Here is a 72,089-nt window from a genome sequence, read left to right as displayed (position 1 = left end):
TAGTTATAAATCATTTTTATGAAAATTTTGTGTGGACACATTAGCTAGTGCACAAGCAAAGTAATGACAATGCTGTGCTCTATCCTTGTACATGTAATTAGTCGCATACACAATAATGAGCCAGTGCTAATATATGATGTGTTTGTAAATTATGTTTGATAACTTAATTAGATTTGTCAACTCATCCACTGGTGTACAAGTTTGTTTCATCTAAGATAAAATCTTTTGGTATATCTTGAATGTGATACCTGTAATGTGTTGTATCCCATGAATCGAGCTCTTAATTGGACACTGATTTCTCAATACGTAGTTCTAAGTAAAAATGTAATTCATTTTTGCGTGGTAGAAATTAAAGTTTAATCACTTTTTTTACTATTGGTTTGATAAGAGTGTTTCCTTTATGGATTTTTTGTTGGGTCTGCAGTTTAGATGGAAATGGATTGCATTTTTCTTTTGCCAAATAGAAATCAGTTTTGATGAGGAGTAGTTTAATTAGGGTTTTTTCACGTGGACATTTTTTGCTGAATAGCCTTGTGCTCTTTTCGCTCAGTCTGTTTTGTTCATGATTACTGCTATATTATCTTTGTTAGTATTAAATAATTTGCCTTTATAGTTCCTGTTTTCTCTCAAATGGTAGAGATACTTTTGTTGATAATTCTTCCGGGTTACATGGCCGTGGTCCATGGAATTCTTCTATTCCTAACGTTACGTGCAATACTACGTTGGCCATCCTCAGACGTATGGCTGGTCCTGCTGAGTCCTGCCGACTGACGAGTCGGGCGTCGGAGAGCGGCCTAAATACCGAGGAAAGTGGGCGTGGTCTACCTTTCACATAAGAGCAGAGAGAAAACTAGTCAAAGATCGATAATAGTCCGTCATAGATAAAAATCCATAAAGTCTGGGACACTTAGCTCCACTCCTTAGCAAAACTTTTTTATCCTTCGGTGGAATGGAAGTAGAAGACTTTATCAACGTATTGGTTTTTCTTACAATAACAGCCGTCGGGTCTCTTCTAAGTTTATTGTGATGTCCCGCCACTAATAGATCCAAAATCTTACTTCTGTAGTCCTCTTTGTTCATCACCACAGTGGCATTGCCTTTATCAGATGGAAGAACAACTACCCATTCGTCCGCATTTAAATCCTCGAGGGCCTTTCTCTCCCCCTTAGTTAAATTACTCTCCAATGGCTTATTATGGCATAAGACCATTGTGATTTCAATACGAATTGAATTAGCAGTTGCCTTAGGGAGGGTTCGAATCCCTGCTTCCACATTCTCTCTGCTACTATGTGCAAGTTAGGCCACGCCCACTTTTCTCAGTATTTAGGCCGCTCTCCGATGCCCGACTCGTCAGTCGGCAGGACTCAGAAGGACCAGCCATACCTCTGAGGATGTCCAACATAGTATTGGACAAAACGTTAGGAATAGAAGAATTCCATGGACCACGGCCAAATAACCCGGAAGAATTATCAACAACAGTACCATACGGTCGTGAGAGCCTTTATTGTATGATTGGTAGAGATATTTCCCATATTGAGGAAAAATATTGGATCAGATTAAACTTCCACTTCAACAAAAACTCATTTGAGAAAAAGTAAGAGGATACAAGATCTAACATGATCACAAATTAATCATTCTCTAGGTGAATTGGATTCATTTACTCTATCAGGCCCCCCTGTGGGTTCAGGGGTTAGAATAGGCCCGCGGTATTCCTGCCTGTCGTAAGAGGCAACTAAAAGGGGTCTCAAACGTTTCGGCCTTAATGTGATGGTCCCCTAAGGGGTTTGACCACTAGATTTCCAAATTTTCTGTTAGTGCGTACCATTTAGGGAAGGACGCCTTTCGTGGTGCATTCTTTATCCATCTTGCCCTAAGATCTGGCACAATCGATATTGTCATGGAGTTGGCGTTCCACCGAGCTTCTGGCCACATCAGCTGCTTTGTGATCCGGGTAGCATACATGCCCTCCATTATGAACTTCCATCTTCGCCCTCCTGACACATATGGATATTCGACACCCGACATCCAGCACGGTAGCCAGTCCATTGTGGTGGGGTTGTCATGTACCCTCTTGGTGGTAGCCCCCAGACTACACAGGGATTGCACTGCTGATGGCTGAGCTGCTGCCTCCCCACATATGCCAAGGAGCAGATGCCTATCCCTCTGGGGCATCAGGACCCCCAGCAAAGGCCATCCTGCCAGGTGGTCTTTGCTGTGGCTGGGTGGTGCCTGTGGGGAGAGCCCCTGGTCGAAGTGGGTGGAATTGGTGCGGATGACACACAAGGAAGCGTGGTACATCATCTCTCACTGGTGGGCCTCCACCAGCAGTCTCTAAGCGATCGAGGTCTAACCTCAACGGCAAGAAATACGAACCAAATAATTTCCCTCCCTGGCTAAAGAAGGCAGTGGAGAATATTCACCCCAGTACCTCATGTGCAAGCGAGTTGATGGGGAATCGTTTATGTTGACCAAGCCCCAGTTTCTTGTGGAGCATTTAGAGGACAAGTTCGGGGAGGTGGAGGGCTTGTCCAAAATGCGCTCTGGTTCAGTACTCATCAAAACAGCATCCTCTGCCCAGTCACGGAGGTTCCTCAATTGTGACAAGTTGGGGGATGTTTCAGTTAGCATCACGCCTCATAAGAGTCTCAACATGGTCCAGGGTATTATATTCCACAGCGATCTTCTTCTCCAGTCCGACAATGAATTACGTGCCAACCTCGAACGACGAGGTGTTCACTTCGTCTGGCACGTCCATCGGGGTCCGAGGGATAATCAGGTAGCCACCGGTGCATTAATCTTGGCCTTCGAGGGTGATGTTTTAACCGAAAAGGTTAAGATGATGGTTTACCGTTGTGATGTGAAGCCATATATCCCTCCTCCGATGTTGTGTTTGAAATGCTGGAAGTTCAGGCACATGTCATCCCGCTGTACTTCCGGCATCACGTGTCGAGATTGTGAACGCCCATCCCATCCCAATACTCCATGTTCCCCGCCTCCTATCTGTCTTAACTGCGGAGAACACCATCCCCCCTGTTCACAGGACTGTAGAATATTCCAGAAAGAAAGGAAGATAATGGAATATAAGACCCTGGACCGCCTGACCTACACTGAGGCAAGGCGGAAATATGAGCGGCTACATCCTGTGCCAATGACATCCACCTATGTCGCTGCTGCAAGACCGGATCGAACCTCTACCGTGTCGTCACATACAGTTCGATCTCAGCTCTGTCAGAATTCACCGGCCCCCTTGGTTGTGGGGGGGCACTTCACTCCCTGTTGCTCCTGCTCCATCTGCTTCAGGAGCAACTCCACCCCAACCATTGGAGACATCTGTTCCCCCTTCCCAGTCGGAGAAGCGTGAGCATTCTTCGGCTCCTCTCGCCAGGAAGGGGTCCCTTGGGGCCCTCCCATCCCAGGCTTTGCCCAGTGCCAAAGTGGACACCCGCAAGTATCTCAAACACCCACCGGCCGCTGGTCGTAGGGCGTCACGGTCATCGTCAGTCCCTGAGACTGACCCAGTGAGGCCCTCCCAGCCAGAAACACAAAAGACACAGTGCGCAAAGCAGTCCAAGAAAAAGGCTCCCAAGAATCCTGACACTGCAGTGGCACCTGTCCCACCGCAACCTGCCAACTGTGCGTCTGAGGATGAGGTGGAGATTCTGGTGTCCGCTGAGGACCTGGATCTCACCAGTCCCTCAGACGCGACGGAGAGCTGTTGCACAGGTTGTGACTCGGTAGCAGCAAGGGCCCAGGAGGCGTAATCTGCCTCCCCAGTCCCTTCACGCCTTTCTCAGCCATGGACAATACCATCCTCCAGTGGAACTTCAGCGGTTTCTTCCACCATCTAGCTGAGCTCCGACAACTTATCACCCTTCACCCTTTCTTCTGCATTGCTCTTCAAGAAACGTGGTTTCCAGCAATGCGAAACCCCGCCCTCCGTGGCTATTGGGGTTATTATAAGAACTGGGCAACTTATGAAAGAGTGTCTGGTGGCGTCTGCATCTATGTCTTTAACTCTCTTCACAACATGTCTGCCCCTCTACAAACACATTCAGAGGCTGTCGCTGTTCGGGTATGGACGCCACAGACTGTTACTCTCTGTAGTCTTTACCTTCCACCGGATGGTGATGTCGCGCAGCATGTCCTGGCTCCGCTGATAGCCCAATTGCCGCCACCTTTCTTGTTACTGGGCGACTTCAACGCCCATAACCCTCTGTGGGGTAGGTCAGTGGCGACAGGTAGAGGCGCCACCACTGAGCATTTATTGGCAAAGCTCGATCTTTCGTTTTTATATGATGGTTCCTTCACACACTTCAGTGTGGCGAATGGTACGCACTCCGCCATCGACCTTTCGATCTGCCGCCCTAGCCTCTTACCATCTGTCCAATTGAGAGTGCATGACGACCTGTGTGGTAGTGACCACTTTGCGATCTTTCTGTTACTGCCACAGCGTCAGTCTTCTGGTCGCCCTTGCAGGTGGGCTATGAATAAGGCTGACTGGGACTTGTTTTCCTCCACTGCCGCTATTGAGCCTCTCTCTAATGATGACATTGATGCGGTGGTTCAATCGGTCACCACCGGCATCGTTACTGCCGACGAATCTGCCATTCCCCGTTCTTCTGGGTCCCCTCGGCGGTGGATTGTGTCTTGGTGGTCGCCTGAGATCGCTGAAGCGATTAAAGATCGCTGGCGGGCGCTCCAGCGTCACAAGCCGTATCCCTCCATCGAACACCTCATCGCCTTCAAACGGCTGCATGCGCGAGCCGGCCGCCTTATCCGCCAACGCAAGCAGGAGTGCTGGGAGTGGTATGTCTCTACCATTGGCCTCCAAGTCTCTCCATCGCATGTCTGGGCCAAGATTCGACGCCTCTATGGCTATCGGACCCCTGTCAGGGTCCCTGCGCTCTCACTGAATGGAGCGGTTTGTACTGACTCTGACGTAATGGCCAACCGCTTGGCAGGGCATTTGCTCTGAGTTCCGCTTCTACCAATTACCCACAGACCTTCCACTCCATTAAAGAGCGGATGGAACGTCGGAGACTTTCATTTCACACCCACCATCCTGAATTCTACAATGTTCTATTCAGTGAGTGGGAATTTCGCAGTGCCCTACCTGCTTGCCCTGATACCGCTCCTGGGCCAGATTGCATCCACTGTCAGATGCTGAAACGCCTTTCAGTGGACTGCCAGCGACGGCTCCTCTACCTTTACAACCGTATTTGGGTCAAGGGTGAGTTTCCGTCGCAATGGCGGGAAAGTATTGTTATCCCCATTCTGAAACCAGGAAAGAACCCTTTGGAGGTGGACAGGTACCGTCCCATTAGCCTCTCCAATGTTCTTTGCAAGTTGCTTGAACGGATGGTGAGCTGGCGCTTGAATTGGGGCCTTCTGGCTCCATCTCAGGGTGGGTTCCGTAAAGGCCGCTCCGCCGCCGACAATCTGGTGAGCCTGGAGTCGGCCATCCGTACTGCCTTTGCCCGCTTTCAGCACCTGGTCGACATGCGGAAGGCGTACGATACGACATGGCGTCATCACATCCTTTCTACGCTTCCTGGATGGGGTCTTTGGGGCCCTCTGCCGATCTTTATCAGAAATTTTGTGTCGTATTTTACCTTCCGCATGCAAGTCGCGGCCTCCCATAGTTCCTCCGGCGATAAGGAGAACGGTGTGCCACAGGGATCTGTTTTAAGTGTCTGCCTGTTTTTAACAGCCATTAACGGGCTCGCTGCGGTGGTGGGAACGTCAGTTTCAGCGTCCTTGTATGCTGATGACTTCTGCCTTTACTACAGCTCTATTGGCATTGCAGTTGCTGAACGTCAGCTACAGGGCGCTATTCGTAAGGCGCAGTCTTGGGATGTAGCTCATGGGTTCCAGTTTTCGGCAGCCAAGACCTGCGTTATGCATTTCTGGCGGCGACGCACTGTCCACCCGGAGCCGCGGCTTTATCTTGATGGCGAACGTCTTGCAGTGGTGGAGTCGCATAGATTTTTGGGGGTGGTTTTCGATGCCTGGTTGACTTGGCTGTCTCATATTCGGCAGCTTAAATAGATGTGTTGGCGGCATCTAAATGCACTGCGATGCTTGAGCGACACCTGCTGGTGCGCCGACCGATCTACCCTGTTACGGCTCTACCAGGTGTTAATCCAGTCCTGTTTGGATTATGGGAGCCTGGCTTATAGCTCAGCATCCCCATCTGCGTTGCGGGTGCTGGACCAAATCCTCCTCAGCGGGATACGCCTTGCCACTGGTGCTTTCCGGACCAGCCCTGTGGACACCATACTTGTGGAGACGGGTGTCCCTCCACTGCGATTACGGCGCCAACGTTTGCTGGCACCTTATGCTGGCCATGTTTTCAGCTTGCCTGGGCATCCTAACTATCGTCTACTATTCCCACAGTCGCACGTCCATCTTCCAGAACGTCGGCCTAGGGCTGGATGGACGATCGCAGTCCGTATCAGAGTGCTTCTCTCCGGGCTTGGGGCTTTACCTCTTCCGCCTCCTTTCCGGGCACCTCTGCGTACACCCCCGTGGTGCGTGCCTCATCTTCGCCTTCAGCTGGAATTGGCAAAGGGCCCAAAGGACTCAGTCCCTCCGGAGGCCTTCCGCCGCCGCTTTCTTTCCATCCTCGCAACATATCAGGGCTCTGGCATTGTTTGCACTGACGGCTCGATGGTTACTGGTCGTGTCGGTTATGCGCTAACTCTAGGGGACCATTCTGATCAACTTTCATTGCCGGCTGGCTGCAGCGTTTACACTGCTGAACTGGTCGCCATCTTTCGTACCCTCGAGTATATCCGCTCCTGCTCAGGTGAGTCCTTCGTGATCTGTAGCGATTCCCTGAGCGGTTTACGAGCTCTCAACCAGTGTTTCCCTCGTTGTCGTCTGGTGATGGCTATCCAGGAGTCCCTGCATACTCTTGCCCGTTGCAAGTCTCTCGCAAGGAGTCGGTCGTCCTCTGCCGACTGGGCATTGGTCACACACGGATGACCCACGGCCACTTATTGCGCCGTGAGGACCTTCCTCTATGTCGCTGCGGCTCGGCATTGACAGTGGTCCACATTTTGTTGGACTGTCCACTTTTAAGTGTGCTCAGGTAGACGTTTGCGCTGCCTGACACGCTCTCTGCCCTTTTAATAGATGACTCTGCCATTGTGGACTTAGTTTTGCGTTTTATTCGGGCAGGTTTTTTTTTTATCGTTTAATCTGAGTGTTTATGTTTTTTAGTGTTGATTCTGGCTTTTAACCTCTGATATTAAACTGAGTTTTTAATGTGTTCTTGTTGGTTGGCTTTTCCTTTTTTTTTCTCTATGGTCAGCCAACCACCGTCACACTCTGTGTGTTTTAATTTGTTTTCTTTGATCTCTGTCGGAGTATTTCTGGTCCTGTTTCGTCTGCCGTCTTTTCTGACGTTCGTTTTTTATTGTGTTTGGGTGGTTTTAGTTTTTTGGAAAAAGGGACCGATGACCATAACAGTCTTTTCCCTTTAATCTCACAAACCAACTCTATCAGGTGTTAATATTTTGAAGTGGCAGGTGAAAGAAAAAATATACTGGAGTAGGCAGAAGGAGTTTTCTAAACAGTATCTGAATTTCACTGTCATGAAATTATCTTCGTTTTCTCACTGTTTGAACAACAAGTTTAGTGATATTATATAATGGCTGCCAATTCCACCCACCGGTTAAATAGGATATATGCTAAACATTTTACAAGAAACTGAAAGTTACAAATGTCTTATGAAACATCGACACATTATTTTGAACGAAGAGATAGAACTACAAAAAGAGCCATTGAAGATTTCACCTATGTTAATTTAAATGTTTAAGTTCAAAATACATTCCTTTCTTCAGATAATGTGTTAACATTGATGAAATTATTTACAGGTGAAATTATGTAATCTGTGTTAAGGTCAAATTAATCATTATCTTTGGATGTAAAGCCACTGAAAACTACACAATAATCAAATTTATATGCTGATTACCACTGGCATAGAAGAAGATAATTATATAACTTACTTAAAAATGTCTTTGACATAAGCTATGAAGTCAATTTACGTAACCTGAAAGATAATGCAGTCGTATGTTAACTAACAAGAAACACTAATCATTCAACTTAAATCTATATGGAAAGATGTTTTGTCTTCTGTATTGCCAGTAGCGCTAATGATGGACAGTTACGCTCCTTACTATAACAGCAAAGAGTAAATAAAGATGTTCCCTACTGCTAAGTTTATGCCAGTCAGCCCCAGTCAGTCACCAGCCCGGACGGCCCACACGTTCCGTTACCCAATGCAAACCATCCTTTTGCCAGTTCAGTTTTTACAATCACCATCTCACAGTATGTACATAAAATAGTCCCAGAGACGTACCCATTTGTTAAATTTAATTGTAGCACAGTAGTCATATCACCACAAAAGGCTCCAAATCATTGTCTTCCTGTAGTATCCAAGTTATTACACACCAAAAATTTGTTCCTTGCCTCACAAATATCGGAAATCTTTTTCTTCTAACTTTATTCCCTATTCTGCTCTGATCATGATTCCTTACTTGTTGCTGCCAACAGTCCCCAGAATCAGCAACTTCATTCATTACGCAAATACCTGGAATAATTAGATGAAAAATGGATGTGAAGAATCTGAACGCAGTACAAAACTATTCTTGATTTTGAGTAATGCACGTACGCCGAAAGATGTTTAAGCAACACAATAATCAAATAATCTTAAGTGTAAATTGATGGAAAACTCTTCCAGGTTGGTAGATTTATCGCTTCCGATCTCAACAGATTTCTATATCTAACAAATTTTGTGGCTATGAAAAGAATTTTAACAGTGATAAATGAGAATCAGATAGAATTCATTAATTACGCTGCAACGATAGAAAACTGGAAATCTGATAAATTCAGTGCCTTGATAATAGGTACTTTTTTCACCTCAAAATTATCTCTTATTACCAAATAAAGAACGTTTCTTATTAAGTCCGTCCTTACCTGTATATACTCGTAAGATAAAATCCGGTTTCTGTCGGCGTGATGCCTTTCTTTCTACAATAAACGTTAGTTAAATTCGCACTGATATTCTCACCTCGATGTTTCTGTCAACAAGCGCTTCGATCTTTCGACGTCCATCACTGTCAATACAGAGCTTTACAACTACTGTTTACTGATATCAGTTGCTCCAATTCAGATTCTGGTATTCACAAGCACAAAAATTCAATTTTGGTAGTAAATAGGTTAAAAAATTATCGCTAAAAAGGTGAACATAAAATCTCAAATTCTAACATTAACTGAAGCCAGCAGCACATAAATATACAACACATCAACTGCACTGGCGTAATAACATCAGAAAACTGGCACTGGGAAGGTCCGCAGCTCGTGGTCGTGTGGTAGCGTTCTCGCTTCCCACGCCCGGGTTCCCGGGTTCGATTCCCGGCAGGGTCTGGGATTTTCTCTGCCTCGTGATGACTGGGTGTTGTGTGATGTCCTTAGGTTAGTTAGGTTTAAGTAGTTCTAAGTTCTAGGGGACTGATGACCATAGATGTTAAGTCCCATAGTGCTCAGAGCCATTTGAACCATTTGGCACTGGGAAGAAGTTACGTCAGCACGAAACGTGTGGAGTAGAAAAAAAATTCAAAAAAGAGGATGTAGTGTCGTTTGAAGTAATGATGTTCCGTATGTAACTGGCTGTTAACATTGTTAATAATAATTGTTCCTCAGCAAATCTACAAGAGAAACAAGTGAGACACAGTACCCTTATTATCTAGGGAAGAATGTTTGTTTGAATCTCGTTAAACATCCAGAGCTCACCGTATCATAATTGTGTTTCAAGCACAGGAAATCTCACTTCTAATGCCCAGCGGTGTACAGTGCGACTGTTCGGTAAGTAGCTTCTACCTACTGCTTGTTTTCTTATTTTTTACACTTGGTTGCTCATCTACGGAACAACCAAGACATTTGTCGCATAGGTCTTTTAATCTTGTTAGTATCAGTTTCGTTGATTGTAGGCAGGATTTAAATATATGATGCCAAAATCCAAACAATATTCCCAACTCACTTTGGGTTTCGTTTAACGCAAGTAGGTTTATTGATTCCTCTTTGAGCTTGAATTATTACAACAATAGGGCTAAAGTTTCTTGAATTTACTGGCTAAAACTGTGCACGACATTATCTAGCATGTATTCCTAGAAAACTAACAAAGCTTCTTTTATGTCCAGTCACCTGTGTTCAAACTTTAATAGTTCCGCAATGGCTGAACTTCGTGAAATTTTTCTATGTCCAGCTCACCCTAAGAGTGTTCAACATCCAAATACTTGCAACTCCGAACACACGCTAACTCGTGGAAATATTCTGTGTTAAATCTTTCCAACTTGCGAGTATTATTACAACTTCAAAACGCATTCAAACGTGAAAATATACCACTCTGAGATTGTACCATTTGCAAGAATTATTGCAAGTTCGAAAACCCACTAACTCGAGACAGTATTCTAAGACTACATGATCTGTTTATCAAAAATTTTGCATTTAAGCTGCAAAGCGTGTAGTGCACGTCAGCCAATTTTCCGTTTGTTGCATGCCCTCTTGCTGGACAAGATCCTGAAATTTTCAATGGCAGTTGTGTGCATTTCTTTCGTCCGTGTTAAATTAAAAATTACGCGATTGGTAGTTATTCGTCATTGAATATTGTAGACTTAAGCACTAACCTCTTTGCCAAGAGCACGCAGTTCCTTCGCCTTGGCAATTACGTCTTAAGAATTCTGCGCCTTCCTCGACTGTTGAGATCGCTGAAATAACAACTTTGAGGTGACAGGTCTGTATGTTGCGTCTGCGAGAAACGACGCAAAGGTTTGGGCTATCTCTCAACTGTACGCTAGTGCTGAGCGAGAAAGTGAGAAAAATATGAGTAATGAATTGGCCTGGAATCGACATGGTGTAGGACGGAAATAATATTTTTTAAAGTGGCTGTTATTTTAATGGACACTGCAAGGACTGTCGAATCAATACAGAAGGGTAAAAGCCAGTCGTTTTCTTTGCTCCAAAGTTTCTTTTGTTTGTGTACTTCAATATTTCGTATTTTCTCACTCTTTCATGCTATCGGAAATAATTATCTAAGCCGGCCGGTGTGGCCGTGCGGTTCTAGGCGCTACAGTCTGGAGCCGAGCTACCGCTACGGTCGCAGGTTCGAATCCTGCCTCGGGCATGGATGTGTGTGATGTCCTTAGGTTAGTAAGGTTTAATCAGTTCTAAGTTCTAGGCGACTGATGACCTCAGAAGTTAAGTCGCATAGTGTTCAGAGCCATTTGAACCCATAATTATCTAACGATTATGTAGCACAACACATGCTCATACTGATGTCACGAGAGAAACACAATTGGTAGGGAACTAACAGGTTGGGAGTTAGCATTTTCAGTGCATGTGATGACAACCTCTTACTGGGTCACAGCGACGATTGTTACGACACTTATTTTGTTATTATTTATTTGCTGGCAGTTTTTAGTCAATTATTTTATCTCTAAAATACAACATACATTACATGCGAAAATACTCATAGAACATGTAATGTATTAAGATACAGTGTAAAATGTATCCATTTTTGTACCCAACCTTATTACAAAACAGCAAAATGTCTCCTGGCCACAGTTGCAGTGTATCTATCCAGAGGCTTCCAGTGGTAACAAAAATCGGTTACCAACGTTTAATACAATTATTAACACATGTAAGCAGTTTAAAATCCTATCACACTATACTCATTAAGAAAGATACGAGTACTGTTACATTAAATGTTTATCATAGTAAGTAAAGCATTAACTCGTTTAAAAAGTAAAACTACTTGTAATGGGAATAAAGTAGTTTACTTATTATGGATTGCGCCTATGACACGCAATTTTTCAGATTCAGAACTCAGAAAGCACACTACGTGCTAACGTTCTACAGTACTCCCCCTCATTGCTACACCACAGGTACTATTTAGAATTCTACATCACACTGAACCTCAGTGGTCTAGTGAGTAATTTAACATCTTGTTGATGCCGACCTATTTTAAAGTCACATTTTTATATTTTTTTGGCAGATTCAGAACAATTTTAACTTTCCTGTGTATTTAGTAAATCTCTTTACATTGCAGAATAACATTCTGATGTCAAAAATTTCTCTGAAAAAAAAATACGTACTTGCCCTTTGTCTCCCTTGACCTTTAAAATGTGCCATGCTCTTGTGTGAACGTTACTGGCACTAATGAAATCTTCTTCAGTTTCTATCTGTGTGGCTTCGTCGAAATTCCACGACGTTTCGATGAATGCCACCTCCATCGTCTTCTGGCGAAATGTCGAGGTTCCATGCGTGTCCCATATATAGAATGTAACGCATTTAAGTGCAGATATATTTTTATGTGGTAACTTAATATTTACGCTTTCAGTGTCTTGATTGTTTCTTTATGTCGAACTGTCTTCTCGCAAACATGTCACGAATTTTTACTTGATGTTTTCTGCGTGGTCGTGAGTACACCACTAAGCAGACAACGCCTTTCGTTATAGACTAACCGTTTTCCATCCACGTGTTCACGCTTCAATCCCTGACCATCTGCACAGGGTACAGTAGCCATTAATGGCTGGCTCTTGCCACACCTACTTGGAGGTACCATGCAGCCTACAAATAGACGTCTTGTAACATCTATAATTTTTGGTCTGCAAATGACGTGAATACCGTAGTAATGTCGAACGACATGCCGTCCTCAGTCAACAGCACAAATATCGGCACTTAACAGCCGTTACACCCTGTGTATACCTGAGCGGGGCCGACTCTCCCCAAGAGTGGCGTGTGGTGGGGGTTGGGGACCGCCACTCGACTCTCGGTGCATTCAGTGCCCAGACTCGCAAGGAGTGAACTGCTGGCTGCATGCTTGGCGTAAAGCTGCTAGAACAGGATCTCTTGCCGAACTCAGGTGAGAGCTGTCGTCCCTGCTGACGAGATTATCATGGAGCCCTATCTCACTGAATTCTTTGATTATACTCTCCCAAAATCCACTAGATCGGCACAACAAATTTGCTTTCTCAAGTTTGAACATATACCCCTTGTTGAGGCTGATTTTGCCAGTGCTGCTTTGTCATTATGTCCCAAATGTACACATCTAGTGTGTTCCATTCAGCGTTGCGGGATGCTTTGCTATGTTTGCTGGATCTATTGGGAGCCACACTCTCAAGGAATGTCATATATACCCCGTATTCGCAAGTGTATATTGTACTTTACCGAACCAAACACAGTATTCGTTTTTCGTAGTGATCGGAAGGTGGTCCTGATGTTACCTTTTTTCGAAGATTCTTCCAGTTTTGACTTAGACGAGGTTCTGTTCATCTTCCTGTACCTCATATTTCCTGATGGCTGTATCATTCGTTTTCTTCGATGCACGTCAGTCTGCGCTCCGCTCTACTTTTTTTTTTTGGCAACACACAATTCTACGGTGTTGCAGATAACCTCTGCACCGGCTGATGCTAGCTTGTTGCATGCACGTACAGATCTGAGTGAGTCTTTTTCATAGATTGCATATCCTAGTGCACTGTCTGCATTTCCTCTCATTAGAATATCCAAAACTGGAAGACATCCCTTATGTTGTAGCTCTGTCGTCAACTGTACGGTTTGATGGAAGCTGTTCAGGCGGTCTGGGAACTGAGTCATGGCCCCTCTGCCATGTTCCCAAAAGGCGACGGCGTCATGCGCGTAACTTGTTGGCACTTTATTTTGAAATATTTGCTGTGAAAGTGACATCTACCATCGAGTTGCTGTGGATGAAACTGAGAGGAAACGTTTGCTTTCTTAACCAGTTCGCTATCGTTGAGAGGTTTGTGTTAAATGATAGGTTATCAGAGAGCCAGTGAGCATTTGCTCCATGTTGTTGCTACATATTAACGACCAATTGTTGAAGATAAACATGCTAATGGTTTGCAGAATTCTTAAAATTAGAGGCTCCGCCTGAAGATTGCGCTCTCTTAATTTTCGTTGTCAACGCTCCGCTCCACATTGTTGCATGGCTTCAGTTGGCGCCTGCAGATTGGCACCCTAATGAACGTATTTGCTAAACGGTTTGCTATCACACTTTCCTGGACAGTTCGTCTCAATGAACTGCTCACACGTACCGACATTTGTCGCGTCACAAGCCGTACCCATACTGAGAACCCGTAGCGTGAGTTACAAACTTGTAGCGATGCTCTGTCCACTGATGAGCGTCTTCCTCCTCCGTGTGTTGTCGTTTTCGCACATCTGTGTTCTGAAACACCACACGTCCCCAGAAAAACACTCTATGCTATATACCTTCCTGTGTTGCAAATTGAGATGATGGAAAATATTATTATTTTTTTTTAATATTAATGGTTTTCAGTACATCACGTCTTGCAGCTCTCAAATGTTCAAGGGAAATTTTTTTGAAATTATTTATTGAATGACTGGTTTCGGATTTTGCCCATTTCCACAAGCCATGTATTTTGTACTTAGGGAATGCTTGTTGTGTGCAGCTGTACTGATGTCATAATACTTACATGCAGCTCAGTTATTTATTATCCTGCACGATGTGATCCACATGACTACCACGTTTTATATAAAACGGAGAATATGTTGCCATTTCGTACTGGCAAATAAGCCTATGTGACACACAGTGTACTCTAGTGAGAACATATTCCTGTTATACATAAAATATTGTTATCACGTGTAATCCAGAATAATGAAGCTCTGAGCTACTCTTAAGTATGATAACATACCCTAGTTATCCAACTTGTGAGAATATGTGAAACCCAAAACTAGTTAGCCAATAAATAAAGATCAGCTTCGGTGTAAGCATTTAAAAGTGTCTTTCATTCTTTTTTTTCGTGTTGTTAGCAATTACTAGTTAAAATAACCATGCATCAACACAGACCATTCCGAAAAATAAACAACAATAACAAATAGTCGTGAGATGATGAAACCAGACTCCCTTCATCTGTCCGACGGTACAGGTAACACCCCTCTTCCACTTTTCGTTGTAAGCTAACTGAACTAAATAATTCGAGAACGAAAGCATTTAATGATTTCTTAGATACATTATTACTTAACTACAAGTCTTACAATTTCTAAACAAAAAAAATTCTGGGAAAATATATTCAGTGAGGTTTATTGGTGATCCCTTGGGATTTGTGAGTAATGCGTAAAGAGGTCCAGAGGTAAAATTTTGCTTCCTTTGACTTACAGACGCAAAGAATAGGATTTGTGATGATTCCAGTGGACTGATAAAATAATGAATAGTATTTTTCAAAGTAGCCTCGCCAGTCTCAAAGTTAATTGCGTACGTAGAAACTTCCCTTTTTAATATCATTTTATGTTTTGATGGTGACAAACTTTCATAACTTCAGAAATTATATAGTGATTGTTCCACCGTTTTGAATAATACTGAAATGGTCTAACGAGTACAGGAAGACTACCACTTGAATGATAAGATTCAACTTTCAGCTGTACTCAATCGTGTGCTTCATCATGAAGATTAAAGAATTGATAAAATTTGTAGAAGTCTGTTTAACTCGCTAAACCAACAAAATTGTTAGGAAAATTAAGGGCTAGGTTTCTGCGAAACTATGATCTGAAAACAAATCTACTCATGAAAGTGTGGTTAGGACACTCGTCTGAATTTGACCACTGCTTTCCTGTCAACTGTCAAATGTTCATCAAAATGGCCAGTTACATCCGCGAAGTACATAGAACTGGTAAAACATTTAATAGTACTTGTAGCCAAGATTATTTCATATGAAAGAGTTCTGAGGCAAGTTAATGACCGTTAATTTACTATGAGAATTTCTCACAGTACTTTGAGATACATCTTATTAATCGATATCTGTGAAACAATGACACATTTTATTAAAGCTGTGGCCACCAAGTAGAGTGGCCAGTCACTAAATCAGAGAGCAACCGACAATTTGTCATCCTGGTACTGTCTTGTTCCAGTTACCCCACAAGTGGCAACCGATGTACTCTCTTATTTTATACTCTTACAGGGATTCTTTAATATTCGTCCTTCTTGAATCAATACGTTAGATCGCGATAGATGTACTTTTCATTCCCCAGATCCCTATCCAGGCTATCCTCAAGGATATAGATTGTCTCTGTGAAACAAGAATGCACAGTACATATTTGCAATGATGAAAAGTTAATAACCTTTCCACATATCCAAATCGACACAGTCATAATGCATGTGGATTAAATTGAAGAAACCTAAACATATTTTGATTTAAAGGATAATAAAAAAACTCCCACAAAAGCTGTAAATATATAGAACTGAAGGGTGCATACCACAATTCTTAGGTTGTTGTCACCACACATCGTCAAAGAGAAAAATCACATTTCAACATTTATTTACATTGATCATATCACTGCACTGGAGATAACAGATATTAATAATACATGCACAGCTCTGAATTTCACTAAGAAAACCGCTAGTCGAGCAGAATTAGCCACCAATAAAGGGTTCCAGTAGTTAATGTGGTACACTCCACCCAGATGAACATATTATGCCTATAATTTCACATTACCAAACAATGACGTCTGCCTTTAGTCTTATACTGTGGTGGAACAATTTGGAAGTTCCAAAATCAGCACAAGGCGTTTTTTCAAAGTTTCATTATAGTAAATAGCTTAGAAGTACTTTATTAATGTCCTCGTTACTTTCGTTAACCGACCTTTGTAAACTATATTTATTTTCTGTTTATTGAAATGGTCATGTCATCTGTTACTGATGAGAGTCACTAGGAAAACTAAGGGCCATAAATCGAATCTTGTGGGGCTCTACATGCAAATAGTTCTCAGCTGGATGATGCATGATAGCTTAAAAAAGGACACTTTACCATTGACACCTCATATTTCAAATCAGAGAGATACGGTTTCAGCCACTTTTAGCATTTCCTGTTACACCATAACGTCCTAGTTAACATGAAGTATAGTCATTTACACAATAAAATGCCGTCGATTTATATATATATATATATATATATATATATATATATATATATATATATATATATACTCCTGGAAATTGAAATAAGAACACCGTGAATTCATTGTCCCAGGAAGGGGAAACTTTATTGACACATTCCTGGGGTCAGATACATCACATGATCACACTGACAGAACCACAGGCACATAGACACAGGCAACAGAGCATGCACAATGTCGGCACTAGTACAGTGTATATCCACCTTTCGCAGTAATGCAGGCTGCTATTCTCCCATGGAGACCATCGTAGCGATGCTGGATGTAGTCCTGTGGGACGGCTTGCCATGCCATTCCCACCTGGCGCCTCAGTTGGAGCAGCGTTCGTGCTGGACGTGCAGACCGCGTGAGACGACGCTTCATCCAGTCCCAAACATGCTCAATGGGGGACTGATCCGGAGATCTTGCTGGCCAGGGTAGTTGACTTACACCTTCTAGAGAACGTTGGGTGGCACGGGATACATGCGGACGTGCATTGTCCTGTTGGAACAGCAAGTTCCCTTGTCGGTCTAGGAATGGTAGAACGATGGGTTCGATGACGGTTTGGATGTACCGTGCACTATTCAGTGTCCCCTCGACGATCACCAGTGGTGTACGGCCAGTGTAGGAGATCGCTCCCCACACCATGATGCCGGGTGTTGGCCCTGTGTGCCTCGGTCGTATGCAGTCCTGATTGTGGCGCTCACCTGCACGGCGCCAAACACGCATACGACCATCATTGGCACCAAGGCAGAAGCGACTCTCATCGCTGAAGACGACACGTCTCCATTCGTCCCTCCATTCACGCCTGTCGCGACACCACTGGAGGCGGGCTGCATGATGTTGGGGCGTGAGCGGAAGACGGCCTAACGGTGTGCGGGACCGTAGCCCAGCTTCATGGAGACGGTTGCGAATGGTCCTCGCCGATACCCCAGGAGCAACAGTGTCCCTAATTTGCTGGGAAGTGGCGGTGCGGTCCCCTACGGCACTGCGTAGGATCCTCCGGTCTTGGTGTGCATCCGTGCGTCGCTGCGGTCCGGTCCCAGGTCGACGGGCACGTGCACCTTCCGCCGACCACTGGCGACAACATCGATGTACTGTGGAGACCTCACGCCCCACGTGTTGAGCAATTCGGCGGTACGTCCACCCGGCCTCCCGCATGCCCACTATACGCCCTCGCTCAAAGTCCGTCAACTGCACATACGGTTCACGTCCACGCTGTCGCGGCATGCTACCAGTGTTAAAGACTGCGATGGAGCTCCGTATGCCACGGCAAACTGGCTGACACTGACGGCGGCGGTGCACAAATGCTGCGCAGCTAGCGCCATTCGACGGCCAACACCGCGGTTCCTGGTGTGTCCGCTGTGCCGTGCGTCTGATCATTGCTTGTACAGCCCTCTCGCAGTGTCCGGAGCAAGTATGGTGGGTCTGACACACCGGTGTCAATGTGTTCTTTTTTCCATTTCCAGGAGTATATATATATATATATATATATATATATATATATATATATATATAAGGAGTTGTGTACATTCCAATTGTATGTGTAAATAAAATTCTTAATACCACAATGCAGCAGATACCCTGACAGTGACTTCGAGAATATTTTATCTGTGTCAACTGCTTAAGAACCATTTACTCAGTTCTTATACAAAGGCTTAGCTTCAGCACACTTCAACAAATTGGGGAACATTTCGCTGATAACTGACTTGCTACAGGGATAGCGTAGTATGTTACTAAACTCAGACAAACACTCTTTATATAACTTTGAAGATATTTTGTCACAGCAGCTGGAATTTTTTTTATTTTAAGATTTTTGTCGCGGATACTATTACAGTTTTCATGGTAAGGTTCACGTTCATACTTCACGAGCTATTTGTAGTGACGGTCTAAGATATTCCATGTTAGCACTTACTGGACTTGACAACCCCATCGATTCAGTAACAGTGATGAAATGCTTGTTACAATATTTTGCAACACTGCATGCATCTATCATTTAATCTTTATATTATCAGTCTTCCTCATTAGTAACCCTACCAGTTTTCTCCTTCGCTGTGTGGAATACTGCCTTTATTATGCTACCTTACGTCTCCATGCATTTTTCATAGTACCGTTGCGTAACTTTCTGTATTACTACCGTCAATATTATGCTACACCATCAACTTGAGACCCGTTTCTGACTGAGAAATACTGTTTTCTTTTTGTTTAGCAAGATATCTTTATTCCCTGAGAAATCTGTGGATTTTCTGTAGACTTTGCACTAATCTGGGTTACTTTTGCGGAAAGATGATTTTTAAAAAAGTAAGAATTTTATCAGTAAAACTACCTTATTTGTCATTCGCACATACACCTTCCAGCTTTGAGGAGCTTCTAAAATAACCTAATTTTTCGACACTGACTATTCTTTTGAATTAAGATTTTGTATCCTGATAGGTATTCTCATTTAACAGAAGGAACTGCAACCCTGAGGGGCCACTGACTGTTGGTTTTGTAGTATACCTCTTGTTTATTAGACTTTTAACTAAGTATATCATCAGTGGCTGTTTTTGGACAAACGGCTAACCTGACTGGAAAGTTTACAATATGGACTATGTCGAATAATAATGTTACCGAATGCAATAAATTCTTACTTGCCGGTTATTTAAGAAAATCTGTATGAAATCAATAGAAACCATTATTTCCTTTTAGTAACTCTTAAACAAAGGAATCGCGTTTGAAAGTGATTTATGAACAGACTGAAATTTATTGCAGGTGTTGGATATAAACTTAATAATACAAAGGGTTTACTACGTAATTACATGGCGCACAGGCTGCTCGACACGGCTCCCGATTTTGATTAAGACGTCTCTCAACTTTGTAAGTAACGAACCAAACGTCTCCTACAACGGTTTTTATTTGTAATGACCAAATAGTAAATCACTAATCATTTCATCATATTATTTCGCTTTCAGTTTTTTGGTAGAAGTCTTTAAATTATTATCTGAGAATGTCCATGTTTTAAAAGCTTCTTTGATATGTCCGACGACAGTGTGACTATCGCAGTGTGGTCGAAACCGGCGAACAGTAGAGAATAAAATACTGTACAGAAGCATTTACGTTCTGTAACGTCAGACTCCAGAGAGAAGAAAACTTGTTTCGTCAGTTTTTTAAAATGGTGGTGCTGCATTCCCATATCAAACGAATCAAATGGCATACATCTCTACTTTCGAGACTAATACAGATCTAATTGTTGTAGAAGTAGGTATTTCGGGTTACAATATTTCGTAATTTGAGTGGTCGTCAGATAGAAGACAGCCTGTGGTCCATTGTCAGACAGGATTACTTCTGCTGCTATACCTTAGATACAAAAAAACTGAACTCAAAGCAGACACAGTATTTGTTTAAGTAGTAGAGTACATTGGGCGACGCTTGGAGACCTGCTGAACGTGTCCACCGCTACTAACCATCTCATATTCCAGTATGGACCAGCAAAGCCATTGTAGAAGCACTGCCAGGGAGCTCCTCTGTGTGACCAGAATGCATCATTGTAAGGGAGTCGCCTGATGATCCACACACACTGCACACTCTGATTCTGATGCAGTAAGTTTAACACTACTCACTGGAGGGCCTGAGCCACTAAGGCACAAGGCATCCCCATTTTCTGTGTGAAGGACAAGAACACCCATCTGTACTGTGATGGCACAACGATGTGCATACAAGCAGCTTGCCATGTGGTAGTGAGTGTCTTCGACACTACTTAGTCACGTGTAGTGAACAAAATCCAAAACGACTGTCAAAGCTGGGTCTCACAGTCTCTTGTGCCACAAGACGAAACGTTACAAGAAAATTTTCCAGCACACGTTTTTCTTGTAAATCAGTGTGGAAGTCAGGAGGCTTTGGACGAATCAAACGTTACATCAGATCCCACTGGTAGCTGCGATGGCAAGTCACTTTTGAATGCTTTATGGTGTGGACTGATATTTCAAGTCGTAATGCTATGCTGACAGCAATAGGGACCTCTGCTGTAGCTTCTGCCCTGTCCAGGTCGCCAGGTCAGGACTGGCTGAAAGAAGTCAAATAGAGACGTAAAAAAAAAGAAAGAGAGAGAGAGAGAGAGAGAGAGAGAGAGATTCATACAGTTACTGGTGGAATTTGATGGCCCTGCTAATATTAGCGAGGGCTTTCTTTTGCAACTGACTGTAATTGCCTTGAACCTTGGTCAATGCCTTTGATTCAAATGCAATAGGCCAGTTAGTGGAGCCCACACAGTGTGAGAAGTCTCGTACAATTTTTGAGAAAAAAATTACCTTTTCATTTCGTCCAATTACTATGGGCGAGGCTGCGAAAAAGACTCAACAACAGTTTGTGGACTGACTGTTGCTATGAAGTCTGGACACATTGTCGGACCACCTGACGGTTCCCTGAGAACAACCAATGGCTGCGGCCACTAGCCTGCAGATATAGGCTTAGCCGCCCACAGTCCTGCCACCGTGCTAACTGTTTGGCTAATGCGTCCCGTAAGCACGAGGGACAGGGCTAGCTTGACAAAAGGTAGGCAGTGCACTGTGTTTCAATGTAACATGGGCTTAGAATCCTGACACTTTTCCTGAATCTTCTTCAAACACAGAACTCTTCTTGTCACGGACACTGTGAAGTGGCACAGCTGAATTAACTTACCATATGTTGCCATGAATGGTGAAACCAAACAAATCAAAATTGTCCATTCCAAATATATTCGTGCTGTCACATGAATATAACACGTGAAAAAGAACTGTTTCCTCAGCATCACGAAAAGTACCAGTCACGCTACACACGACTAACACAGGGGTACCTTGACCAATAAAGGCTGTGAGGGCGGCAAATGGCTGCTCTAGCGGCAGGATGCCTAAACGTTTCAACGTTGCACGGTTCAGCAGCGTAACGGAAGCACTAGTATCGTAGTGGAATTTAATATTGTGTTTTCCACACGCAAATATACATACAACTAATTTGCTGCTTAACCACTGAGGAACTGTTTTTGCGGCAACGCGTTGAGTCACTGAATTCTCTGGACGGCACAGGCAGAAACAATGTTACTTACTGAGGGATAGAGTTCGGTTTTGAAACTTTCCGTTTCCTGAAAGACTGCATGAACATCGTTTTTATGTCATCTCGCCTTGTTTTCCGCAGGAAAAACAAGTCGCCTCACGACAATGGTTGTGAGAACGTTCGTGCGCGCAATAGCAGTACGGGTAAGATTTACTTGTACGGTAGTCCGGCTGTTTACGCAAAATGCGCTACTTGCTAGCACAAAACTGGGATTTTGGGCTACGCCCTGGAGAAGGGGGGCGGCGGGGGTGTCTGCGCCACGACGTTTCATACTTTTCACAACTAAAATTGCTGGAGCTTGCATATGAAGTTCTGTAACAAACTTTGACCTGTGACAAAACAGTATGGAAGTTCGGAGAACTCGACAATATGGGAACAGAAGCACGGTTATGTGCAATAGCAACGTTTTGAGTAATGCTGCCTCTGAGTATAATGTCACTGTAACTTCAGCCACGCGAACAATTAAAGTGATGCTGTCTGGTTAATCCAAGTAATTCTGTGTCGGTTTCTTACATGAACTTGAGAATTAGTACCCTTGACACTTTAGGCTCTGAGTGATGCTACGGTACTTCATCTGGACGAACACCAGGGAAACGTTCTACTGTTACCCTAAGTACTTCCGAGCCTACTGTTGAAAGAAAATGGAAAATGCGCTAGTCACTTGTGATGCTGTAGGCGTGGAAATGTGCTGTAACCTGAGCCACGGATTCCGCACAATGTTGCTCTTTACCACGATACGCTCTGAATTGCGGTGCGCAGGGCACACCACGCACCGGCTTTACTGAGACTGGGGGTGGCTGCCGCTGTGGCGGGGCAACGAGCTGCGTCGCCCCGTGCAGCGTTTACGGCAGCTGCTCAGCTCGCTGGCGCTGCAGCTGGACAGTCTGTGTCGGTGACAAGTCCGGCACTTGAGCAGGGAGGCGCGTGGTCCACACTGTGCATATTTGTATTCAAAACAGAGAAACAGTTGTCGGTAATCCTCGTCGCCACTGTTGTGACTGGTTGTCATAATTACATGATTATTGGAAGTGTAAAACATAAGAGTTGTAATACATTGACAGTGATCTAGGACCTGCCGTTGAGAGAAAATTATGTCGACGTAGAAGTTACGAACTTGAGAAAAATGAAAGGTAACGTTTTATTTCAAGAACTAATGTTCCTTACATCAATGGCTGTTAATAGCTTTGATAATAAATTGTTCTCAGTAAGCTATGAGAGAAAGAAAAAAGCCACAACGTAGTGTGATGATGAAGAAAGTAAGACTCTATCTAATTATGTGTTACAAACTCATTGAAACCTGACTGTTTTCCAGGTACGAAAAGGACAGTACTGGGTTTTAAAAATATGAAAGGAGGGACAGCAAATAATTTAACTACAGTTTTTGTCCGTGTATAGTGCGGGAGAACGACACATGATTTGGGGATATGCAAGATGCAACAGTAGAACACAGATCTGCAGCTTCTGACATCAGCTCTAAACTGGCTGAGTACAGAGCGGAGGGAAACATGAATGACAGATATGGGTATGTCATTCCATTCCCCTTCATCTATAGACCAGAGTTCATCATTTGTAACCTCTGGTTAATGGTTTGGCGTCAGTGTCTCGTCGACTTACCATCAAATAATTTCATTCGCTGACTCTTCTGAAGAACGTGCTGACCATGGCAACAGCTGAATATCATCTATTCGAGGTATCTTATGATAGCACGGACCACTTGCAGGCTTGCACTGTGTAGCAGAAAGATGAAATCACAAGTCTGGAAGGTAGCAAAGCAGGTTTTAATTCTAACCTGAAGCCATTTATTCTGGCTACTCCTTCCATCGCATGACCGAATTTCTATTTAAACACGTGTATGTGGCACCCCACACCGACGCACTATACGCTGTGTACGTATGAAAATGTCATATGCAATCAGGCAAGCTTCGTTCAGCTTGCAGACAGCCACATGTGAAACGTGTATTGTGACGGTGTATGTAGATAGGGATTTGTCTGGAAAGGTGATGTGGTGCCACTCCTGTGTTCATCGCAATGCCACCCCTGCTCGGACACCACAGAAATGTCCGCCGTGCTGAGGTCTCGTGGTGCTCCTGACGCTGTCTCACTGCGGTTGTGGTAGTTGTTTTGATGCAAACAAGCCATGAGCTACGGACACACTGCATGGTGTCGAGAATTGGCAATCACGATGCGCCGACCAGTGCAAGCAGCAGTGTCGTGGATCGATTAGCTGCAGTCACATGAGAAAGCGACACCGTCACAGTCAAACTGCGACATGTGCTGGTGGTGAGGCGTCCTTCTTAAACGATCCATAACACGATTTCCTCACAATAACTGCTACTGAAATGTGATTTCTGAATGACATACTCGCAGCATAATCTTTTCTTGTGAAATGAATGTAGATGACTTTGCTCCGACCTACATTTTGTGCCTGCGCTGAAATGCTGATCATTTGCATATCCGAGCATGTTTTATGTGTACACTCGACAGACTAGATGTTTGTTGCAAGAGGCCTTCGTGGTCATCGTATTGCAAAGAAATGGTTCAAATGGCTCTGAGCACTATGGGACTCAACTGCTGAGGTCATTAGTCCCCTAGAACTTAGAACTAGTTAAACCTAACTAATCTAAGGACATCACAAACATCCATGCCCGAGGCAGGATTCGAACCTGCGACCGTAGCGGTCTTGCGGTTCCAGACTGCAGCGCCTTTAACGCACGGCCACTTCGGCCGGCTCATCGTGTTGCAGATTGAGAGGACAGCAGCAAACATATATTTCGTACTAAATTAAGTACACGGGTGTTATTTACCACAGGTTGTTTTGTCTCATAGACACTAACCTGTTTATCAAGAAGATTCGGACTCCATTCCTCTGAAGGTCGGTGGTGAATTCTTTTTCCAGCCGCCGTGACCGTTGTGATTGCTAAAGTATGGAATAAACACTGGGAAAAAAATTTTTTTTCGAGTGTAAAAAACTATTAGAATGATTAGAATTGTCTCCCAACTGTACTTTCGTAAAGAACTAAGAAATACAATAATCAATGCATGGAAAATGTATTGGCCTACAACAGACGTGGTATTGGTAGGTGACTAACATCATTAAAAGCGTCTATCATTTTAAAATTGTTTCTAAGGTATACAGAATCAACACAAAGCCGTCAATTCGCGATAAAGATGAGTAGTCATTAACGTGGTCCACAGGAGTATAGAGAAAAATTCATTTTGTCATCCAACTTTAGTTTGCTTCATCATTTATTTGTTCCAGGAATATGCCTCACAGACTGTGTTTTTGCAAAGGATTTTAGACAAGGTAATGTTCAAGCCTACTTGATACTCTTAAAATGAATAATGGGTAATTACGACACTACTAAGGGAGCGGACTACAGTTACGAACGTGAGTTTGGAACAGGTGAATAGAAACTGCATTCAATATTGTGGATGTATGGAAGATTATCACAATTCACATTGTTTCGCAGACGTTGTCTATGGATAACAGATTGGCCGAAACTTGGTACTTGTATTGTATGGAACGACTACTTGCTATTGCTTGTACAACGGGAACATGTTCAAAAGTATCAATGCAAATTTGATAACCGCACTATTAGTAAGACAATCCTGGTGGAGCTGCCAAGTAAAAGGTACCTACAAAAAAAATAATGACTGAACTTAGCAAATTAATTAATCCTGGTAGCTGTTTCCGAGTGAAACAAATATCTGTAAGTCCCTCTCTAATTTAATTGAAATGACGTTGCGCAAAACTGAGTGAGATCTGAACAGGATTACCAGTAGAAAGTTTAAGCCTTCCAAGCATGTAGTGCTTGTCATGCATTAGTCTCAATAGGTTATTCTTTGTAGGTATATCCCAAGCAAGGCACATGTCTGTGCTGTCTGTATCAGATTAGTAATTACATAAAGAAGATTCGAGGAAATATATGTGCACCTAGTCATGGGAATAATATCAGCGCAGATGTGTCTACAAATTTACAGAAATTGTTATATGCATCACCAAAGGACAAAATGTGCTTATATATTGTGCATCCGACTATGGTCATATTTCTATTGCTTTATCTGAAAGCTCAAATAAAAACGGAAGCATGGGCACGCACTGGCATAGACACAAGATAATGTCTACCAATGGATAGAAAAGAGATATTACCACGATTCCATAAAAATTACCGGTGTTGCTGAAATAAATTTTACAGAAATCACCAGTAGCTAAAGATGTGAACACTGATGTCACATACCAACAACCAAAAGAAAGACAGATTAGCAATATAGAAAAAAAATCAGGTTCTTACTAAATTACAAGTGAAAAATAGTAACGAAATCTACATTTATAATATGATTCTATCAAAGCTTCCACATGAAGGCGTAGGCTGGTACACAACACGAAACTACTAAGAAAGTAAACACGGTTCCCAACCTTATGAAACGATATAAATTCAAAGTGTTGAAATGTGTGCAAATTACTGATGGACCAAACTGCTGAGGTCATCGATCCATAGACTTACACACTACTTGAACTAGCTTATGCTAAGTACAACACACACACCTGTGCCTGAGGGAGGTCTCGAACCTATGGCGGGAGGGGCCGCGCAATCCGTGCCACAGAGCCTCAAACCGCACCCAGTTCTTGGAAAAAAATGCACAAGTCATACCAATCTACAAGAAGGGTAATAGACAAAAAATAGCGTCCAATATCACTGTCATCAATTTGTTGTAGAACCTTAGAACATATTCGCAGCTCAAACGTAATGACGTATCTTGAACAGAATGACCTCAGTGCCAAGCAGCATGAATTCCGAAAACATCACTCAATGTGCAACACTACTCGCACTTTTCTCGCATGACATACGCAAAGCATTGGATCAGGGAAGGCTGGTAGATGTATTTCTTGGCTCCCATAAAGAATTTGTCTCTGTTTTATACCTAAGCTTATTGTCAAATAGGATTTTATGGAGTATAAAGTGAAATTTGTGACTGGGGTAAGGACTTTTTAGAGGGGAGGAGGCAGCATGTTATCTTGGATGGACAGTGTAACGTTCTCTGGCAGCATGCATCCAAAGTGAAAGTTAAAAGAACATTTCGATGTATAATGCTCACTGTAAGAAATAATTTCTATCACATTTCTGTTAATTGAATTTCAAAAGAACACTTAATTTTGTGAAGAAAAAATTAATTATGAATTTTGCTATTATAAATGATTATTCAAAGAGTGTGAAATACTATCTGTGGCGAAGGATGTGAAAACCGCCACAGAGGAAACGATATGTAATTAAAAATTACAAAGACTGTACAAGAGTTGGTTAAGATATAAATAGGCAATATATTGTAATAGAATCGCTTGTCTTCTGCACGGACTGAATGGGAGGGGAAACCGTGACTCTGCATTAGGCTCTCAGGTAGTCTTCATTTGTCATAAGTCGATGATCGACGCCGTTTGTAGCTGGCATTGTAAAAGGTATGTAAAGATTTTAATTGTTTCTGTTAAAATATATTTATCTAGTAAACTGCAAAGTTCGCACCGGACATTATCCATTTTATTTAAGAAATTTCAGCATTTTATTGGATATCGCTGGCAGTGCGGAGCTGCGCCGCGGGCGAGCAGTCTGCAGCAGCGGCAGATTTAAATATGCGATCGCAATAACGAGCACATCCTAAAAAGGGTACAGGTAGAGGTGAAGGAAAATAATAAAGTGTCCCTTTTCACAGCATTCCAGACGCAGAATAAAATGAGATAGTAGATTTTATCTTGTGCACTCACAGGTGGTTACAAGCTGCAGCTTTTGTAAATTTTCATTCAAAAAAGTGATAAATTCTCAACATATCGTAAAGTGTATTTAAAAGTGGATAATTTTCGTGAGAGCTTAGCAATATATAAAAAAAGAAAACATTTTCATATAGTAAAGATAGTCTTACGCTTCAAAGCTAGTCGGGATATATTCAGTTAAACAAAAATCCACTGCAACGTGAAAATGTTTGCCAAGTTCGATGAACAATAAAATTTTCATTCTTGCACAGACAGCTTTACTACTTGAATAAAAGTAAAACTTGAGTCATTATTTTGGAATATTGAAAGAAATTCATTTTTATTAATCTACAACAAAATATTCCATACGTAAAGTAACAATCACAGATGAAAAATTTATTGCAACCTTGCATTTCTCATGTCCATCCATGTCTATGTTAAGTTCAATCTCAACGGTTTCGCAATCAAATTAAACGCAAAAAGCAAAGAAAGTTTAAAACCAGACGGTCAACTCCCGAATAATTGAAACAGACAGAACCGCATTAAAACAGTCTTCATCAGAAGTAGAAGTAACTTAAGGTTTCCCCAGGGAAGTGTGCTGGGTACCTTGCTGTTCATGTTGTGTATTAATGACCTTGCACATAATATCAACAGTTCTTTCATTCTTTCTTTCACTGGTGCCATGTCCCACGCTCGCGCAGAGTTGCATTGTTAGGAACAGATTTGGCAAGGTTAGTGGAAAGGGGTGACCCGATGCCCTTCCTGCCGCCACCCCACACCCCCCCCCCCTCCCCCTCCCTGGACGGAATTAGTGTACCCCTGCTGTCTGCGTCGAGTGTAAGTAATGGAAAAGTGCGAGCCTGTAAGATGTCTGCGAGTCGTGTAACTGAGGCGGAACGTGGGAACCAGCCCGGTATTCATCTAGCGGGTTGTGGAAAACCGCCTAAAACCACATCCAGGCTGGATGGCACACCGACAGACGACGGTAATCCGCCGGGCGGATTCGATCCGGGACCGGTGCGCCTACCTGAGTCCAGGAAGCAGCGCATTAGCGCTCTCGTCTAACCGGGGGGTCACATAATATCAACGGTAACCTCAACCTTTTGCAGATGATGAAGTTACCTACAATTAAATACTGTCTGAAAGAAACAGTAAATATTCATTCAAATCATGGTAAGATTTCAAAGTGGTGCAAAGAATGGAACTCGCTTTAAATGTTCTGAAATGTAAAATTGTGGATTTCAGAAGACTAATAAAACCTAACATCTTATGACTATGATATCATTAAGTCACTACTGAAATCGGCCAACTCGTACAAATACCTAGGTATAACACTTTGTACGAGTATGAAATTTTATGACCACATAGGCTAAGTCTTAGGTAAAGCAGGTGGTGGACTTCGGTTTATTGGTAGAATACTGAGGAAGCTGAATCAGTCTACAAAGGAGACTGCTTGCGACGAGTTCTAGAATATTGGTCAAGTGTGTGGTACCTGTACCAAATAGGACTAACACGGAATGTTGAATGCACACAATGAATGGCAGCACGAACGCTCACAGGTTTGTTTGGTCTGTCGGAGAGTGACATAGAGATCCTGACGGAACTGTACTGGCAGACTGTCGAAGATAGACGTGAACTATCCAAGAAAGACCGTCAACAAAGCTTCAAGAGACGGCTTTAAACGGAGGCTCTGGGAATGTACTACATCCGCCTATGTATCGCTCACAGAGCGATCGTGAGGTTAAGATTAGAATACTTACAGCGCTCAGAAAAGCATTCTTTCCGAGATCTATACGTGAATGGAGTAGGAAGAATCTCTAACAACTCGTACGATGGGACATCCATCTACCATACACTTCACACTCATATTCAGAGTATAGATGTAGATGTAGACTCTCTACGTACGCTAACAAATGAGATGCAACATTGATCAGGATACTGGACTCAAATACGAAAGGACCACGATCCAAATGCTCGTACAGTATTCCAGACTGTGGAAATCCTTAGCTTCCCTAATCAAACACGACAATCGCCAGGACGGTTCCTTCGAAAAGAGCGCTGCTGATTTCACCTGCCACCCGGTCTTGCCACACTGGATCTCACACAATCAAAAAAATTCTGCACTGTCGGGCCTGGTTAGTGTATGGATGGGTTATCTTCTGGATATCCCAGGTGCTATTGGATTTGAGAGACTGACACTTGGTTGTTCCACAATATGACAGTTATTACTACAGTTACAACATGTGATGAAGAATTTAGTACTCTTGGGGAGTACTATTGATGAGAGAGTGTACAGTAATTTTCTTAATTATGAGGCCAAGTGAGATGATGTATAGTTCTCTTACACATGATTTGATTAGAGATGTGGTTACCATATGTAATGCTCATTATATATATTGTTTAATGAGGCAAATATTCACATGCGTTGTGCAGCTTCTTCTTTTAGTGTCAGGTCCAATTTGATGAACGACTAGTCTTATAACAGGATTTTCATGAATGTTTTGATGTTGCGATATTGGATTTATCTGAATAATGTACGATACAGTGACAAGGTACAAGGTAAAAACATGTTTCTTGTGGACCTGAAACTGTGACGTGTGATTATGAGTGGATATTTTTTATGTTGTAAGGTTGAGTATAAGCTGTGAATGATGTGTAGGATGATTTATGACAGTTATGTTTAGCCTTTACTTGATACTTTATTTTATATTTCCTTGAATGAGTGTTATTCTTCTTTGACAGAAATCAGTTCTTGGGGAAGATATATGTAGCCACAATGTGACATGTTTTGGATATTTATACTCTTCAAAAGTATCTATTGTAACTGTGGGGTCCCGCAGTCGTCTGGGTGAAGAGATGGCTCCGTCCTAGTATGTTGAAATGTGAGTTTTGATTGACAGTGGTTGTCTCTTTATCTGTGTCAGATACGATGCGAAAGATGCCTCGTTTGTTCGACATCTGAGCCAGAGTGAGTACGCTGTGTGGCTGAAAGTGAATCTGATGTGCTGTGAGGTTAACACTTGAAATTAAGCGCTTCGTAGTAACTGTGTATATGACGAGTGTAGAAAGCTCGAGATCACTCCTGTCGAGGTAGTGCATATTTCGCCTTCCGTTTCCTGTGCTGTTTCCTAGTATTCTTCTGCACTGTGTGTGTGTGAATGTAGATTTATTAAAGCACTGAGTATTGTCTGAGAGTTGTCTGTGAAGTTCGAATATCTACAGCCGGCCGGGGTGGCCAAGCGGTTCTAGACGCTACAGCCTGGAACCGCGCGACCGCTCCAGTCGCAGGTTCGAATCCTGCCTCGGTCATGGGTGTGTGTGATGTCCTTAGGTTAGTTAGGTTTAACTGGTTCTAAGTTCTAGGGGACTAATGACCTCAGAAGTTAAGTCCCATAGTGCTCAGAACCATTTTTTTAAATATCTACAAGAAAATGTGTACCTCCGCATGACACATGATACAAAATGAAATGATTCACTGAGGTTGAGTGAAGCAAAGTCGGTTGTGTCAAGGGAAATAATAAGGTCTCGATATGGACTTCGATTCACTGATGCTTGACTATGTTTTATGATGGTTTCTCCACATTGTCGTGGTGTTTAAGACTGTGGTGGTCCCATTTCTCTATGCAACAAAGCAAGAAGCAGTTCTATTTATGTCCGAGATTAATACTAGTATAATTTTTGTAGCGGGTAGATTTTGCGAACTTTAGTAGCTCTTATTTGACGTCCGACTGAAGACATTTACGAAACATCGTTTACATTTGCCTACGTCAGTTAGTGATCGTGGCCTTCTTCTGTTGACGTATCCTGTTGTTCCTGTACGTCCATGTGACATTTGAACCTCTCTGTTAACCTTCCATTTTATTCTGAGGAACGCAGCTTCTCTGTCGTCTCTTGCAACACTCTGTCTTTCTAAAAACATTCGAGTTGTTGTTCCTGAACATTTCTCTTTCACTGATATGAAATAACTTATTGTGTTCTTCAAGAGTCGTAAATTCGTTTAATTTATATCCTTGTATAAGTAAATCATTTCAGTCTTGCTATTAAGAATTACTAATTGCATGAAAGTGTAACGTAGTGAAAGAAGTACGGCAGCTGTGATTTGTCTCTTACGGTTTCCACCGATGAGAAATTACATGTTGAGTTTGAGTGAAGCTAGCCACACTATACCTGGATATACTGCGCAGCAGACTTGAGAACATCCATTATTTGTACCCCTTGGCAGTGTTGTGCAATACTAAGCAAGGGGAAATTTTAAAGATATAAGGTCTTATTATTTACAACACTACAGACTTCTAATAACTACCTGAGAGTCTGGCAAAGATTTATGTAATAGGCACGTATTCTACAAGCTCGTAATCATGGAAGATTGTTGTTGAATTTTACTGCAGAGCAATCCATGTTCACCAATACTGCAGTAGCTCACCGTTCTTTTTTTTTCAGAGCACTTCCCAAAAAGTTAACACAATGACGGTGCAAGTTGTAACGAACGACAAGGAGGCCAACAACATCTGTGTATCCAAAGGAACGACTCCGTAAAGCTGATGAGTGGGACTCTGGCTGCGGGCGAGTCTGAGGAAGTGACGCAGCTCTGCAGTTTCTGAGCTGCGGAGAGTCGAAGCCAGGATTAGCTGGCACAGAACAGGAGCTGTCTGCGCCGCCTCCCTGGACAGCGCGTGCGAAGCTACTGTCACTACTAACACCAGTGACGACTGCCACGATATAAGCAAAAAAAAAATCTCACCACCAGCTGTTTCTGGTGCTGTAATGCAACAGCGGCAACTGTATTCCAAGATATACTGCACAGCGCTGTCACCATGAATAAAACTAAGTATATCTGGTGGGCCGATAGGACCTCCTGCGACAGGTTGCACAGTGCGGAGTAGACTCTTCTCAGCTTCCGGTAGCGGTCCGCAAGTGGTCGCCGCTGTCATCTCACTCCGGCTGTAGCTCTCAGACACTGGTTGAGCTGGCATAACTCACTCCTCACAAGAAGAACGAGGCCCACATACCTGGCAACAGCGGTAAGTGCAATACCACATGAGAATAGTGTTAACATGTGTGTCCATTTCACAACGTTACTCAGAAAATCCAACATCACAGCAGCTACACGTAGCGCGAGAGAGCCTGCATACACCACTTTGCTAGAGATCCTCACCGCCGCACTGGAGAAACGGCGCGACTCCAGGATTGTTAGGTGTAGTTTTTTATTATACACTTTTTCGTGTAAATTGTGATAGCAGCCACGTTTTCTGCTATGCTTTTCTATTTAAGTTAGATCTAAAAAGTTAAATTTACTGTAGTGTTCATGCGCGATTGTAAACATATTTTTGTGTCTATTCAAATAATGGAATTACAGTATGGTAAGAACGGATAGTTACTCACAACATGAGGAGGCATTGAGCTGTGGACATGCAAAATGAAAAAACAACTTAAATACTGAGCTTTAGGACAAAGTCCTGCTCCAGGAACAGAAACCATACACGTGTTCAGACAAGAAAAACTCACACAGGCATGACCAATACCTCTGGGCACTGGGGCCTGACTCATACCAAGTCGTGCCCTAGCACCCAGAGACAGGGGCCACGTCTGTGTGGGTTGTGCATGTATGAATGCGTGTGTGTTTCTTATTTCTGAAGAAGAATTTTGCTCTATAGCTCAGTGTTGTAACAGCCATTTTGGTCGAACCTCTCTATGACTCAACGCCTCCCGATGTGGTGAGTAGTAATCTACCCTTTCCATATTACTTGTAGTTTTTAAGTCAACATGTAGGGTGCCGAAGAGTAAGAGGCAGAGGCGCCAGAGAAGAAGAAGTAAATATTCCATAATTCGAATCGACAATGGCTGCCACCATGAGTAACGTAGAAGTAAGTATCCTCGGAGTAGTGAAGCAACTCAAATCACTTAATTGAAGCAAGTTTTCTGGTCCAGTCTGTATACCAATTAGGTCCCTTTCCAAGTATGCTGAGGCATTAGCTCCATATTTAACAATCTTATACAACCGTTCGCTCGACGAAAGATCAGTACCCAAAGACCGGAAAGTTGCACAGGTCACGCCAATATTCAAGAAAGGTAGTAGGAGTAATCCACTAAATTACAGGCCCATATCGTTAAAGTCGATAAGCAGCATGATTTTGGAACGTACATTGTGTTCGAACATTATGGAATACCTCGAAGAAAACGGTCTATTGACACACAGTCAACATGGGTTTAGAAGACACAGTTCCTATGAAACACAACTAACTCTTTATTCACACGAAGTGTTGACTGCTATTGACAAGGGATTTCAGATCAATTCCGTATTTCTGGATGTCCGGAACGCTTTTGACACTGTACCACACAAGTGGCTCGTAGTGAAATTGCGTACTTATGGAGTATCGTCTCAGTTATGTGACGGGATTTGTAATTTCCTGTCAGAGAGGTCACAGTTCGTAGTAATTGACGAAAAGTCATCGAGTAAAACAGAAGTGATTTCTGGCGTTCCCCAAGGTAGTGTTATAGGCCCTCTGCTGTTCCTTATGTGTATAAACTATTTGGGAGATAATCTGAGCAGCCGTCATTCGTTGTTTGCAGATGACGCTGTCGTTTATCGACTAATAAAGTCATCAGAAGATCGAAACAAACTGCAAAACGATTTAGAAAATATATTTGAATGGTGCGAAAAGTGGCAGTTGACCCTAAACAACGAAAAGTGTGAGGTCATCCACATGTGTGCTAAAAGGAACTCAAACTTCGGTTATACGATAAATCAGTTTACTCTAAAAGCCGTAAATTCAGCTAAATACCTACGTATTACAATAACGAACAACTTAAATTGGAAGAAACACACAGAAAATGTTGTGGGGAAGGCTAACCAAAGACAGCGTTTTACTGGCAGGACACTTAGAAAATGTAACAGACGTACTAAGGAGACTGCCTACAGTACGCTTATACGTCCTCTCTCAGAATACTGTTGCGCGGTGTGTATCCTTACCAGATAGGACTGACGGAGTACATCAAAAAAGTTCAAAGAAAGGCAGTACGTTTTGTATTATCGCGAAATATCCGAGAGTGTCACAGAAATAATACAGGATTTGGGCTGAAAATCATCAAGGCGTTTTTCGTTGCGACGGAATCTTCTTACGAAATTCCAATCACCAACTTTCTCCTCCGAATGCGAAAATATTTTGTTGACACCGACCTACATAGGGAGGAACGATCACCACGATAAAATAAGGGAAATCGGAGCTCGTACGGAAAGATATAGGTGTTCATTCTTTCCTATACGAGATTGGAATAATAGAGAATTGCCAAGGTGGTTCGATGAACCCTCTGCCAAGCACTTAAATGTGATTTGCAGAGTATCCATGTTGATGTAGATACAAATGTAGACGTAGCTGGTCCGTGAGACCGCGCCCCGGCCCCGCCCTTGCACAGAAGGCGGCTCGGAGTCCTTCGGACGACGCCAGCCGGGGAGCGGAGGCCAGCCTGCCACCCCCCCCCCCTTTATATATACTCATTTTCCTATATCTGTTGTTATATCCTAGCCAGTAATGCCACCCGAGCCCGCTGCCAAAAGGTTGGCAGCATCAAAGTCCGGACGCCGTCCGCATAAGCAGCGCCAGCGAGACAGGAAATCTCCGCAAGTCTGCGCGCCACCGCTGGCTTCTGGTTTCTTAATCGCTGGAGTCGCGAGCGCTAGGACAGTTCTGTATTCGCCGCTCAGTTGTATACTCGCCACCGAATTGTGTACTTGCTAGTCAGTTGTGTGTTCATCGCAGCAGAGTTGTTGTTTGTCGTCAGCCGACGCTGACCTAGCCGCTCCGACTCGAACTAGACAGATATCTGTAGACACGGAGTTCACTACTGTGTTTCTGTATCTTCGTTAATAAAGATACGTACCGACTTTTATTTAATCAGAGTGTTTGGGTTTTCATCTTTCTGTTCACTGTTCCAGCGGACCGGTCGGCCCGCTATTAAAAGTGTGGCGGTGACTTCGTAAGCCGTTTCTACAGCGAATTGTTTGTCGCTACGAACGCCGCCACAAAACTGGCGACGAGGGCTTCCGAACTCGTGTGCAGGGCTAGTTCAACTTGTTTCTGGTTATACTAATTATAGCGATAAAATTTTGGGGGCTGGTTTAATTTGTGTTCACTATGTCTGCCGAATTACAACAGTTGATCTTGTTACAGAGTCAGCAAATACAAAGTCTGGTGGAAGCAATCGCCAAACAAGCGGCTAATCCTCCAACACAACAGGAAGAAGCACAGGCAGCACCACCTTTCCGTGCTTTTGATGCATCAAGAAAAGAATGGCGAGAATATTTCGCGCAGTTGCAGGCGCACATGACAGTCTACAAAATCACGGGTACTGAGCGGCAGCTTTATTTAATTTCCACTGCAGGCGTGGAAGTCTCTCGATTACTTTGTACGTTGTTCCCGGAATCCAATCCAGAAGCTTTAGACTATGACGTTGTTATTAACAAGCTTGCTGAGTATTTCGAGTCGCGAGTTCATGTGGCAGCAGCCAGATTCAAGTTCTTCAGATGAAACAAACTGCCACATCAATCTAATAAACAGTGGTTAACAGATTTACGGGGCCTCACCCGTCAGTGCCGATTTAATTGTGTGTGTGGAGCTTCCTACAGTGATGTCATGTTACGAGACGCTATTACTCAAAACATTGCACATTCTCGTATTCGTGCTGCTATCTTAAAGTTGCCTGACCCGTCATTAGAGACTGTGATGAACACCATTGAAGCCCAAGATACTTTTGACTATGCTGAGTGTGACTTAGATCAGCCATGTATTTCTGAAATTGCCTGTGCTAAGCAAGTTATGTCACGCCCGCGGCCCCACCGGCAGAGTCAGACTGTAAACACTAGCCGGCCGCGTCATGTTAAACACATTCGTCAGCCGCGTGTGCAAAATGATAGAGTTAAGTCTTGCCCTAAGTGTGTTTTTGCTCATCCTCGTGAACGTTGTCCGTTAAAAAACGCGGTTTGTCACTTTTGTCAAAGGAAAGGACACATCCAGACTGTTTGTTTGCGTAAACGCATGAACAATTCTAGTGCTGCCCAGCCCATGGATATTCATGTTCTTCAAAGCCAGCCCGCCCAGAAGGTCGCGTTTAAAGACTCTTCCACGGTTCGAGTGGGTAATAAACTTGTTCGGAATAAGCCACCCACCCAGCACTCTGCTATGCGACCCAAGCGTAATTCAAACGCTGTAAAACGTAATATACAGACTGCAAGTGAAGCGGGAGTTGTTGTTCCACCCGCCCAACCCACGAGTTGTCGTAAGCAGCGAACACGCGGTAAACGCGGTGATTTTGTGTCTTCCGCCTCCACTGCACCGATCCAGAGACAGTGTAATAAACTATTTGTGAAGCTACGCATCCAGGATAAGACCTTCAATTTTCAATTAGACACTGGTGCGTCCGTGACTCTCATAAATAGTGCTACGTATGCGGCTATCGGCCGCCCTCAACTTTCAGCGGCAAAACATTCTTTGGCTACTTATAGTGGAGAACAAATTCCTGTGTTAGGTGTATGTTGCGTGCCAGCCACATTCCGTGGCAATACAAAAACAGTTTCATTCACAGTGATCCGCGCTACAGACAGTGTAAACATTTTCGGATTAGACTGTTTTGACTTGTTTGGCCTGTCTATCCAAGACAATGTGTTGCAAATTAATTCTGTTGTTGCTCCTCAAGACAGCATAACCGATTTGTGTAAACAATACAGTGACATATTTAAAGACGAACTAGGTTGTGCTGCGAACTTTGCCGCTCATATTACGTTAAAAGATAATGCTCAGCCTCGATCTTTTCGTGCTCGTCCAGTGCCTCACGCCCTCCGGGCACCTGTAGCAGATGAACTTCGTCGTTGGCAAAACAACGGTGTTATTCAACCCGTTTCAGCGAGCCAGTGGGCTTCTCCCTTAGTTATTACAAAGAAACCGTCTGGCAAGTTACGTTTGTGTGCTGATTTTAAGTCGACAGTTAATCCTCAGACTGGCATTGATTCTTTTCCTTTGCCTAGACCGGACGAGCTGATGGATAAGTTAGGGGAAGCTCGTTTCTTTTCCAAAACTGATCTCCGTGAAGCATATTTGCAATTGCCTCTCGACGAGCAATCACAACAGTATTTTATTATAAACACGTCGTTGGGGTTGTTCCGTTTTCTGCGTTTGCCTTTTGGTTGTGCGTCAGCTCCACCTGTTTTTCAGCGTTTTTTGTCACAACTTCTGGCTAATGTGCCATCGTGTTGCAACTATTTAGACGATATTGTTGTGTCCGGTCGGACGCCTGCTGAACATTTCCGTGATTTGGAGTGTTTGTTTACAGTGTTGTCTCAGGCAGGCCTACGTTGCAACATCGATAAATGTTCATTTTTCCTTACGGAGATGGAGTATCTGGGACATGTTATTAATGCTCAAGGCATTCATCCCTCCCAGTCACATTTAGCAGCTATTCGTGATTTGCTCGCCCCTCGCAATCTGCATGAATTGCAAGCAGTTCTTGGCAAATTGACATATTATATTAGGTTTATACCTAATGCATCACAGATTGCTGCACCGTTGCATCGTCTCCGCCGTAAGAATGTTCCGTTTGTGTGGTCAGCTGATTGCCAATCAGCCTTTCAGCAGCTTAAAGAGGCTTTATTGAATGATCGTTGTCTGGTCCATTACGACCCTAACAAGCCTCAGGTGTTAGCTTGTGATGCCTCTTCTTTCGGCGTCGGTGCTGTGTTGTCTCACCGAGTCGGTAACACCGAACGTCCTATTGCGTTCGCATCTAAATTGCTATTGGACAAGGAAGCGTTGGCTATTGTGTTCGGTGTCACAAAATTCCATCACTACCTCTATGGTAGACCATTCTATTTAGTAACAGATCACAAGCCCCTGACGTCACTGTTTCATCCGTCTAAACCAGTTCCTCAGCGGACAGCTCAGAGACTACAACGTTGGGCTCTTTTGTTATCACAATACCAGTATGAGATACTGTATCGCCCTACAGCTCAGCATGCAAACGCTGACGCACTTTCTAGATTGCCGATTGCTGCGGATGATGTCTTCGATTCCTCTGACGACTCTTGCCATCAGATTGACGCCGATGAGCATCAATCCCTCCGGGATTTTCCGATTGATTATTGTCAGGTGGCACGTGAGACAGCTACGGATCCTCATCTGAGTTTACCATTGCGTTTTGTTCATCGTGGTTGGCCGTCCAAGGCAAAGGACATATCGGATCCTGTGGTTCGTCGCTATTATCCTCAACGTCATCTGTTGTCTGTTTCGCACGGAGTTCTGCTGTTACGCACCGAGAATGACCAGCTTCGTGTAGTGGTTCCCCAAGTGCTCCAATCCAAGGTCCTCGACTTGTTGCATCAAGGTCATTGGGGAGTGGTCCGCACCAAGCAGCTTGCCCGCCGTCATTGTACATGGATCGGCATTGATAAGCAGATTACGCAGATGTCTACAGATTGTTCGACGTGTGCCGAACACCAAGCTGCTCCCCCTCAACGCTATTTTGAGTGGGCACGCCCTGCCGGTCCCTGGCAGCGAGTACATATTGATTTCGCTGGTCCATATTGGAATTCTCGTTGGCTCATCGTGATAGATGCATTTAGTAATTTTCCGTTTGTTGTGCCCATGCAGTCTACAACGTCTGGACAAACTGTACAGGCGTTGACTTCAATTTTTTGTCTTGAGGGTCTTCCAGAAGTTTTAGTGTCTGACAATGGTCCACAATTTACCTCTGCTGAATTTGAAAGTTTTTGTTCTGCCAATGGCATTCGCCATGTTCTTACTCCGCCGTTCCACCCTCAATCGAATGGTGCAGCGGAACGTTTTGTACGCACATTCAAGGTCCATATGGACCGCCTTCGTACTACGCACTCTCGTCAGCAGGCCCTCATCACGTTCCTGTCGTCGTACCGGACCACGCCACGCGACGGCCCTTCGCCTGCGGAGCTTCTCCACGGCCGTCGTCATCGCACCCTACTACGGTTGTTGCACCCCCCGGATCGACACGCCGCTTCTGAGCATCGCACGCGTTTTCAGCGCAACGACGCCGTTTTTTTCAGAGTTTATCACGGTCGCCGTCGTTGGGACCGTGGTTCCGTGATCAGTGTCCAGGGTCGCGGTTTTTATACTGTTCAAGGTGCTACTGGGGTGCACAGGAGGCATCAGAACCAGTTGCGCCGCGCTGGCCGCCCGGATTCTGCCGCTCGTTCTTTGTCCCCAGATTTGGGCCGCGGCGGGTTCCAGCCGCGCCTTCCGACTTCGCTGCCGCCCCCAGGGCAGCAGCAGCAGCCGTCGCCGCTACCACGCCGACAGACCATCCCGTTGATGCCTCCCGCGCAGCTTCATCCGGGAACGCCCCAGGTGGTCGCTCCGGCGCCTGCGGTCCCTCTTCAGTCGCCACCGCCTTCGGAGCTGATGGACGTCGACCCCTCAGCCGGGCCGCCTTCCCAAGCGGTGGCTGTGCAGCCTGTCCTGCAGCCGCTTTCCTTCGGCACCCCCAAGGAGTCTGACACCGCAGCGCCTTGTCCGGCGCCCACTCAGCAGCTGTCGACGCAGCGTCAGGAGACGCTGCCTCTCTTCGTGGGTCCAGACGCCCCGTCGCGTCCAGTACCAGAAGCTGCGCCCGTGGTCACAGGCGTGCACCCTGACCTCGGTTTTCAGTCGGTGTTTCCCGAGGCCCCGCGCAGCCAATGCTGGGGTGCGGACCGGGGACTGCCACCGACAACAGTCTCCGCCCCGGTCTCTTCTGCTACGCCTGCGGCCAGACCCCTCCCCCGCCGTCGACGCTCGCCACGTCTTTATTCAACGACGGTGTGGCGATTTGGGGGGGAGGAGTGTTATATCCTAGCCAGTAATGCCACCCGAGCCCGCTGCCAAAAGGTTGGCAGCATCAAAGTCCGGACGCCGTCCGCATAAGCAGCGCCACCATAACAGGAAATCGCCGCAAGTCTGCGCGCCACCGCTGGCTTCTGGTTTCTTAAGCGCTGGAGTCGCGAGCGCTAGGACAGTTCTGTATTCGCCGCTCAGTTGTATACTCGCCACCGAATTGTGTACTTGCTAGTCAATTGTGTGTTCATCGCAGCAGAGTTGTTGTTTGTCGTCAGCCGACGCTGACCTAGCCGCTCCGACTCGAACTAGACAGATATCTGTAGACACGGAGTTCACTACTGTGTTTCTGTATCTTCGTTAATAAAGATACGTACCGACTTTTATTTAATCAGAGTGTTTGGGTTTTCACCTTTCTGTTCACTGTTCCAGCGGACCGGTCGGCCCGCTATTAAAAGTGTGGCGGTCACTTCGTAAGCCGTTTCTACAGCGAATTGTTTGTCGCTACGAACGCCGCCACAAAATCTGTGACCTAGTCCCTTTGTAACGGATGAGTCGAATGTCTCTTAAGCGTTACAAAAACTTGTTACTCTTGCCCACTTTAGACCCGACGTGCAGGTAGCTAGGCGCTGTAGTATTTATTTTTAGTAGCATGTCAGTGCCCTGTGTTGCACCTGATTACTTCACCCTCGTCTACACAAATGTTTATGGTGTCTGCCAGGCCGTGCTTCCTCATCTGTTAGTGGTTTCATAAACCTGCCACGTCGAAACCTTTGCGCAACAACAACCTTGCCAGTGCCTGCTACCTGATGTGTTCGTCGCACCCCTAACTTCTCCCTTCCGGAAACAGCTGTCCAAAATTTTCAAGAATTCCATCAATCCATGACTAAATTTATTTGTGGCGCAGCATTCCTCATCACGTCCGAGAAGATTCGTCCAAATCTTCAATAACTTGCTCCCACTGAACTACCTCAACACCAATTATTTATATGTTGAGAACAATCCCCCCAACTCACAGTGTAATGTCCCCACACTCAGCTGCTTCCCACGCTTGTATTCCATCCTTAACGAAATCCCACATAGCTCTATTATGGCCTTCCGTACTAATTGAGTGCTTAAAAGAAATTACTTCCAGATTCAACGCTGGTCAACAATTCTACTGGTAATTGGGGTTTTGGTAGGTCTAAGCGTGTGCCTGCTAGCATATTGCCCAGAAATGCAGGAATACGACACTAATGGCAGCCGAAACGCTTACTACTAACACATCGTGCTGCTGCTGTTCCACGAGATGGTGTATACGCTGCCACATTTGTTCAAAAATGGTTCAAATGGCTCTGAGCACTATGGGACTTAACATCTGTGGTCATCAGTCCCGTAGAACTTCGAACTACTTAAACCTAACTAACCTAAGGACAGCACACAACACCCAGTCATCACGAGGCAGAGAAAATCCCTGACCCCGCCGCGAATCGAACCCGGGAACCCGGGCGCGGGAAGCGAGAACGCTACCGCACGACCACGAGCTGCGGGCCACATTTGTTCGATCGAAAGTCTCCCTTACTGGGACTCTATTAATTTTCCCGACGAGAGCATGTGATATGCATTGTGTAGTGTTGGCAGAAGAGCCAACACTGTTTTTCTAGAGGAGGCCGAAATGCACGCGTTTAATTACACGCTGACTGGCGTGAGGTCTGGAACAGGACAATATCTTGAGAATTGCAAATAATGTCCGTAGATGATGTAATACTTAACTTTAATCCACAATTGTAGAACATCTATCTTGATGATACATGCTTCACATAATACATTGAGTGTGTTATTTAAACAAGTTGAATTTTTCCGTTCAGTTGCAATTGAATCTGAATCGCTTTCCCAGCTTCCAACTCACGATATATTTCGAAATTTCTCTGCCTCTCATGCTCCAGTTCCTCTATTAACGCTGCCTCTCTTAACGCTGCTTTCGTGTTAGTGACAACACGTGTTTCCACGATTTTCTGTACTGTAGTTCTACCCTAATTCAAGTGTTTAAAAAACACACACATTCACTTTTAACCATCGCAAACACAAGAATCTAACCACAAATTAATCCTTCCAGTGAATCATCGACCATTTTCACTCAACACAGTTACTATCCAGATGATAAATTCGCCTACACTTAGAACAATTAGATGCTACAGCCGTGGTATATGGCAGTTCGTGCCCCGACAAATTACAAAATTGACGCCTCAATGGCACTAAATTATCATGCCCATCACTATCCATTAGCAAAGATAAGTAAACATGGTTCTGTGGTTTCACTAAAGGAGCCCCAAATATGGCGTGGCCGAGCTCACGCAATAACCTCTGACACCAAAAGCAAACATCAAAAATAACATAAATATAACTTGGTAGGAATGCAAGTTTAATCAATTCTTTACTTTTGGTGTGACAGGTCTGCTTTCATTATTAATTTTTGGTTGGGTCCAGAGTTTAGGAGAAGATGGGTTCATCATGTTCCATTAATTTTTTTTTGTTAAATAGAAGTTCCGTTTTACCTAGGAATAGGACATTGAATTGATATTTTCGGTGTCTTTTTTGTGAATGACGTTTTTTGCTGAATAACCTTAGCTTTCTTCTGATACACTGTTTTGAACACGTTTCTGCCATATACCAATTGTTAGCTATACTAATTTCGCCTTTATGCTTCCTATTTTTTGTCAAATTGTAAAAATATTTCCTACGTTGACGAAAAATAGCTGATAAATTTAAACTTACAGCTCAAATAATCCAGTCTGAGAAAAAGCGTCATAAAAAAAAAATAATGTGATCACAAATTTGTAATTACCTAGGTCAGTTCAGTAAATTTACTCGACCATGTCTTTGTAAGTTGACGTATGGCAGTTAGAAGCAAATATACATTAGAATATACACAAGGAATTTTCAAAACGATATTTTATCATATCTGAATCTAAAACGTCTTGGCAGTTTAAAACTGTGTGCTGGACTGGGACTCGAACTTGGTACCTTTGCCTTTCGCGGGCAAATGTTCTACCATCTGAGCTAGTTCTACAAGGTTCGTAGAAGACCTTCTGTGAAGGTAGGAGGTGAGGTACTGGTGGAATTGAAGCTGTGAGGGCTGGTCGTGAGTCGCGCGTGGGTAGCTCAGATGGTGGAGCACTTGCCCGCGAAAGGCAAAGCTCCCGAGTTCGAGTGTCAGTCCGGCACACAGTTTTAATCTGCCAGGAAGTTTCATATCAGCGCACACTCCGCTGCAGAGTGAAAATCTCATTCTGCAAACATCTGAATCTCACTGGCATGAAATTATCTTCATTGGCTCAAAATTAAAACAAGTTTAGTAACAGTATACAGTACTTGTCAGTTACACCTACCAATGAAAAAGGATTTGTGTTAAATGTTTTTCAAGAAATAGAAAGTTTCATATATATGACGAAACATCCAGACAGTATTTTCAACCAACAGGTGGAACCAAAAAAAATTCGTTGTAAATTTCAGCGGTGTTATTCTAAACGTTTCATGTTGAAACACATTCCCTTCTTTGGATCAATTATTAACTAAAACAACCTTATTTAGGAGTGAAATTACGTAGTCTGTGATATAGCAAAGTTAATCACTGTCTTTTTATGTAAAGCACACTGTCATTGAAAACTACACAATAACCAACTCTATGTGCTGATTAACACTGGCACATAACCAGTTCAGATTATATACGTTACTGGCTAATTCTCTGAGATGTGCTAAGAAGTCAGTATATATAAGATGTGTGAAAATACAGTTTTCACACATCTTTAAGTAATAAGAAACACTACCACTCGACGTAAAACTGTCTGGAAAGATATTTTGTCTTCTCTAATGCCAGTAACGCTAATGATGGACATTTGTACTTGTTCTTTTCGCAGCAATGTGTAAATAAAGAAATTCTTGATTGTTCAGTTTATAACCCCAATGCCAACAGCCTGATGCCACGTACCTTTCGTAATGCAGCACAAAACCTCGTTTTCCCGGTTCAGTTTTAATAATCACCATCTCCCAGTGTAGTCTCAGAGACCTACGTATACTTTAAACTCTAATGCAACACACTCGTCACATCACAGGTGAAAACTCAAAATTATTCTCTTCCTGCAGAACTTAAATATTACATACGTCCTTGTTCTTAGATACTAAAAATTAGTTCCTTCCCTCATCAGCACGGAAAAACATTTTTCTTCTAACTTTATTGCCATTGCCGTCCTGATCATGATTCCTTACTTATAGCTACGAGCAGTCCCCACTATCACCAGCTTGATTCATAACATGAATGACTGGAGTAATTAGATGGAAAACTGCAGGTGCACAAATTTTGAATGCAATACAAAACTATTCTCGCTTCAGAGAAATACACATACCCCAAACACGTTTAAGTAGTATAAAAAATCAAAGGATCTTGAGTGAGAATATCAAACTTACGAGAATTATTGCAAGTTCCAAACGCACATGATTTGTTCCTCAAAAATTAGTTACGTGTTCTGCCATCAATGCGCTGGTAATTTTACAAGTCCACAAACTTTTACTTGGAAGATTAAAAATACTTCAGATCACACTTACTCACCGCTCACATATACATGTCTGTACTGCCCCAGATCTCCTGAACGAGTGTTGCAGAACCAAGATGGCCAAAGACTATTTAAGCCCTTCGACCGTCGTTCCGAAAGATCTGATACATAGTTTTCCTTACAGTTTACCAAACATATATATATGACGTACCAGACAAGGCTTAACTTTTGTCACCTTTAAGATAATGTACTAAGTTTTTTGTTGAATCTTCTAGATTTCTCATAAGCTACAGTATTGTCAATGTAATCGTTAGTTTACGATGTTTTGCTGTGTGAAAATTATAAATATTTAGGATTTAATATATTTGCGCATAAATACTGTAGCCTAATTTGTTACGATCCGACTACTTTCCTCACTTTATTACTTGTTTTGTGTAGAACTGACTGTTGCATACTCTGTCATATAGTTTAAATTATCTTGTATGTGCAAGAATTCCTTTTATACTTTCTGTTTGAGCTCTCCAGGCTCTATCCATTGGGGCATAGTTCATTCATCTCGCCTTAGGCATTGATATGATATGACCAATAATTTTCAAATTTCATATTATTTGCAAAACATAGATAATTCATAAATCAGAAACTACTTGCCTGTTTGAAGGCATGTTTACAAGCAGACATCGGTCTTTCCCCTTCTGTATAAGTGTTTAGTTATGTTACTGCTTTCTTGAATTGTGTTTTACGTGATATTGGTCTATATGGTAAGTGTAATAGTCTCTCGTATCCATCGCGGTGGCTAATGTCACGTTCCTCTACAGTGACCAAATGCACCTGGGTTTTGCCAGTCTTCCACTTTACTTGCTCCCTGAAACAACAAGGTCCTCCCACTGTCGAGGATACCTCGCACGACATTGGATATGAACCTGTTGATCCTATCAGTTCCATGGTCTCATGACTGTCGAGGGACTCCGATTAACGCAAACAGCAGTGTTGTGGAACAATAAGATGCAGTCTTGATAAACCAAGATTCTGATGTTGTCGACATCCGGCAGGTAATGTTATATCTTACACGAGGCATATCTCAGCCATGTCAGAATCAAATAACGTGGAAATACGGTTTGTGAACAAGAGACACCATGCTTGTTCTTCAGTTACATTCAATATGTAGATGGCATTATTCCTATCCACGTTGTGCGTTTGCGCTGATATGCACGATGCCTTCAAGGTTAAAGTCCTGTAGCTTTAATGATCATTGGTGTAGATTTGTTTCTTCCGTACTAAATTACAAACTACATGGGTGGGGATTACTGAAGCCACTGTTTCGTAGTATAGTAAATGTACCAATTATTTTAATGTAATGTGAATTATTTAGTTGAGTTATTAAGTCAGTTTTTTGAAATTTACATGTTTATTAACATAATAAAATAACGCACATTTTTTCTAGGAAGGTAAAGTCTTCAGAATAACAAGTACGTCTTTTAGTGTTTTGTTTTAAACGGTAGAAGTATCTGTTTCAGACTATAGCGGTATCTTCTGTTCTGTTAGCTCTCCCTCAGTCAGAATCTCGGTTACATTTATGTTTGGTGTTGAAAAGTGTCATTTGTGAAAGTTTCGTTTCGTAGAAGTTACGAATAAAACAGAATCAAAAGTAACCTCTGATTCAGCTTCGTTATTTAAGGATTTTAGTATGTGCAAGTATTGAAGTGTTACGATCTTACATTTGAAGCTCATTGGTTTAAAAATACTAGACTGCACTTACTATAATTTTGAACTGTAGCTCAATTCAAGAGCAGTTAAATAATTTTCATGAGAAAGTTAACTTCCGATCGGTCGTTTATTTGAGGAATTTGACCGACTACATTGTAACAACCTCTGTGACTTTCTGCTTGTAATCTGACGTGAAAACTTGATTACGACGAATATAAATTTGTCAAGACATTTGTTTTCAATTCTGAGTGCTTGAAATTAATTATAATTAAAAACAAATAGTACTTGTTCACCGAATTAGACAGAGCTTGCTTAATAACGTGTTCTGAATAAACCGTTTACGACGATATCAAGCTACGTTACATCTACTGTTACTGTTTCAAGAGATTTTAATGAAGTTTGTGACTCGTCCTGCCAGCTTTAAATAAAGATAAACTGAACAGGCCCTGTATATCAACGGCATCGTCACCCGACATATTAATACTCTAAAATTTAGCATTCACGCAAAAATACGAAACTGAGGAGGACCTACATTACTCGTCATTCGGTATTGTTATCTATGACAGCACTAACCTGCTTCCGAAGAGCACGTAGCCCATTTGCCTCAGTAGTTACGGCTAAGAGTTTTTACTGAGCCTTCCTCGGCATTTGTGGTCGCTGGAGTAACATCTGGGAGGTGACTGATAAGAGCGTTGCGACTGAGAGGAACGACTCAGAAGGTTTGAGTTGTCTCTCAATAGTACGTTCATAATGCAAGAGAAACATATTGATTAAAACATGAAAAATGAAGTCGTCTGAAACTGACATAGTGTAGGAAGGAAGTAATATTTTAAAGAAGTAATATTTCTTCAGGTGGCTGTCATTTTAATAGCCACCGCAGGAACCGTCAACTCAATACAGAAAAATAAAAGCCACACGTATTTTTTTTCTGCTCCATAAATTTTTGTTTGCCCATTACAACATTTCGTATTTTCTCAAACTCTTTGCTGTCAATATTATATTTTATCGTGCTTTATACTATCGGAACTGATTATCCGACGATTATGTAGCACATTTCATCTTACGACAGAAACACACTCGGGCAGGAAAGTAACAGGTGGGGAGTTAGCACTCTGAATGCAAACAGTGAGAACCTGTTTCTGGGTCACACAGCAGTAGCGACGAATGTTGCGACTGTTTTTTTTTATTATTTATTTGTTGACTATTTTAGACAGTGATTTTAGCTCTAGGATACCACATACATAGCATGTTAAAATTTTCATACAACCAATAATATATTAAGATACATAATATAACAAGATACCACTCTTTATCACAAAACAGCAACACGTCACCTGTCCACAGCTGCAGTCTGTCTAGCCAACGGCCTCCAGGCGCAACAAGAAATTGGCTACGTATATATAGTGTAATTATTGACATATTTAAGGAGTTTAAAATTCTGCCATATTATAATCATTAAGAAGTATACGACTGTTCTTACGTTAAATGTTTGGCATAATATGTCAAATATTAACTCGTTCATAATTTAGGACAGAGGGAAGTTACTTCTGTAGAAAGAAAGTACTTAGAATCTGAGAGAAACAAGGGGGTTAAGATAAATTACTTGTTATGGAAATAAATTAGCATACTAACTATGGATTGATCATGTGACAATCAATCATTCAGATGTAGGACCCAGATAGCAGACAACGTGTTAGTATACTAAAGTACTCTTCCCTATTGCTACACAACAGATTTTCTATTGTTTCTGTGCAGGTTCATAACAATTACTACTTTTTTCTGTATTTACCAAAGCTCTTTGCCTTACAGAATGACATTACCGATTTCAAAGATCTGTCTGAGAATAATAATACTTACTTATAATTTTTCTCTCTTGACCTTCGAAACCTGCCGTGCTCGTGCGTAAACGTTACTGGCAATTTCGATATCTTCTTGGGGTTCCATCCGTGAAACTTCGTCGAAATTCCGCGACATTTTGATGAATGTCACTCCCATCACCTTGTCGCGAAATGTCGAGATTGCGTGGGTGTCCAATATATATGATGTAACGGATATAAATACTGTGGTACCTTGATAAGTACGGCCATGAATGTACTGGTTGTTTTTCTCCATCGTACAGTATTCTTAAAAAGACGTCTCAAACTTTAAGAACTGATGTTTCCTTCACTGTCTTAACACCACCACTAAGTTGACTACACGCTTCAGTGTAGACTAACCGTTTTACGTCCACGTGTCCACACTTCAAAACCTGACCTGCTGCCCAGGGGAAATAAGCATTAATGGCTTCCTCTTGCCACACATACTTGGAGAGGCTAACCAAACTAAAAGCGTAAAATGCTATAATTATGAGTCTGCTGATGACGTGAATACTGACGTAATGTCGTTCATACCACCGCCCTCAACCAACAACAGGATTACCAGCACTTATAGCCGTTGCATCCTGTATACACCCGAGTGGTGGCCGACTCTCCCCAGGTGTGGCGTGTGGTGGCGGGCGCGGACCACCACTGGACCTTCGGTGCTTTCAGTCTTTCCCAGACTCGCGAAGCGTCAACTGCTGGTTGTGGACTCGGCGTAAGGCTGCCAATACAGGGTCCCTTGCCGAACTTAGCTGATGGTCCTTGCCTATCGACGAGACCGTCATGGAGCTTAATCTCGCTAAATTCGTTAATAATGCTCTCCCGAAATTCACTAGCTCTGACAACATGTTTGCTTTCTCAAATTGTAACGTAAGCTCTCGTTGAGGCTGAGTTTAGCAAGTGCTTATTTGTCTCTATACCCCAGACGTACGCATCTAATGTGTTCCACCCACCGTTACGAGATGCTGTGTGCTGAGCTGCGTTTCCCCGACCTGTTAGCAGCGACATTTTTGAGGAATGTCATATAAATCCGGCATTCGCAAGTGAATTATGTCCTCTACCGACCTAAACGTACTTTTAGATTTTCATATTGATCGAAAAACGGCCATTTTTTCCCCCAGAGTTTCTCCCAGTTTTCGATTATAGAGTCCCAACACAGGGAATAAAGGCACGTTTCTGTTCCTCTTTCCCTTCCTCTTATTTTTGGATTGCTGTATCACTCAATGCACGTTAGTCTGCCCTTCGCTGTACTATTTTCTTGGCAGCATACGGTCTAAGCTTTTGCAGAGCATCTCTGCGCCAGTGATGTCGGCTCGTTGCATAAAGGTACAGATCTGAGTGGGTCTTTTTTCCGTAAGCTGCATGTTCTAGGAGACCAGCTGTATTTCCTCTTATCAGCATATCCAAAACAGGAAGACATCTCTTATGTTCTACCTCCATTGTCAACTCTATGTTTCCGTGGACGCTGTTCAGGCGATCCAGTAACTCAGCCAAGGCCTCTCTGCCATGTTCCCACAGGACGAATGGACATCCACGTAGCTTATTGGCTCTTTATTTGGAACAGTTTGCGATGAAAGTTATATCTACCGGCGAGCTAAAGTGTATGAAATCACCAAGGGGAAGTGGTTCATTTATTAGCCCGTTCACTACCACTGGGATATATGTGTCGCTTAATTGGTTGTCAGACAACCAGTGGGCATTTGCTGTGGGGTATTACTATGTGTAGTTAGGCCGAGGGAGAATATTAGAGATTATCCCTGGACGCGCGGTTTGAGGCATCTTGTCAGGGGCTGCGCGGCCCCTCCCGCCATAAGTTCGAGTCCTCTCTCGGGCATGCGTGTGTGTGTTGTTCTTAGCGTAAGTTAGTTTGAGTAGTGTGTAAGTATAGGGACCGATGACCTATGCAGTTTGGTCACTTAGGAATTCACAAACACTTGAACATTTTGATTGTTCCTGAAGGTTGTCCTGTCTTAATTATTAGCTAGGAATGGGACTATGTGGCAGGTGTTATCTTTTTATTCTTTGTGACGCGATTGCTTTCCACAACTGAGTGTTTTAGAGCTCTTATAACCATTTTCAATATCTATTTGTTTTATTATTTCAGTTTCTTGTTTACATTTCTAGGTAATATTTCATATCAGATTGCCAATGTATTAAAACTAAAAGACACAAACATATACTCGACCACAGACAACAAGATTGGACGGAAGTTGCCTCACAACAGCAACGAACAAAACCCACTTCATCACACAAGTGTGTACAAAATTAAATGTTGGACTGTGGCTACTTCTTCATAGGCCAGACGGATAGATCATTTGAGATTAGATTCAAAGAGCATATACTAAAGGACAAGAAATAACTCACATGAGCAATAGCCAGTAATTTGTATGAAACAAAGCACTATGCTGACAACGCAAGCATCAGCATCCTACACACCCAACCTAAAGGCAAAAAACTAGACATCCTTGAAAGGTTTCAAATATACAAGCACCAAACAAAACGACCTGAATCCATCTAAAATGAAAAAACGTCAATATTTACAACAGTATCATCTCTGTTCTCAGCAACTGCCTACGTTAAGAAATTTGCAGTGAGCACACACACACAATCACACCTTAATATTTACGATAATTGTTTAGTAATGTTACCGTGTCATCACCCAGATGTACAAGGGGTTTGACCTCATTTACAAGTATACCATCATACTAACAGCTATATGTACATCAACTAATAGCACAAATTGTACATCCGTTTCCATATTTAAAAGCATTAACCAACATATCACCACAACCTACCCCCTACTTGTCAGTTACAACGCTCCTGCTAGCCTTTCACAATAGTTTAAAAGATTCTGCTTCGACAGTGTGATACCTCACTCCCCGACTATACCATACTGTCTGCGGCCTTCATTTGCAGAGAGAGTGAACTACAATCTAAAGGCAGCCTTAATTATTTCCTATTCTCATTCAAGCCACAAGTGGAACCTGCTCCTTGACAAAGTGCCATCTGGTATGATTAAGGAGAACTGGTGACAAGAGTGGTAAAATGTTTGTATTACACCCCAGTGGCAGACATGCTGTTACAATCCTCGCAAAACTAGTTTAAGATGCGTAACGGTGATGGAGGTTTCGTCTAAAATCTTGCTCCCTGGAATAAAAGTAAGACCCCAATGTCTGATAAAGTGGCACCTCGCTTTGTAAAACCTTTTGAGGTAAACCAAGTTTCTTTACCCAGACACGCTATTGGTATTTAACTTTGGTACTGGGAAGTTTGCTAGAGCACATGTCAAAAAGGTAAAGGGAGGGAGCTAAATTTTCAGTTCTTTTTGACGTAAATTCACTGACGTGCTGTGATAGGTTTTTGGTGGGGAAGGATGAGTTGTAGCGCTCTATTCGATATATCGCTAGCGGGCTGGGTCGCGATCCTTACATTCATAATTGGCTGGTTGGTGATATGAGGAAAGTCAGAGAGATGGTGCAAGTGTACGTTGGCAGCGAGTGAGGCCATGGGATATAGAGGGGGCGCCACACTGTGCCAAGAGCAGAGGCAGTCAGGAACTTGGATGCGGCGAGTGGCATGTGTGGAGCTGAGGAGGGGTCCGATGCCGTGGTCAGTCGGGTTACTACCGTCGTGTTCGTGTGTGCGATGTCTGAACGCAGATGTCACTGCTGGGAGGAGCGACAGCCTTCAGGTACTAATTCCCATCCAGGACTTCTCGGCAACTCATGTGTCCAGTGACACTTTCTGAATCTGGTGAGTCGTTTCGTCTGATAAGTCCATGTTTACATCCCATGGATATAGCTTACGGATAAGAATTCTACAACCACCCAATACAACGAAGTAGTATAATATGTGATAGTCACAACGTTACATAGTTGTGTCCACGAGACAGATCGCAGTGCTCTTGTAAGCGTAATATTCTGCCTTGGGTCTGGTGCCCATTATAGATGTTCCGAGGTTCTTGATGTTCCCAGTTTCTTGTAATTTGAATTCAAAGCCGTTGCTAATGCATTGCTAACGGCCGGCCGCGGTGGTCTCGCGGTTCTAGGCGCGCAGTCCGGAACCGTGCGACTGCTACGGTCGCAGGTTCGAATCCTGCCTCGGGCATGGATGTGCGTGATGTCCTTCGGTTAGTTAGGCTTAAGAAGTTCTAAGTTCTAGGGGACTGATGACCACAGTACTTGAGTCCCATACTGCTCAGAGCCATTTGAGCCATTGCTAACGATTACAGACAGTGTTTCTGCGGAGCTACGTAAGAACGTCACTCTCACTCCCCTTTCTTGGAATGGGTTTGTTGTCCATTTGTAATTGTTCATCCCTGTGTCTGTAACAACTTGTGCATTTAGAATTTTAATCTGTTGCAGATTGGTCCATCAGAGGGCCAGTGTCATCTCCCTGGTTAACAGGCGAGACCTTAGGGCGGGTTCCCGCTGCCCTGGTCGAACACGGGTCTGGCGCTGCTCTCTTAGCGACCGACCGATCGATGAGTCAGTCTGCTGACAATTCGAGGTCGGAGCTGTAAAACAGTAATAACTTTATTGTGTGTATCTTACTTTCTTAAACACCTCTGGCTTTATTGTAATGGCTATTAACGATTAAGTTGGGAGCTTATTTCGTACTGACCTGTTGGTATTTGATTAATCATCTTATGAACGCCGTGGCGCATTAAGATCTTAAACACTTTGTAAGCGAAATTTCTACAAGGTAACCCTTCCGCTGCTGCGGGCATATATGTATGGCCGCCATGTGGAAAGACCGGACGTCTACAGGCGTGGATGCACGTCCAGTGGGTGGGAAGTCCAGATGGCTACTGGTATTCGTGTATACCCTGCTGGCGGAAGTTCCGGATGGCTAGTGGCATTCATATACGCCCGAGCTCGGGAGTAGGTAAACGTACACAATAGAGCGGCTACTCGCTGTTGTCCGCATTCCTGACAACAGTATCATTATCTGGTCTTCTCTGTTATCTAGAAAAGCGCTTTAGTTTTTACCTCCCCTGGGCCCTTTCTGCTTACAAGTCTAGCATTCGGCCAGTCCTCTTTTCGCTTCTGGTGGGACGACAGCGTTCGCATGTGTAGCCTTTGCCATGTCGGGACACAATTTATCGGACAAGGAAATCAAGGATATTCTTATGAATAGCTACAACGAAGACTGTAGAGATTTTTCGGAGCTTCCTTCCGACAAAGAGTTGGGTGCGTCTTGGGGTATTGCTAAATTCTCGACATCGCGAGTAAGAGGTTCTTCCTCTAGAGACGGAAAAGATGATGACGTGAGTGAAAATACGACTGGACGCAGATTCATCCAGTGACGAAACGACACCGTTTTGTGAACACATTTAGCAGGTTAAAAGCAAGAGTGAGCAAGTCACTTGGGTTTTTTTTTTTTTTACTTCATGTCATCTATACATTGATGAATAATTATTGTAAATTTGTTACTGAAAAAAATGACGACAGTACCCAGGAGATTAGCGCGCTGGAAGCATAAGGACCTAGCAATATTATATTGCTACTTAGCATGTTCTCTGCTTATGCCTTGAAGTAAAAAGTGAGAAGTGAATGAATGTTGATCGACAGATTCTTTGCTTCAAAGATCAATATTTTCTAACATAATGGCCAGGGACCGGTACAAGTTGATCCTGCGTTATTGCAATTCAATGACAATTCCACCGCATCTCAAGATATTCTTGTAAAAATACGTGTAGTCGTAGATAACATAAAAAATAAATTCCGCGAGGCAGTAGTACCCTTTGAAAATCTAGTGATCGACGAAAGTCTGCTACTTTTCAAAGGAAGGCTCCGATTTAAGCAGAACATACCAAATAAACGTAGCCGTTTTCGCATTAAAATTTTCGTCCTCCGTGACGTACAAACTAATTAAAATTTGGATTATATTGTCTACACTGGTGTCACCACGGAAATAGAATCTGGAAATGCCCATTGGGGAAAATCAGGCGATCTTTTTGTGAGTTTCTTATTGCCATACCTTAACAAAGGTAATAAGATTTATTTAGACAATTGATATTCGAGCCGCGAATTATGTCTGTGGCTCCATAATAAATGTGCAAACGCAGTCGGAACAGTACGGAAAAACAGGAAACATCTATCACTGTTGCCACATAGGCTGAAAAGTGGGGAAGTACAGTTCAAGTCCTGTGGAACATTAATGGCACTAAAATGGATGGATAAGAAAGAAGCCTGGATGCTTTCCACCGTAAATGGATCAGAGTTTGGGGAGACAGACAAAAAAGAACATACGACACGCAAAAACAAACTGAAACCTACCTGTGTTGTCACCTGTAATAAGTCAATGACTGCAGTTGATAAGACAGATATGCTGTTATCATCTGTATAGTACATCTGAAAGACAATGAAGTGGTACAAGAAAGTATTCTTTCACTTGAATGACTTGTGTGTGCTTAATGCAAAAACTATTTTGGAAATATGGAAGCAACAGAAGATACCACTAGCGAAATGCCACTTGGAAATAATCCGTCAGTTGCTTGAAAAATTTCGTAGTCAACCGTATAAAAGTGCGATCCCACGGACAGCCAAAGAAGAAATCCCTTTCCGACTGCAGAATAAAGGCGGACATTATCCAGGGTTCTTCGTAGCAACGGAGAAAAAGGAGATTCCTCAGAGACGCTGGGTAGTGTGTACTGCTTATTCACAACGAAAAGTGACATGCATAAGTTGCAGAAAGTTTGATGTGGCACCCTGCATGGCGCTGTGTTTCGAAAAATATCAGTCACTAAAGAAGTACTAGGATGTTTTGGTAACTGTGTACGTTCAAGTAAAGGAAAGTAAAAACTAAAAATGAAAAGCAAATAAAAGTAAAAAAAATGGTTTTTAACCCAGCCAGTGGTAGTCCAAAGCCTGCGTCAAAACAGAGGGTGGGAAACCACTAAAGTAAAGCGAACTGAGCGTGACGAGCTGGAAAAGAAAACAGCGAGCAAGAAGAAGGTAGACGTTTACTATCCGATTTCATACTGTGGAGAATCGACTTTAGGCTTTAATTACAAACGAAGCCACGGGCCTATCGCAAAATAAGTTGTCCGGATATATTCTTTGCTTAACTCTGAGTCCGGATAGATGACACAATTTGGTTTTAAATTTCGGTTATTATTTTTTATTTAAGATAGTAGCATGAAGTGTCCGAGATTTGGGCGTTTCTGCTACGCACTACTCACTATGTACCTTGAAACATATACGTTCGGTGTTAATGAAATTTTGATATGTTTTAGACGCATACATCGACGGTCTAAGTCACAAGTTACAGGAATTAATATTCAAAGAGTGCCCTTCATTTGTTAACCAACTGTTTTTTAGTCCGTAGCAAACATATAACTGGAAGCGTTTGTTAGTTTTGAAGGTCTCTTTCGCGGTTATCAGAAACTACACCCACTGTGACCATAGAGGGTACACTGTTTTCAGGAAGAACACCGCTGAACAGTGGCACTGAGCGCGCCGGGAAGTGCGGGAAGCCAGCAGCGGCCACAGGCAGGCCTGGCTGGGTCGGCCGCCGCTCTGCACTGCGCTCCCTGCCGCCAGCCGGCCTGTAGCCACGGAAAGGTCAAAGGCGTAGTAGGCGCAGTGGCGCGTGTTTCTTAATCACATTTGTCAGCTGGAAGGCTATTAACACAGTTTGATAAGTGCCAGTCGCACATTTTTCTAAAATTGCAAACATTAACGAAACTGTTTTGAGAAGTTAAATTGTTGTTGACACATAGTTCAGTCAGCGCTAGGCGCGTATTTTCTTAAATGTCAAATTTATTGAAATTCCGGCTAATACATGCGTTACTGTGTGTTGTGAAGTACTTTTCTTAATTCATTTGTGTATTTTATGCAGGAAAAACTTTTCTTAATTGTGTGTATGCACTCACTGGTTAAGTTTGTTCAGATAAATTGTCATCATGCAAACTGTTAGCGACGTTGCTGTTGCTGAGCTAGCCCTCCCACTTCACAGCCTTGTGTTCTAGTCTGCCGCTACGACAGTCGTTTCATTCAACAGTTGTGGGGCATTGCTGGCTGTTATGAGCGTCGTTTCATTTATTATTTGTGAACCATTACTACTTTACTAGTGCACTATTTGTATTCATTTATTTTTTTCTCGCAAGTTGAATTCGAAATAATATTCGGAAGCTTGCAGCCTCTAGCGTAGATTTCCATCTACTCGCGAAACAATTGTGACGCAGTTGGGTAATAATATTTTGAAATACATTGATTCTGTGTCTACAAGAACAATAATCTGTGTGAAAAAAATCTCACAGCGCTTGTTCCGTTCATTCGATGCAACACGTACTTTACAATATGACGTTGTCCTGACAATGCATTCTTTTTTCGCTTCGTGTCTGAACTTCATTTTACTCAGTTTTCGTTAATGAAACGTAATTTATGCATACTAAAATATACTGTGGTGAAAACTGTTACATTCATGCATCTTAATTTTATTCATGCTCAACCCATAATCTTAATGATTTTTTTCTACTCTGTTCATTAAATGCTGGCACAGTAATTGATACACATGTGTATGGACTGTTAGTGGAGGCTGCTGAGTAAACACTGAGTGGAATGTTACGTTCACATTTCACGAAGTGCATATATGTTGCTTGGTGCTAAGCTACGATCTTTCTTTTCTTTTGGGGTACCGTACGTGTTATGAGTAGATAATTTGGCACCTATCAGGCCTGACATATTAATATGTTGGGTTGATTTCATGAAAACAGGTTTGTGGATAATACTGAAGTTATTAGTGTGTACTTGGATATTTTTATGTTTTCTTCTTGTGTTTAATGTGGAGGGGCAAATGTTTGGTGCTTCCCAACAAAAGCAACTTGTAGTTCTATTGGTGGTCACATGTCAGTTGCTAGTCCATTAATTTATGTAGAGATTCTTCGTCAGGTCGGTGCATTTAAGACGCTTTTGATTGTTTAGTAGGAGAGTGATATTTTGGAATAGTGAATGGCTCAAGGGATATGTCAGGGTCAGCAAAGTTAGTAATACCGGTAGCTGAAGTTCCTGTTAGTGATGTTCCGTTAGGTAGAACTTCCTAAGTGATATTACTGACATAGGATCATATTTTCTGTTCTTGTGGAATCAATACTAAATTAGTTTTACATAAAGAAAACATTTATGATACATATTTTTGTAACTGCCCACTTGATGTGAGATCTATATTGAAATTCTAAGTGAAAAACTTCTTTCTGCTAATTGTATCAAGTATTGATGTAGATTAAATGTACGTAATTGTATGGAATCGTAACCTAAAAGTTTCGAAACTTGTTGAGTGGAGCTGTGTCTGTGCCACTGAGCATTCATACTGATCTGCAGTTTACCTGTTGCCAGTTGGTGATTTTAATATCTATAACGAAACTTATTACTGGGTTTCTGTGGGCTGTTGCAATAGGCATTTTAATTAGAATGGAGTAGTCAGAGTAACTTTGATTGTCAATTTCATCGTTGAACTTCGCAGTGTTGAAAAGTTGCAGCTTCTTCAACCCTCCCCCACCGCCTTCACGCTGACGTTGACTGTGATTTGACCAGAGCGGAATTTATAATCATTTTTCATTCCTTAAGAGAACGAAATGCATTAACATACATGAGTCTGATGACTCTAGAGGATTTATTCGAACAGGGAAGTGTATATTCGACTTAGTAAATGTTCTCGCATGACCAAGTTAATGCCTTAAATTTGAAACGTCTCAGACTACAAGTTTTGATTGTCTGCTGCTTGAATTCCGTATCAATGCCAAGCTGATTTATTAGTTTACCCTTTGCTCTGCACCCGTAGTGAAATTGATATTTTTGCTGTGGGAAGGTGGGTTGGATTCAGCTCCGTGTGGTATATGTTACTTCAGTCTGTAAGTTATCCCTCTGCGGAAGTTTCTTTGAGAGAATTCCGATTAGGCAGGGGATGATATTCTAATGTTACAACATAACGCATAGGACGACAAAGGAATGGTAGAACTTAACAGATTAATAGCAGTTGAAGAGGAAAACCTTAGAAAATTGTAACTGTCAAAACTAGTTGAAAATAAGTGAAGTCCAAGAGGATAGTTTTTGTTGAAGTTAACAATCTGGGTTACATGATACGCTAAAAGCTGCTCCAATTCAGCCTGTTAAGTCAGGTTAACGAGCAAGTAGCTATTCATGCAGCAGTTTGGAAAATCTTGAACATGCAGTAGAAGCATTCAGGGTCAACACAGAAAGTTTTGTTTCAAGAAACAAAGGATTATTTACAGTAAATGTTAAACACGAGTTAGCCGTTAACGTACTAGAGGAGGAACAGGTTGAACGAGTTATAGAACTTGCCATGGGCCTTGATGAAACTGAATTATTACTGTATAGGGAGGTAGCAAACCAAAGTTGCGTGAGGAGAAGCGACTTCATACCTACAGTGGTTTTGTGAATGTTGTCCAATCAAGGAGTAAACCTTGAAAACACGTTTTTTTTTCCTTGAATACTAACATACACTCCTGGAAATGGAAAAAAGAACACATTGACACCGGTGTGTCAGACCCACCATACTTGCTCCGGACGCTGCGAGAGGGCTGTACAAGCAATGATCACACGCACGGCACAGCGGACACACCAGGAACCGCGGTGTTGGCCGTCGAATGGCGCTAGCTGCGCAGCATTTGTGCACCGCCGCCGTCAGTGTCAGCCAGTTTGCCGTGGCATACGGAGCTCCATCGCAGTCTTTAACACTGGTAGCATGCCGCGACAGCGTGGACGTGAACCGTATGTGCAGTTGACGGACTTTGAGCGAGGGCGTATAGTGGGCATGCGGGAGGCCGGGTGGACGTACCGCCGAATTGCTCAACACGTGGGGCGTGAGGTCTCCACAGTACATCGATGTTGTCGCCAGTGGTCGGCGGAAGGTGCACGTGCCCGTCGACCTGGGACCGGACCGCAGCGACGCACGGATGCACACCAAGACCGTAGGATCCTACGCAGTGCCGTAGGGGACCGCACCGCCACTTCCCAGCAAATTAGGGGCACTGTTGCTCCTGGGGTATCGGCGAGGACCATTCGCAACCGTCTCCATGAAGCTGGGCTACGGTCCCGCACACCGTTAGGCCGTCTTCCGCTCACGCCCCAACATCGTGCAGCCCGCCTCCAGTGGTGTCGCGACAGGCGTGAATGGAGGGACGAATGGAGACGTGTCGTCTTCAGCGATGAGAGTCGCTTCTGCCTTGGTGCCAATGATGGTCGTATGCGTGTTTCGCGCCGTGCAGGTGAGCGCCACAATCAGGACTGCATACGACCGAGGCACACAGGGCCAACACCCGGCATCATGGTGTGGGGAGCGATCTCCTACACTGGCCGTACACCACTGGTGATCGTCGAGGGGACACTGAATAGTGCACGGTACATCCAAACCGTCATCGAACCCATCGTTCTACCATTCCTAGACCGGCAAGGGAACTTGCTGTTCCAACAGGACAATGCACGTCCGCATGTATCCCGTGCCACCCAACGTGCTCTAGAAGGTGTAAGTCAACTACCCTGGGCAGCAAGATCTCCGGATCTGTCCCCCATTGAGCATGTTTGGGACTGGATGAAGCGTCGTCTCACGCGGTCTGCACGTCCAGCACGAACACTGGTCCAACTGAGGCGCCAGGTGGAAATGGCATGGCAAGCCGTTCCACAGGACTTCATCCAGCATCTCTACGATCGTCTGCATGGGAGAATAGCAGCCTGCATTGCTGTGAAAGGTGGATATACACTGTACTAGTGCCGACATTGTGCATGCTCTGTTGCCTGTGTCTATGTGCCTGTGGTTCTGTCAGTGTGATCATGTGATGTATCTGACCCCAGGAATGTGTCAATAAAGTTTCCCCTTCCTGGGACAATAAATTCACGGTGTTCTTATTTCAATTTCCAGGAGTGTATATCTACACTACTGTCCATTAAAATTGCTACACCAAGAAGAAATGCAGATGATGAACGGGTATTTATTGCACAAATATATTATACTAGAACTGACATGTGATTACATTTTCACGCAATTTGGGTACATAGATCCTGAGAAATCAGTACCCAGAACAACCACGTCTGGCCGTAATAACGGCCTTGATACGGCTGGGCATTGAGTCAAACAGAGCTTGGATGGTGTGTACAGCTCCCCATGCAGTTTCAACATGATACCACAGTTCATCAAGAGTAGTGACTGACTTATTGCGACGAGCCAGTTGCTCGGCCACCATTGACCAGACGCTGGAGAATATGCTGGCCAGGGCAGCAGTCGAACATTGTCTGTATCCAGAAAGGCCCGTACAGGACCTGCAACATGCGGTCGTGCATTATCCTGCTGAAATGTAGGGTTTCGCAGGGATCGAATTAAGTGTACAGCCACTGGTCGTAACACATCTGAAATGTAACGCCCACTGTTCAAAGTGCCGTCAATGCGAATAAGAGGTGACCGAGACGCGTAACCAATGGCATCCCATACCATCACGCCGGGTGATGCGTCAGTATGGCGATGACACATACACGCTTCCTATGTGCATTCACCGCGATGTCGCCAAACACGGAGGCGACCATCACGATGCTGTAAATAGAACTTGAATTGATCCGGAACAATGACGTCTTGCCATTCGTGCACCCAGGTTCGTCGGTGAGTACACCATCGCAGGCTCTCCTGTCTGTGATGCAGCGTCAAGGGTAACCGCAGCCATCGTCTCCGAGCTGATAGTCCATGCTGCTGCAAACGTCGTCGAACTGTTCGTGCAGATTGTTGTTGTCTTGCAAACGTCCCGATCTGTTGACTCAGGGATCGACATGTGGCTACACGATCCGTTACAGCTATGCAGATAAGATACCTGTCATCTCGACTGCTAGTGATACGAGGCCGTTTGGATCCAGCACGCCGTTCCGTATTACCCTCCTGAACCCATTGATTCCATATTCCACTAACAGTCATTGGATCTCGACCAACGCGAGCAGCAATGTCGCAATACGATAAACCGCAATCGCGATAGGCTACGATGCGACCTTTATCAACGTCGGAAACGTGATGGTACGCATTTCTCCTCCTGACACGAGGCATCACAACAACGTTTCACCAGGCAACGCCGGTCAAATACTGTTTGTGTATGAGAAATTGGTTGGAAACTTTCCTCATGTCAACACGTTGTAGGTGTCGCCACCGGCGCCAGCCTTGTGCGAATGCTGTGAAAAGCTAATCATTTGCATATCACAGCATCTTCTTCCCGTCGGTTAAATTTCGCGTCTGTAGCACGTCAGCTTCGTGGTGTAGCAGTTTAAATGGCCAGTAGTGTATTTTTGCTACTAGATGACTGTCTCTAATGACCTCAACGTTAATTGGAAATTAAACACTAGTCTTAGAATCTACAGAATTTATGCAGGGTCAAGTACAGACCCCATTGTGTGGATGTGTGGAGGTGCTGTATTTTCTGATGAGGTACTTAGCATAACATATCTAGTGTCTGCGTTTCTTTTTGTAACTATGTTGTTTCCATGTGTTCTCTTTGGGTATATTTTCACGTTTTAAAGATTTTTTTTGCATGAGTGAGGCATTAGTCACGTTTCTAGCTAGTTTCTTCTGTACAAGTATACAAATGGTCTTGACACATCAGTTCTCACACGATCAAGAAAGTTCTGTAGTGTCAGGCCTGGTTAGTAATCGGATGGATTATCTTCTGGATATTGAAGGTGCCATTGGATTTGACAGACTTGCACTCAGCTGTTTCGCAATATGAATATTATTACTATAGATGCAACAAGTGTTAAATAATGCAGTATTCTTGAGGAATAGTATTGATGTGAGAATTTTGTGAGGTAATGGGTGAGACGTGGCGGCCTGTAAATATATTGAGTTCGGAGTTAGCGTGGCCACACAGGCTGCTCGTCAAGCCGGGGATCGTCAGCAACAGCGTGGGGCCGAACAGTAGCTGGAGCAAGTGGGGTAGCTCCAGTGCGTGGTCCCGGCCGACCGTATGGCTGGGAACTCCATGTTGACGCTGTGTCGAGGAAGGTACTTTGTGTTGATGAAGGAGATTTGTATTCCGGGAGTGCCAAAGATGGCGGACTCTGTGAAACCATTATGGCAGACATTTCACAGTTCATGTTGAAATAAATAGTAGCCTGAGGAATCATGATACCTAAAACAGAAATATGTACGTTACCATTATTTGCACGAAAATTCTTATGGTGTAATCAGATTTTCCGTATCTTTATTAGTTTGAAGTTTAGTATCTGATTGTAAATTATACAATAAACAGTTCATCCGATTTTATCGATCAGTGTGTCTTTAGGAAGCTATTAGTGTAAACCTAAATTGGTATGAATTACATGCGTGTAACGTGAATAGTACATGAGTTATTGGAGATCAAATTGGCCGATTACTATTGATAACGTCAGGCCATAAGTACTCCACAGTTAAATGAAAAAACGGTAGCAGCATGCTTGTAAATATACATTTATTAGTCTATACCTTTGGTCAGATGTGTACTGTGTTTCAGAAGGCACAGAGACATTATGCTACTGGCCTACCTTTGTTTCTATTCCTTTGATGTGTGTTCATGTACTTTGTTTCTGTATTTAATAATGTCTGTTAGAGCGTGTTTAAGGTCCAGCCATTGGAATTTTATTTAATTTCTAGTTATTTAAATGTAAATCCAGTATTTCATACTTGTTTCAATATTGTTGTGCCTGTGCATTGGCTTGGAGACATGGCGGGAGCGCTCTAACCAATCACAGCTCTCGTTACAATGGTAGGCGACTACTGGAGACAATGTAGAGACTGTAGTGCAGTGGGGAGGAGCATCAGGTCGCACAGGACACGAGGGGTCTCTGGACGGGAAGGCGCGACGGAGGGTCGCATGAAAAACTTGAAAAGTGTTAAGAAGTTTGCGCGTGATCACGGGAGACAGAAATATTTCGTAGTGCCGATTTTTGCACCTGTGAGATTTCCATATCTTCTGCAGTGAAGACGTGGTATGCGTTTAGAAGTGAATATCTCGTAAGCTATGTTGTTGTTCATAACTACATGAAGTAGAAATCTATTGTTGCCCTGTTATTCAACTTATATTTTATTTAATTGCTGGACCGCCGACATCAGTAAGTGTTTTGTAGAAATAAATGGCATTCTTAAAAGTACTTCTGCTATCGTATTCGTCATTTAAAATCGTTAAAATAGAACCTGCAAATCTTATTTATTAGCTATCTTTCATTTATAAATTTCTATGTTACATTCACAACACGCAGTTGCCGAGTGATAGGAATCTTCGACCATTCGATTGATATGTGTATTCATATTGTATACTGCAGACTCAGCAGTATTTGGTATGTAATGCGGAAACTACATATCCCACCCCTTAGACAACGAAAATAGCCATTACTTTTAATATTTTAACTCTGATCAACTTTAAAAGCCCGCAGAGTACAAGATTTTCTTGAGTATAATGGCGAGTGAGATGGTTTGAAGTGCTCTTACACCATGTAAAATATATAATTTCCTTAAAAATTTGAATAAAAGTATCAATCTTCAGGTAAACCTTCCGGGATGTAAGGTCGTGGTCCATGAAACTCTTTAGCTCCTAACGTTTCGTCCAGAGCTGCGCTGGACATCTTCAGAGGGGTGTTTCTCCTCCGGTGAGTCTTGCCGACTGACGGGTCGGACGTCTGAGAGCGACTTATATATCCTAGAAAGCGGGCGTGACCAGAGTTACACATGATATGCAGAGATAATCTTTGTCAAAGATAAAACTTAACTACCGATCGTAATCTCGTCACGGATAAAACTGTCTAGCAATTCTGTAGTGCTACTGTCCAAATATCACTAAGTTTCATTGTCTCTTCTTTCCGATTAAAATTATCCCTATGTTTATATATTTCAATTGCTTCTCTACAAAGCCGTGGGTAATAGTTCGTCGTCGTAGATAAAATTTTGGTTTCGGAAAACCTCACTTGATGATTTCCTGACTGAAAAGCGTGTTCTGCTACAGCCGATTTATCAGTTTTTCCTAATCGGCAAAGGCTTCTGTGTTCTTTTAACCATGTATTTACACCTCTTTTTGTTGTTCCGATGTATGTAGACGATACATTTGTGGTCTGGCCACATGGTAGAGAAGCCTTAGACAAATTTTTTGATTACGTTAATAATATAAATCCAAGAATCCAGTTTGCCATGGAGAGAGAAAATGATAACAAAATACCGTTTTTGGATGTTTTAGTTATGAGACAGACAGATGGAAGATTGAAACAACAGATTTTTAGAAAAATAACGCACACAGACAGATACTTACATAAAAACTCTAACCACCATCCACAACAAAAGAGAGGTGGGATTAAAAATCTTGTTGACAGAGCTAGACGTATTTGCACGCTGGAGTATCTAGACGTCGAATTAAAACATCTGAAGCACGCTTTTGAGAAAAATGACTACTCAAAGAAAGAAGTAAGCAGAATTCTGCATCCAAACAATAAAAAGCATAAGGACAAGCCCGAGAAACGATGGAAGAATACAGTCTCTCTCCCTTTCATAAAGAAAGTAACGGATCAGATTGGAAAGATTTTAAGTGAACATGATATTAGACCTGTTTTTAGACCAACGAAGAAAATTTGTCATGTTCTCCAGTCTGTGAAAGATAAACACGCTCCTCTATCAGCCAGTGGCGTATATAAAATTCCGTGTACATGTGGAAAGGTTTATATTGGAACAACAAAAAGAAGCGTAAATACACGGTTAAAAGAACACAGAAGCCTTTGCCGATTAGGAAAAACAGATAAATCGGCTGTAGCAGAACATGCTTTTCAGTCAGAAAATCATCAAGTGAGGTTTTCTGAAACAAAAATTTTATCTACGACGACGAACTATTACCCACGGCTTTGTAGAGAAGCAATTGAAATATATAAACATAGGGATAATTTTAATCGGAAAGAAGAGACCATGAAACTTAGTGATATTTGGACAGTAGCACTACGGAATTGCTAGACAGTTTTATCCGTGACGAGATTACGATCGGTAGTTAAGTTTTATCTTTGACAAAGATTATCTCTGCATATCATGTGTAACTCTGGTCACGCCCACTTTCTACGATATATATGTCGCTCTCATTTGTCCGACCCATTCCGCCCCCCCTACCTTTTATAAATCCCTCCAAATCCTTGAAGGTCATGCTCTCCGACTCGCCTATCGCATCCGTCTCCCCTCCCCCACGCGGATCCCGTATGAGCTCATCCCCTTCCCCCACCTCCTCCTTTTCCTTGAAAGGATAGGGATGCTATACACCTCCCGCAAACTCGATCCTCCTTACCCGCTCCCCTCCCCGATCCTGTCCCACCCCCGCCCGCTGCCGCACCTGTATTCGCACGTCCCACCCGGTCTCCATCTCTCCACCCTCCTTACCCTCTCCCAAGGTGGCCTCCGCCAACTCCCCCTCCCTGATGATGCCCTCCTCCCCTCCATCTACCCCTCCTACCAACTTTGATCCTCCCACCCTCCTCCTGTGCTTGTTCCTCTGGGCACCCTCCCTCCCTTCTCTCCCTTTTCCCTCCCTCCTTTTTCTCCCCCCTCCTCCCTCGGGCTTCCCATCCCCTGTCCCTCTCCTCTTGCCCCCGTCACCCCAGCCATTGGCATCCTTCTTCTCCCCTCTCCCCCACCTCACCCCTGTTCCTCTCTTGGTAGGTCCCCGGACTCGCACACGCTAAGTGGCCATTCGCGCGCCGTAGATCACCGCCATCAGTGTTTCGTGTGTGCCGTCATGTTTAGTAATCAGTGTTCACCGTCACACTCCATCGTTCTCCAGTGCCATGGTCTTCTTCAGTGTTTGTGCGTCGTATCAACAGTTTGCAGTGTGGATTATCGTCGAGTGTGAACAGCTCCGTGTTTGTCTTTATGTGTCTACTGTTTTATTACCCACCATTCTGTAACTTATGTGTCTTGTCAGTGTTTCTTCTCATTGTGTATCCTCTGGCTGAAGAGCGGCGTAGAATGCTGCTGACAGCCTGCCTGTTGTACAGGTTTAAAATAACAATAAAGAAAAAATAAAAAAGCCCGACCCGTCAGTCGGCAAGACTCACTGGAGGAGAAACACCCCTCTGAAGATGTCCAGCGCAGCTCTGGACGAAACGTTAGGAGCTGAAGAGTTTCATGGACCACGACCTTACATCCCGGAAGGTTTACCAGAAGATATGTCATCTGGTCGTGAAAGCTTTCATACTATGATCAAAAGTATTAATGTTCCACAATACTACTTATTAGTTCGTTATGAACTGGGTTTCGGTTTCTAAGGTATATTCGAATATGAAACTATTTGAGTATACATACAAAAATGTTCTACAAGTTAGTAATTGCATTGGCTACGATGTAATATGGGCAACTGGTGAATGTAATGAACAGACCAAATAAAGACAGGGGAAGAGAGAAGTCTATGGGATGTGAGTGTGGAACGCTTATAACAAGCTTATTAGCCAATGATGAGAGGAATAATACGACATTGAAATATTTTCAATAGAATCTAACAATATCATCTGTACCAGACCCTTCTTGAGTTCCTCAAACCCAGTTTCTTAAGCCATCATGTAAACGGGACGTGATGCTCTGTAATAATTGCTCATCTGTCCAGAATCTCGTCTTTGGCGTTGTTGATATATTATCCTCTCCTGTCTCTCCAGAAGACGATTAACCAATTCGGCGATAGCTGAATCTACATGGAAGCAGTCGAAAAGAGTAAATTATATCCTCTTCTACCGCCCTAAACTCTCTATGCATGTCTGTTCTCTGATGACCTACCTATTGCTGTAAGAACTGATCTGCTTTCTGAGTGTGTTGTTCACTCATACGCTGAGTGGTTTTTATACAATAAATAACACAAAAATCGAAAGGAGAACAGGTAAATATGTCGGATGGTAACACTGAAACACTACTTCTAATTCTTGTGTCTGATCATAGGCCTCTTGGACTTAAATGGCTGCCTAGCATTGTGACGAGACGTAGAAAACGTACAGCACATCGCCGGGGCCAATTATGTACAGGAGGCTCTGTGGACTAACAGTTTAGATTATGCACGCCATAGTGGTCGGATTCCTCCGTAGTCCTCCTCTGTATTCCCTGAAGTTGAGCCACTTCTACAAGTGACTCTGGCATTCTACGGGAAGCTACACACAAATTCCAATGCCAAGCGAGGCGTTTCACTGTCCCCATGAGAATGGGAGTGAACAGCCTCAGGACAGACTCTACTGTAATGGTGACGATGTACGTTGTTCCTTCCGCCTGTATTCGCCAAAAAATACTTATACCATCAGTTGTGACGGCGGCTCCAGCACCCCTCATGCCAACTGCAGTGAGGCATTGGGATGGTGCTTAAATAAAGTACCCCACTACCAGCTGTAGTGATTATGAGCGTTGTTTCCACGAGTAGAGGATCTGAAACTAGTAATATGTCGACTGATAGTGACTGTTCTCCTATGTTAAAACGTGCTAAGAGTTTTAGTAATAACTGTATCTCACTGAAAGTGTCAGAGAAACTCACAAGCCACAGTAATGTTATGAGGTAGTGAAGAAAGTAAGATCAAGTCTTATTAGATATTAAGAACTCATTGTATCATGAGCTTACACCAAGTGCGAAAAGTATACTGCTGGACATTAAAAATAGAGTAACACAAAGCATATGAAAATATTTAATTTGTTTATAGTGCTACAGTACGTATACAGTACGCAGAGGGAAACCTGATTAAATTTTTTCATTGTTTGAGGACAGAGTGCAGTATAGCTTCAGTACAGCGCTTGTACTCAGGTACACCAGTGCCGATTATGGTAATACTGAGTGCAGTTTGGCCACGCAGCAGAACTGGAGCCATGTGCATACCAGTTAGTAAGTGTGAAAGTTATTTGCTGTGAATAGATCGTTCTCACCTAAAAAGATTACAGCATAATCAGCAGCAACAGCACAGCATGAAGAAATCGCACCAGCAGAAATATGCTAAAGTAAAACTAAACTACTGCGACAAATATTGGGATGATTTCCTAATACTAAAAAAACTTCTTACTGGAAATGAAAATTATAATTCGTTCATTATAATGACAATGCTCTATTTTAAACTTGTATTTCACAAGAACAAAAAAACTGTCAGGAAACCAGAAGCTTTACATTCTTCCCAAAACTCATATGATTCAATTCTTTTACTCTTACGCAAATTGAAATGAATTAAATGGAAGTTACCTAAACTTATTCCATGTCCGACACACGACTACTCTCCGCTCTATGACTGAGCCAAAGATTCATAAATTCAGAGATGCCGCTGTTACTGTCGCGAGTCAGCTATTCCACACATGTGCTTCACTCCCGTAACATGAAATTTCCACTCATTCTGAAACCATCCGCAAATAAATGTCCAGCCCACCTATAAAAGTCCATCTTTTAAGTGAGGGAAATGTGAAAGAAACATTAATCTATTTATTCCACTAGTTAAAGCATTTGTGTTTTTGCCATCAGCAGCGAGTGTCAGACGTCGGCCGCGGAGTGTCAGTAAAGTGCTGGACTCAGTATGCAGCCTGCACAGACTAGGCAGTTTACACCAGTGGCAGGCTGAGGTGAGGTGTCACGGCGTCAGTACTTGGGCAGGTGGAGAACTGCGAGGTCAGGCCCCAGGGCCACTATCAAGCTCCTGTGGAGGCGAGGAGAAGTAGGCACGATGTTGTGAGTGTGCTGAGGTAACCCAGTGTGGACAGGAGCGACAATGGCCTGCAGAACTAGAGTGTGTCGCCACAAGACAGCACAAGACAGCGTGCAACAGGGATGCAACATCTCTCCGGTGTGAACCAGTGGGTGCTCCCCAGGCTGCAGGCAACAGTTCGACACTCTGCAGCATCAAGCCTAGGTCCTGCTAGTAGCAGCTGGTTGGAGGCCACGTCTAGTAGGGGCAGCTAGATGAACCATACCAGGACGGTGAGTGGCATGGAGCATTTCTCCAACTCTGCTGGCAGTGGCTGATACTGCCTGGCCAAAATTAGCGGGGGTTTACCTACGAATGGTTTGCTGAGCCAGCATATCTTGTCAGACAGGACAGATAATAGCCAAGTTTTGGGCCAGGACATGTGCTAACCCTGGTAAGCGTTATTACAGCCTGGCTCCTTTACTTCTGCTGTGTCACCAGTGTTTGGCCGTGGTGGAAGCAGTGAGTACTAGATGTGTGGTAACGTTGTATATAACAACGCCTGGATGGTGATTTTTGCTTCGTTAGCCCAGGCCATCCAAAGCTTCCAGCCACAGAACGTCTAAGCACGCTCCTCTCTCCAGCTATTCTTAACCTTCCTGTGTCAAGGAATGTTGGCGACAGACATTATCTCTCCCATAAAAAGTACAAAGAAACCGTGGCACAAAATAGTTTGATATTTATAACACTGAGCTTCCACCTCTGGCGGTAACAATGGCTCTAAACACGCGGGGCATGGAGTCGAAATAGAGTTTGATTACAGGTATGGTTACGACATATCATTGTGCTTCTACTCTATGCTGAAATTCATTACCACAGCGGTTAGTTACTAATGACGGAATGCCACTGTCTAGGGAACTTATTACTAGATAATTTCACTGGATGACACATCTGCAGATTATGGTAAGCTGGGTAAGGGTTGAATATCAACAGTATCAAGGCAGGTCATGACGGGACTGGCAGCCTGTGGCTTCGTAGTGTCTTGTTTCTGCATGATGTCATGGGGCCATCGGGCCGAGCAAAAATATAATAATTGTTCTTCATCTTATCGACTATGCGAACCAGAAATTATCGTGTAGGGTACCCAGCAACATCCCATAACAATACGCCGTGTGCTGCGTCCAGTGACAGCATCGTCTTCATTTCAGAGCCTTCCACACACGGATACGTCTTTCGTGACACTATATGTGGACCAGAAAGTCGTCTGGAGAGATGCCTGGTGCCACTCTTGTCTCAATTATTGCCATACGTCTGCCGGTGAGCCTCCCTCTGCTCCTCCAAGAATGGTCGCCGTGCCGATATTCCGTGGTGGTCCACACGTCGTCGCACTGTGCTTGCTGCAAGAAAGCATTTCCTGACTCAACGCAATCATTTCCTGACTCATGGTAACTCATGTTACTATACGATGTTGTAGGGACGAGACGGTTCTCTCGGAATCCAGTTGCCTGTGACCATTGAGTGTTGAGTATAGGACCTTCCGAAGCTATCAGTTTCATATTTACCCGGCAGTCGTTCGATGCCAATCGATGCGTGCAGCAACAATGCGGAATGATAGACTGCAGACCCGATAGGTCACGATACTGCTGCAGTCGCTCTCCAAAATTTGTTGGTCCTTCTAAAATAACTTACGACAACCAACATTCAAAGGCAATTTATGAATGAGAAATGCGCTATGTAAGCTTTCCTTGCATACAGAATGTAGATGCCCTTAGTTTTACCTATTCTGGGTGGTTCTGCTGAAAGGATAACTAGTTGCATAGCCAAGTCTGTGGTACAAGTACACTTCATGCCAAATGGTCGTTTATTGCATGCCATCTTCATGTTCGTGTTGTTTCAATTTTAATATGTAGCAGCGTACAAACATTTCTTATGTATTAAAATTCAACGCGAACGGGTGGCATTTTTCTCATACAGTAGTCTGTCTGAAAGATACTAACCTGTTTAACCAAAAAAAAAAAAAAAAAAAAGAAATATGCTTGGATGACTAGAGCTATGTCTCAGCAGCTGTACAAACTTAAACAACAAGGAAAAGGAAATAAATTCATGAACAAGGGATTGGCCTGAGACAGACGTGGCGGTGGTAGGTGGTCATTTGTGTACAAGCGACAACCATTTTAATATCCTGTCTAAGGTAACATGGAATCGATACGGACTTTCTTTCCAATTCAGAATAAAACACATTAACGGTTAATGTGATGAAAGGGAATTCAGACGTATGCCAAAAAATTACATTTTATCTTTTAGATTTTCTTAACTTCACAATTTATTTGTTTGTGCAATTTCTGCAGATCATTTTGTTCAAGCCTACCTGAGATTCTCGATATTAATGATCAATTATTTAATAAACTGCGAGTGGTTGGGTTCAGAAAAAAAGTCACTACAGAAAGAAAGTTGCACAAGGAAACAGAAACTGCTTACGGCATTGTGGACGTATGAAAGGGCACAACAGAACCCCTTCTTGTGTACAGGCTATTTGTCGTTAACTGACTGGCGGAGGGATGGCACTTTGGATGCGAGCAGTTAGAATTTGTTATTGCGTAGTACGACTAGAACGCATTCAGAAGTATTCATACGAACCTACAAACTGAATTATTATTTAAACAATCTTGACAGGAGCTGCTAAGTGAGAAGCAACTACCTAGAATAATGACTTAATGTAGTAACTCTGTTATTACTGATGGTTCTTGCAGACGCATGCATATTAACCTACT

This window comes from Schistocerca americana, chromosome 3 (genome assembly GCF_021461395.2).
Source record: "Schistocerca americana isolate TAMUIC-IGC-003095 chromosome 3, iqSchAmer2.1, whole genome shotgun sequence".
NCBI classification, from domain to species: domain Eukaryota; kingdom Metazoa; phylum Arthropoda; class Insecta; order Orthoptera; family Acrididae; genus Schistocerca; species Schistocerca americana.
Note: the sequence above shows the minus strand (reverse complement) of the source record.